At 32.8% G+C, this 72,089-nt stretch overlaps 2 protein-coding genes, 12 non-coding genes and 2 pseudogenes across 15 annotated transcripts; 14 read left to right on the plus strand and 2 right to left on the minus strand.

The window, feature by feature from the left end:
• Positions 1 to 8,217: 8,217 nt before the first annotated feature.
• Positions 8,218 to 8,291, plus strand: TRNAV-AAC (transfer RNA valine (anticodon AAC)). Its single transcript has one exon. It is a non-coding gene; the product is annotated as a tRNA-Val (tRNA).
• Positions 8,292 to 10,112: 1,821 nt separating this feature from the next.
• Positions 10,113 to 10,186, plus strand: TRNAV-AAC (transfer RNA valine (anticodon AAC)). The gene has a single exon. It is a non-coding gene; the product is annotated as a tRNA-Val (tRNA).
• A 3,345-nt stretch (positions 10,187 to 13,531) lies between these two features.
• On the plus strand, positions 13,532 to 13,605 carry TRNAV-AAC (transfer RNA valine (anticodon AAC)). Its single transcript has one exon. It is a non-coding gene; the product is annotated as a tRNA-Val (tRNA).
• A 1,637-nt stretch (positions 13,606 to 15,242) lies between these two features.
• Positions 15,243 to 15,316, plus strand: TRNAV-AAC (transfer RNA valine (anticodon AAC)). Its single transcript has one exon. It is a non-coding gene; the product is annotated as a tRNA-Val (tRNA).
• A 1,810-nt stretch (positions 15,317 to 17,126) lies between these two features.
• On the plus strand, positions 17,127 to 17,200 carry TRNAV-AAC (transfer RNA valine (anticodon AAC)). Its single transcript has one exon. It is a non-coding gene; the product is annotated as a tRNA-Val (tRNA).
• A 1,366-nt stretch (positions 17,201 to 18,566) lies between these two features.
• Positions 18,567 to 18,640, plus strand: TRNAV-AAC (transfer RNA valine (anticodon AAC)). The gene has a single exon. It is a non-coding gene; the product is annotated as a tRNA-Val (tRNA).
• Positions 18,641 to 20,210: 1,570 nt separating this feature from the next.
• Positions 20,211 to 20,284, plus strand: TRNAV-AAC (transfer RNA valine (anticodon AAC)). The gene has a single exon. It is a non-coding gene; the product is annotated as a tRNA-Val (tRNA).
• Positions 20,285 to 21,832: 1,548 nt separating this feature from the next.
• Positions 21,833 to 21,906, plus strand: TRNAV-AAC (transfer RNA valine (anticodon AAC)). Its single transcript has one exon. It is a non-coding gene; the product is annotated as a tRNA-Val (tRNA).
• A 7,176-nt stretch (positions 21,907 to 29,082) lies between these two features.
• TRNAV-AAC (transfer RNA valine (anticodon AAC)) lies at positions 29,083 to 29,156 on the plus strand. The gene has a single exon. It is a non-coding gene; the product is annotated as a tRNA-Val (tRNA).
• A 1,816-nt stretch (positions 29,157 to 30,972) lies between these two features.
• Positions 30,973 to 31,046, plus strand: TRNAV-AAC (transfer RNA valine (anticodon AAC)). Its single transcript has one exon. It is a non-coding gene; the product is annotated as a tRNA-Val (tRNA).
• A 1,810-nt stretch (positions 31,047 to 32,856) lies between these two features.
• Positions 32,857 to 32,930, plus strand: TRNAV-AAC (transfer RNA valine (anticodon AAC)). The gene has a single exon. It is a non-coding gene; the product is annotated as a tRNA-Val (tRNA).
• A 1,812-nt stretch (positions 32,931 to 34,742) lies between these two features.
• TRNAV-AAC (transfer RNA valine (anticodon AAC)) lies at positions 34,743 to 34,816 on the plus strand. Its single transcript has one exon. It is a non-coding gene; the product is annotated as a tRNA-Val (tRNA).
• A 12,780-nt stretch (positions 34,817 to 47,596) lies between these two features.
• On the plus strand, positions 47,597 to 51,112 carry LOC127125567 (uncharacterized). Of its 2 annotated transcripts, XR_007804749.1 has the most exons (4): positions 47,597 to 47,720; positions 47,837 to 47,889; positions 50,111 to 50,409; positions 50,670 to 51,112. XR_007804749.1 is itself a non-coding variant. In XM_051054342.1 (3 exons), the coding sequence occupies exons 2-3, from the start codon at positions 50,116 to 50,118 to the stop codon at positions 50,733 to 50,735; spliced, it is 360 nt and encodes a 119-aa protein (XP_050910299.1). In that variant the 5' UTR covers positions 47,603 to 47,720; positions 50,111 to 50,115; the 3' UTR covers positions 50,736 to 51,112. The 2 variants fall into 2 exon arrangements, 1 of the variants encoding a protein (XP_050910299.1); XM_051054342.1 differs by lacking the exon at positions 47,837 to 47,889 and having other exon boundaries at positions 47,603 to 47,720.
• LOC127129849 (zinc finger BED domain-containing protein RICESLEEPER 1-like) lies at positions 51,112 to 52,393 on the plus strand. The gene is made up of 2 exons (XM_051058967.1): positions 51,112 to 51,982; positions 52,083 to 52,393. Exons 1-2 carry the CDS (start codon positions 51,112 to 51,114, stop codon positions 52,145 to 52,147), a joined length of 936 nt encoding a protein of 311 aa, XP_050914924.1. The 3' UTR covers positions 52,148 to 52,393.
• A 2,529-nt stretch (positions 52,394 to 54,922) lies between these two features.
• Positions 54,923 to 55,868, minus strand: LOC127129850 (transportin-1-like; annotated as a pseudogene).
• A 12,839-nt stretch (positions 55,869 to 68,707) lies between these two features.
• Positions 68,708 to 69,800, minus strand: LOC127129852 (transportin-1-like; annotated as a pseudogene).
• Between the last annotated feature and the right edge of the window lie 2,289 nt (positions 69,801 to 72,089).

Consider the following 72,089-nt stretch of genomic DNA (forward strand, 5'->3'; position numbering starts at 1 on the left):
CAAAGCAGAATGCAGAATTCTCCGCATTTTCCGCCGTTTGAGGACTTCCGGACCTCCGATTTCAGTTCCGTAAAAAGCTACGTTTTCGGAAAATCACAACTAACCCAAACACGGATTCAATTACAGTCTAATCACAGTTTATCCAACATAATTTTCCAACATTCATAATCCCAATTAGGGTCAATTCCATGGTTCATCACTACCCATTACATGCTAACACATAATACCCATTAAACGACGATAAACCCCCCTTACCTGAGTTAATTCGGCGAATCTTTAAGCTCCAAGCTCTTCTCTTCTCCAACCTTCTTCCTCTTGCTCTGCCTCTTTGCCCTTTTCCTCTTTCACGATCGCTTCTCTGTTTTTCACGTAAAAAACCTTTTTACTCCCAATGGGCTCTTTTCCTTATTTCCAACTTATATATATTTTCCAATAATAATAATAATCCAATAATAATAATAATAAAATTCCCAATTATTTAATTAAATTAATAAATATATTATTAACTCAATTTAAATAATTATTTTATTATTATCGGGGTGTTACAGTAACGATGGAGAAGAAAGTGAACAGTGACGGTGGACGTGAACGTGAACGCAGCAGCAGAAAAAGGCGACGGCGACGATGACGGTGAGGGAGGGAGAACAAACAGAGGACGAGAGTAATCGTAGTAGAGAGAAAACCCAGTTACGTAAACGAAATAGCTTATAGAGAGGGAAAATAAAGAGACATGCAGTATATGTTATAATTTTAATGTTTACTAAAGGGGACCTTAGAGGGCGCTTTTGTAAAAAAAGCGCCCTCTAAAGGGGGCCTAAGAGGGCGCTTCTGAAAGCGCGCTCTAAGGCTTTCCAAAAGCGCCTTCTAAACTGGAAATGTACATGGACTTAGAGAGCGCTTTTTTAAAAGCGCCCTCTAAGGGTAACCTTAGAGGGCGCTTTCACTAAAGCGCCCTCTATTGTTGTCCCTCCATTTCCTCATTATTTTTTTTGGCTTCACTTTAGAGGGCGCTTTGTTACAAAAGCGCCCTCTAAAGGGGGCCTAAGAGGGCGCTTCTAAAAGCGCTCTCTAAGGCTTTCCAAAAGCGCCTTATAAACTGGAAATGTACATGGACATAGAGAGCGTTTTTTTAAAAGCGCCCTCTAAGGTTACCCTTAGAGGGCGCTTTCAATAAAGCGTCCTCTATTGGTGTCCCTCCATTTCCTCATTATTTTTTCGCTTCACTTTAGAGTGCATTTTGTTACAAAAGCGCCCTCTAAAGTGCACTGTTTATTCCAATAGTATGCTTCTTATTTTTTCTCTTCACTTTAGAGTGCGCTTTTGTAATAAAGCGCCCTCTAAGGGGCGCTGTCTATTCCAGTTTTTGGCGTAGTATATAGAGAGACTGACTCGTCTTTTTATCCTGATGAGTGTGGAAGTAAAGGATAAAATACTTTAACTGGGTGATTGCCAAATGTGGGGGGCAAGAAAAAGAATAGAAGTTGTTGAAAAGAGAATAAGTTACCAAACAATACAAATCTATGTTATCTTTGGTGGAGGCCGAGTAAATGGAGTATAGAATATTGTTTTCAATTTATTATAGTTGAAGTGGAATTTAATAGATAGTCCCATACTACCTTTATTTTATGTTCACAATAAAAAAAATTGTTATTTATTTGTGTTATGATTATGTAGTAGTTTAAAGTGTCATAAAATTCTTTTTCCAAACTAAAACTTCGTATTGTGAATTAAGAGATTATGACCAAGTCCTATGAATAATCTTTCTATTAAAAACAATTTAAGATCAAATACCAAATTTATTCCTTGTGTTTATTTACAAATTCAATACTCACTCGTGTAGTACTACCATATTTGTATAATGTAATATCCCATATTCCCTTAAATGCTCAATTAGTGGTCAGTTGAGACCTATTGAATTCCTATGTATTATATCTTTGGTTAGTTGTAACAATTGAAGCTCCTATGTGCTCTAAATGTTGTCAATTGGGACCAATAGAGTAAATGGTGAACTCTGAAGGAATTGATTATTAATAAAGAGACGTACCAATATTAATAAGTACAAGAGAGGACATTTTTGGTAACATTAATAATTGGTCAATTGGTACTGGAAGATAAAATATCAATTGAGTTATTTTATTACTACTTGATATTATATATTATATATATATTATATAGTATATGTGTGGTGGAAAAGAAAAGAAGAAAATGATAAGAAGTAGTAGGAAGAGATAAGAAGAAGGAGAGAGTTATCAGAAAAGGGAAAAGAAGAGAAAGAGAAGGAAAGAGGAAAAGAGAAAGAAAAAGAAAGACGAAAAGAGAAAGAGAAAGAAGAGGAGAAAAGGAAGGAACCATCACCATCATCTCATCTTCATCATCAACAACTTCATCTTCTTCTTCTACTAGGTGAGTTCTTAGATAGTTTTAGCCTTTGGGGGAAAATAATCTATATTTGTGGGGTTAGGGTTTGTGTGAATTTGTGATAAACTTGTTGTGTTCATACTCCCTATCTGTGCTATGTGTTGATATCATGTTGATTGTTGTGGAAAAATCATGTTATGTGAAAATTGTAGGCAAAAATGGTATATGGAAAGGAAAATAAAAGAGGAGTTAATTAAGGAAAGAAGTTACTGAGAGAATTAATGGAAATTTTAAGGTGTTAACCGGTTAACGGTATGAGGTAACCGGTTAACGCGTAGCAAAACTCACTTTCTAGGCAGTTTCGTGAGTGGTTAACCGGTTAACGGTTCAGAAGGTTCATAGTCTGGGATATAGAATAAATCATCTTTTCAAGTTTTATAGAGAGACTGACTCGTCTTTTTATCCTGATGAGTGTGGAAGTAAAGGATAAAATACTTTAACTGGGTGATTGCCAAATGTGGGAGGCAAGAAAAAGAATAGAAGTTGTTGAAAAGAGAATAAGTTACCAAACAATACAAATCTATGTTATCTTTGGTGGAGGCCGAGTAAATGGAGTATAGAATATTGTTTTCAATTTATTATAGTTGAAGTGGAATTTAATGGATAGTCCCATACTACCTTTTTTTTATGTTCACATTAAAAAAAATCGTTATTTATTTGTGTTATGATTATGTAGTAGTTTAAAGTGTCATAAAATTCTTTTTCCAAACTAAAACTTCGTATTGTGAATTAAGAGATTATGACTAAGTCCTATGAATAATCTTTCTATTAAAAACAATTTAAGATCAAATACCAAATTTATTCCTTGTGTTTATTTACAAATTCAATACTCACTCGTGTAGTACTACCATATTTGTATAATGTAATATCCCATATTCCCTTAAATGCTCAATTAGTGGTCAGTTGAGACCTATTGAATTCCTATGTATTATATCTTTGGTTAGTTGTAACAATTGAAGCTCCTATGTGCTCTAAATGTTGTCAATTGGGACCAATAGAGTAAATGGTGAACTCTGAAGGAATTGATTATTAATAAAGAGACGTACCAATATTAGTAAGTACAAGAGAGGACATTTTTGGTAACATTAATAATTGGTCAATTGGTACTGGAAGATAAAATATCAATTGAGATATTTTATTACTACTTGATATTATATATTATATATATATTATATAGTATATGTGTGGTGGAAAAGAAAAGAAGAAAATGATAAGAAGTAGTAGGAAGAGATAAGAAGAAGGAGAGAGTTATCAGAAAAGGGAAAAGAAGAGAAAGAGAAAGAAAGAGGAAAAGAGAAAGAAGATGAGAAGAGGAAGGAACCATCACCATCATCTCATCTTCATCATCAACAACTTCATCTTCTTCTTCTTCTACTAGGTGAGTTCTTAGATAGTTTTAGCCTTTGGGGGAAAATGTTAATTAAGGAAAGAAGTTACTGAGAGAATTAATGGAAATTTTAAGGTGTTAACCGGTTAACGCGTAGCAAAACTCACTTTCTAGCCGTTAACCGGTTAACACTGAAACAGAATTTAATTTTATATCTATTCAGAATTTGTCACCAATGGGGTTCGAACCCAGGACCTTCTCTGAAACTATAAATGCCTTAACACTAGGCTAGAGAGGTTGTTGTTGAATGTTTATGCAATGAATAAATATTAACCTAAATCTTGATTAGGATAGATTGATGAATTAATTGAGTATTATACCTCCGTTTTGGACACGGCCGGACGCGTTAGAAAGATAACGTAAAGGGCTATTATTATTGTTCCATGTTATAAAATATTATGTGATTTATAAATGCCATGAATTTTATCATGATGAAAATTGAATATTGTTGTTATGTGGAAGGTGAAATAACACGATTAAAAACCTTACAAAGATGAGTGAGGAAACCTAGAAGAATAATTTGATTAATAACTTAGAAAGATAATCTAGGTTATGGAACATGTGAGATACATGTATGAGAATACGGTGTTCATTCGTACGACGCTTATGTGAGGTCGTGGACAAATTGTTGCCATGATTGAGAATGAGACGCATTGTATGGAACATGCCATGTTATTATTTGTGTATTATTATTATTTGTGTATTATGGTGAATGAAGTCACCTATGATTGATGAATTTGTTATGGTTCGTGGAACCAATGTTTTGTGGAACCGATCATGTATTCAGAATGTGTGTTTTTCTGTGATGGTACACATCTCTATTGGTATGCTTAAACGTGTAAGCATTGGGATGTGGGACCAATGATTCGAGCCTCAATTGGGTTTGAGCCCCAACCATGGCGGACATGGGGGAAAGGTGGACACCTAAGTGGGTTAGAGTCCCATACAGTGAAAGATACTCAAAGTGGGTTAGAGTCCCATACGAGTGATGGTTCTTAAAAGTGGGTTAGAGTCCCATAGGGGAACCTGATATCCACCGCGAAAGTCGAATCATACGGACATGCGTGAACCAAGCCTTGGCCTAGACGTAGGTCCGGTTGGGGATCGATGTTGCGTGAATCTGAATAATGATCGTGGTTGAGTTATGAGAACTCAGATGCATGTTGCCATACAATTGCGAGATAGTTCCCCATCGTTCAAGTCTTCGTTCCCTTGTTGACTTGAGTTGGATATGAGTTGAATATTGATTAGAAACCCTGTAGAGCCGAGTGGACCCATAGGATAGGAGAACTCACTGAGATTATTATCTCATCCCATCATTGTTGTTATTTTTCAGGTATTCTTTACAGGTTGGATCTAAGAGAAACTATTATGGATGTTTCAAGGGTTGCTGTTTAGCATGATCTTCCGCTGTGGAGTTGTGTGCAATGAAGATATTGTACATAGTTCTTAGATTTTTATTGTTTAGGCATTATTGTATAACATGTTCCATTGATGTTTTTAGTTTGGACATGTGTATATCTTAATGCCATTAGGCACTTATGTTGTGACAGTACCAAAATTTAACACTTGTATGATATTATTCTAGATATATATTATACGGGTTGTTACATATAAAATATGGAAATTTTATTTCTTTGGTAATAAAACAAATAAATATATCTTATATTAAATTAAAATTGTCAAATGAATTGTTTCCGATTCGACATTGGCTCGACTCTAGCCAAAACTTAAAACCTTACACTCTTATCTACACCAATTTATTGTTTGGTTCAGTTTTAACTATTGTTATATATACAATGAATTAGGTAGCAAAATCCAAAAGTGTTCAACCCATAATTAGGTCTCATACCATAGATGACTCTCACAACACTCCTATTTAAATATGTGATTAAATTCACTGTTAACTACTTTACTTAACTAGAATTCATTTAAATTCTCAACATTATCTATTACTTATTTTATGAACATAACACCTAATTCTTATTTTCTTTCTTTTCTGAAATCTATTTTATATAAATATACTACTCCATCATTCTAATTTAAAATTGTCTTTAATGATATTGACACATTTCTTATATTAATAGTTAGTTTTGTTGATTTCCAATATAAAATCAATATTATTTAATAATATATTTTTAATAATAGTAGTCAGAGGAATGCATATGTGGGTAAAGGTTTAAAAAATAATGGTAACCTTGGGGGGTGGGGGGAAATAATAATAAATTTTTCTTTGGTATTTTTAATGGACAAATGATTTGAAACAGATTTTTGTTTTTTCAAAACTGACACATATTATGAGTCTGATGGATTAATTAATTCTTTTTCACGAAAGGTCATGTTACTTAAAACCATATGAACTATCATTAAAATTGATATAATAATAAACTTTCATCAGTCAAACAATTGAAACATTCACATTTATAACTACATGTAAATGGAATAACAACTAATCAATAAAATACAATTACAAATACTTTTATTAAAACCATTTAAAATGTTTCAATGAAACATAGGTGGTTTCATGGTGTAGTTGGTTATCACGTCAGTCTAACACACTGAAGGTCCCTAGTTCGAGCCTGGGCGAAGCCAAATGGTGTTAACTCTAATTTAAATTTTAATGCTTACCACTATATTTTTCTAAATTTTACAATGCATCAACATTAATTTCAAAAGTTAATTTACAATTTTGTGAATCAACTAAATAAATTTTATTTTCTAGAATGAGCCAAAGAGACATGTTGTAAGAGAGAATATAGCTACATTACATATTATTTAAAAATGACTAGGACGAAGAACGAAGTTGATTAAGCACTTTGAAGACTATAGACACATTGCGATCAAAACCGTACCAGACAGGCCGCTATGACTAGTTGAAGAGAAAACGGAACAGTGTCATGTCCAATTAAACATAATAACCTATAAAACAAAACCATAAAAATCGATTGCGAACCGCTGAAATCGAAAAAAATAGCGTTTCAGAAGGTTCATAGTCTGGGATATAGAATAAATCATCTTTTCAAGTCTTATAGAGAGACTGACTCGTCTTTTTATCTTGATGAGTGTGGAAGTAAAGGATAAAATACTTTAACTGGGTGATTGCCAAATGTGGGAGGCAAGAAAAAGAATAGAAGTTGTTGAGAAGAGAATAAGTTACCAAACAATACAAATCTATGTTATCTTTGGTGGAGGCCGAGTAAATGGAGTATAGAATATTGTTTTCAATTTATTATAGTTGAAGTGGAATTTAATGGATAGTCCCATACTACCTTTTTTTTATGTTCACATAAAAAAAATCGTTATTTATTTGTGTTATGATTATGTAGTAGTTTAAAGTGTCATAAAATTCTTTTTCCAAACTAAAACTTCGTATTGTGAATTAAGAGATTATGACTAAGTCCTATGAATAATCTTTCTATTAAAAACAATTTAAGAGGAAATACCAAATTTATTCCTTGTGTTTATTTACAAATTCAATACTCACTCGTGTAGTACTACCATATTTGTATAAAATATGGAAATTTTATTTATTTGGTAATAAAACAAATAAATATATCTTATATTAAATTAAAATTGTCAAATGAATTGTTTCCGATTCGACATTGGCTTGACTCTAGCCAAAACTTAAAACCTTACACTCTTATCTACACCAATTTATTGTTTGGTTCAGTTTTAACTATTGTTATATATACAATGAATTAGGTAGAGAAATCCAAAAGTGTTCTACCCATAATTAGGTCTCATACCATAATTGACTCTCACAACACTCCTATTTAAATATGTGATTAAATTCACTGTTAACTACTTTACTTAAATAGAATTCATTTAAATTCTCAACATTATCTATTACTTATTTTATGAACATAACCCCTAATTCTTATTTTCTTTCTTTTCTGAAATCTATTTTATATAAATATACTACTCCATAATTCTAATTTAAAATTGTCTTTAATGATATTGACACATTTCTTATATTAATAGTTAGTTTTGTTGATTTCCAATATAAAATCAATATTATTTAATAATATATTTTTAATAATAGTAGTCAGAGGAATGCATATGTGGGTAAAGGTTTAAAAAATAATGGTAACCTTGGGGGGTGGGGGGAAATAATAATAAATTTTTCTTTGGTATTTTTAATGGACAAATGATTTGAAACAGATTTTTGTTTTTTCAAAACTGACACATATTATGAGTCTGATGGATTAATTAATTCTTTTTCACGAAAGGTCGTGTTACTTAAAACCATATGAACTATCATTAAAATTGATATAATAATAAACTTTCATCAGTCAAACAATTGAAACATTCACATTTATAACTACATGTAAATGGAATAACAACTAATCAATAAAATACAATTACAAATACTTTTATTAAAACCATTTAAAATGTTTCAATGAAACATAGGTGGTTTCGTGGTGTAGTTGGTTATCACGTCAGTCTAACACATTGAAGGTCCCCAGTTCGAGCCTGGGCGAAGCCAAATGGTGTTAACTCTAATTTAAATTTTAATGCTTACCACTATATTTTTGTAAATTTTACAATGCATCAACATTAATTTCAAAAGTTAATTTACAATTTTGTGAATCAACTAAATAAATTTTATTTTCTAGAATGAGCCAAAGAGACATGTTGTAAGAGAGAATATAGCTACATTACATATTATTTAAAAATGACTAGGACGAAGAACGAAGTTGATTAAGCACTTTGAAGACTATAGACACATTGCGATCAAAACCGTACCAGACAGGCCGCTATGACTAGTTGAAGAGAAAACGGAACAGTGTCATGTCCAATTAAACATAATAACCTATAAAACAAAACCATAAAATCGATTGCGAACCGCTGAAATCGAAAAAAAACAGCGTTTCAGAAGGTTCATAGTCTGGGATATAGAATAAATCATCTTTTCAAGTCTTATAAAGAGACTGACTCGTCTTTTTATCTTGATGAGTGTGGAAGTAAAGGATAAAATACTTTAACTGGGTGATTGCCAAATGTGGGAGGCAAGAAAAAAATAGAAGTTGTTGAGAAGAGAATAAGTTACCAAACAATACAAATCTATGTTATCTTTGGTGGAGGCCGAGTAAATGGAGTATAGAATATTGTTTTCAATTTATTATAGTTGAAGTGGAATTTAATGGATAGTCCCATACTACCTTTTTTTTATGTTCACATAAAAAAAATCGTTATTTATTTGTGTTATGATTATGTAGTAGTTTAAAGTGTCATAAAATTCTTTTTCCAAACTAAAACTTCGTATTGTGAATTAAGAGATTATGACTAAGTCCTATGAATAATCTTTCTATTAAAAACAATTTAAGATCAAATACCAAATTTATTCCTTGTGTTTATTTACAAATTCAATACTCACTCGTGTAGTACTACCATATTTGTATAAAATATGGAAATTTTATTTCTTTGGTAATAAAACAAATAAATATATCTTATATTAAATTAAAATTGTCAAATGAATTGTTTCCGATTCGACATTGGCTCGACTCTAGCCAAAACTTAAAACCTTACACTCTTATCTACACAAATTTATTGTTTGGTTAAGTTTTAACTATTGTTATATATATACAATGAATTAGGTAGCATAATCCAAAAGTGTTCAACCCATAATTAGGTCTCATACCATAATTGACTCTCACAACACTCCTATTTAAATATGTGATTAAATTCACTGTTAACTACTTTACTTAACTAGAATTCATTTAAATTCTCAACATTATCTATTACTTATTTTATGAACATAACCCCTAATTCTTATTTTCTTTCTTTTCTGAAATCTATTTTATATAAATATACTACTCCATCATTCTAATTTAAAATTGTCTTTAATGATATTGACACATTTCTTATATTAATAGTTAGTTTTGTTGATTTCCAATATAAAATCAATATTATTTAATAATATATTTTTAATAATAGTAGTCAGAGGAATGCATATGTGGGTAAAGGTTTAAAATATAATGGTAACCTTGGGGGGTGGGGGGAAATAATAATAAATTTTTCTTTGGTATTTTTAATGGACAAATGATTTGAAACAGATTTTTGTTTTTTCAAGACTAACACATATTATGAGTCTGATGGATTAATTAATTCTTTTTCACGAAAGGTCATGTTACTTAAAACCATATGAACTATCATTAAAATTGATATAATAATAAACTTTCATCAGTCAAACAATTGAAACTTTCACATTTATAACTACATGTAAATGGAATAACAACTAATCAATAAAATACAATTACAAATACTTTTATTAAAACCATTTAAAATGTTTCAATGAAACATAGGTGGTTTCGTGGTGTAGTTGGTTATCACGTCAGTCTAACACACTGAAGGTCCCCAGTTCGAGCCTGGGCGAAGCCAAATGGTGTTATGACTAGTTGAAGAGAAAACGGAACAGTGTTATGTCCAATTAAACATAATAACCTATAAAACAAAACCATAAAAATCGATTGCGAACCGCTGAAATCGAAAAAAAAACAGCGTTGCTGAAGGTTCATAGTCTGGGATATAGAATAAATCATCTTTTCAAGTCTTATAGAGAGACTGACTCGTCTTTTTATCTTGATGAGTGTGGAAATCTATGTTATCTTTGGTGGAGGCCGAGTAAATGGAGTATAGAATATTGTTTTCAATTTATTATAGTTGAAGTGGAATTTAATGGATAGTCCCATACTACCTTTTTTTTTATGTTCACATAAAAAAAATCGTTATTTATTTGTGTTATGATTATGTAGTAGTTTAAAGTGTCATAAAATTCTTTTTCCAAACTAAAACTTCGTATTGTGAATTAAGAGATTATGACTAAGTCCTATGAATAATCTTTCTATTAAAAACAATTTAAGATCAAATACCAATTTATTCCTTGTGTTTATTTACAAATTCATTACTCACTCGTGTAGTACTACCATATTTGTATAAAATATGGAAATTTTATTTCTTTGGTAATAAAACAAATAAATATATCTTATATTAAATTAAAATTGTCAATGAATTGTTTCCGATTCGACATTGGCTCGACTCTAGCCAAAACTTAAAACCTTACACTCTTATCTACACCAATTTATTGTTTGGTTCAGTTTTAACTATTGTTATATATACAATGAATTAGGTAGCAAAATCCAAAAGTGTTCAACCCATAATTAGGTCTCATACCATAATTGACTCTCACAACACTCCTATTTAAATATGTGATTAAATTCACTGTTAACTACTTTACTTAACTAGAATTCATTTAAATTCTCAACATTATCTATTACTTATTTTATGAACATAACCCCTAATTCTTATTTTCTTTCTTTTCTGAAATCTATTTTATATAAATATACTACTCCATCAATCTAATTTAAAATTGTCTTTAATGATATTGACACATTTCTTATATTAATAGTTAGTTTTGTTGATTTCCAATATAAAATCAATATTATTTAATAATATATTTTTAATAATAGTAGTCAGAGGAATGCATATGTGGGTAAAGGTTTAAAAAATAATGGTAACCTTGGGGGTGGGGGGAAATAATAATAATTTTTCTTTGGTATTTTTAATGGACAAATGATTTGAAACAGATTTTTGTTTTTTCAAGACTGACACATATTATGAGTCTGATGGATTAATTAATTCTTTTTCACGAAAGGTCATGTTACTTAAAACCATATGAACTATCATTAAAATTGATATAATAATAAACTTTCATCAGTCAAACAATTGAAACATTCACATTTATAACTACATGTAAATGGAATAACAACTAATCAATAAAATACAATTACAAATACTTTTATTAAAACCATTTAAAATGTTTCAATGAAATATAGGTGGTTTCGTGGTGTAGTTGGTTATCACGTCAGTCAAACACATGAAGGTCCCCAGTTCGAGCCTGGGCGAAGCAAATGGTGTTAACTCTAATTTAAATTTTAATGCTTACCACTATATTTTTGTAAATTTTACAATGCATCAACATTAATTTCAAAAGTTAATTTACAATTTTGTGAATCAACTAAATAAATTTTATTTTCTAGAATGAGCCAAAGAGACATGTTGTAAGAGAGAATATAGCTACATTACATATTATTTAAAAATGACTAGGACGAAGAACGAAGTTGATTAAGCACTTTGAAGACTATAGACACATTGCGATCAAAACCGTACCAGACAGGCCGCTATGACTAGTTGAAGAGAAAACGGAACAGTGTCATGTCCAATTAAACATAATAACCTATAAAACAAAACCATAAAAATCGATTGCGAACCGCTGAAATCGAAAAAAAACAGCGTTTCAGAAGGTTCATAGTCTGGGATATAGAATAAATCATCTTTTCAAGTCTTATAGAGAGACTGACTCGTCTTTTTATCTTGATGAGTGTGGAAGTAAAGGATAAAATACTTTAACTGGGTGATTGCCAAATGTGGGAGGCAAGAAAAAGAATAGAAGTTGTTGAGAAGAGAATAAGTTACCAAACAATACAAATCTATGTTATCTTTGGTGGAGGCCGAGTAAATGGAGTATAGAATATTGTTTTCAATTTATTATAGTTGAAGTGGAATTTAATGGATAGTCCCATACTACCTTTTTTTTATGTTCACATAAAAAAAATCGTTATTTATTTGTGTTATGATTATGTAGTAGTTTAAAGTGTCATAAAATTCTTTTTCCAAACTAAAACTTCGTATTGTGAATTAAGAGATTATGACTAAGTCCTATGAATAATCTTTCTATTAAAAACAATTTAAGATCAAATACCAAATTTATTCCTTGTGTTTATTTACAAATTCAATACTCACTCGTGTAGTACTACCATATTTGTATAAAATATGGAAATTTTATTTATTTGGTAATAAAACAAATAAATATATCTTATATTAAATTAAAATTGTCAAATGAATTCTTTCCGATTCGACATTGGCTCGACTCTAGCCAAAACTTAAAACCTTACACTCTTATCTACACCAATTTATTGTTTGGTTAAGTTTTAACTATTGTTATATATACAATGAATTAGGTAGCAAAATCCAAAAGTGTTCAACCCATAATTAGGTCTCATACCATAATTGACTCTCACAACACTCCTATTTAAATATGTGATTAAATTCACTGTTAACTACTTTACTTAACTAGAATTCATTTAAATTCTCAACATTATCTATTACTTATTTTATGAACATAACCCCTAATTCTTATTTTCTTTCTTTTCTGAAATCTATTTTATATAAATTTACTACTCCATCATTCTAATTTAAAATTGTCTTTAATGATATTGACACATTTCTTATATTAATAGTTAGTTTTGTTGATTTCCAATATAAAATCAATATTATTAATAATATATTTTAATAATAGTAGTCAGAGGAATGCATATGTGGGTAAAGGTTTAAAATATAATGGTAACCTTGGGGGTGGGGGGAAATAATAATAAATTTTTCTTTGGTATTTTTAATGGACAAATGATTTGAAACAGATTTTTGTTTTTTCAAAACAGACACATATTATGAGTCTGATGGATTAATTAATTCTTTTTCACGAAAGGTCGTGTTACTTAAAACCATATGAACTATCATTAAAATTGATATAATAATAAACTTTCATCAGTCAAACAATTGAAACATTCACATTTATAACTACATGTAATGGAATAACAACTAATCAATAAAATACAATTACAAATACTTTTATTAAAACCATTTAAAATGTTTCAATGAAACATAGGTGGTTTCGTGGTGTAGTTGGTTATCACGTCAGTCTAACACACTGAAGGTCCCCAGTTCGAGCCTGGGCGAAGCCAAATGGTGTTATGACTAGTTGAAGAGAAAACGGAACAGTGTCATGTCCAATTAAACATAATAACCTATAAAACAAAACCATAAAAATCGATTGCGAACCGCTGAAATCGAAAAAAAAATCATCTTTTCAAGTCTTATAGAGAGACTGACTCGTCTTTTTATCTTGATGAGTGTGGAAGTAAAGGATAAAATACTTTAACTGGGTGCTGTTTCAGAAGGTTCATAGTCTGGGATATAGAATAAATCATCTTTTCAAGTCTTATAGAGAGACTGACTCGTCTTTTTATCTTGATGAGTGTGGAAGTAAAGGATAAAATATTTTAACTGGGTGATTGCCAAATGTGGAAGACAAGAAAAAGAATAGAAGTTGTTGAGAAGAGAATAAGTTACCAAACAATACAAATCTATGTTATCTTTGGTGGAGGCCGAGTAAATGGAGTATAGAATATTGTTTTCAATTTATTATAGTTGAAGTGGAATTTAATGGATAGTCCCATACTACCTTTTTTTTATGTTCACATAAAAAAAATCGTTATTTATTTGTGTTATGATTATGTAGTAGTTAAAAGTGTCATAAAATTCTTTTTCCAAACTAAAACTTCGTATTGTGAATTAAGAGATTATGACTAAGTCCTATGAATAATCTTTCTATTAAAAACAATTTAAGAGAAAATACCAAATTTATTCCTTGTGTTTATTTACAAATTCAATACTCACTCGTGTAGTACTACCATATTTGTATAAAATATGGAAATTTATTTCTTTGGTAATAAAACAAATAAATATATCTTATATTAAATTAAAATTGTCAAATGAATTGTTTCCGATTCGACATTGGCTCGACTCTAGCCAAAACTTAAAACCTTACACTCTTATCTACACCAATTTATTGTTTGGTTCAGTTTTAACTATTGTTATATATACAATGAATTAGGTAGCAAAATCCAAAAGTGTTCAACCCATAATTAGGTCTCATACCATAATTGACTCTCACAACACTCCTATTTAAATATGTGATTAAATTCACTGTTAAACTACTTTACTTAACTAGAATTCATTTAAATTCTCAACATTATCTATTACTTATTTTATGAACATAACCCCTAATTCTTATTTTCTTTCTTTTCTGAAATCTATTTTATATAAATATACTACTCCATCATTCTAATTTAAAATTGTCTTTAATGATATTGACACATTTCTTATATTAATAGTTAGTTTTGTTGATTTCCAATATAAAATCAATATTATTTAATAATAATTTTTAATAATAGTAGTCAGAGGAATGCATATGTGGGTAAAGGTTTAAAAATAATGGTAACCTTGGGGGGGGGGGGGAAATAATATAAATTTTTCTTTGGTATTTTAATGGACAAATGATTTGAAACAGATTTTGTTTTTTCAAAACTGACACATATTATGAGTCTGATGGATTAATTAATTCTTTTCACGAAAGGTCATGTTACTTAAAACCATATGAACTATCATTAAAATTGATATAATAATAAACTTTCATCAGTCAAACAATTGAAACATTCACATTTATAACTACATGTAAATGGAATAACAACTAATCAATAAAATACAATTACAAATACTTTTATTAAAACCATTTAAAATGTTTCAATGAAACATAGGTGGTTTCGTGGTGTAGTTGGTTATCACGTCAGTCTAACACACTGAAGGTCCCCAGTTCGAGCCTGGGCGAAGCCAAATGGTGTTAACTCTAATTAAATTTTAATGCTTACCACTATATTTTTGTAAATTTTACAATGCATCAACATTAATTTCAAAAGTTAATTTACAATTTTGTGAATCAACTAAATAAATTTTATTTTCTAGAATGAGCCAAAGAGACATGTTGTAAGAGAGAATATAGCTACATTACATATTATTTAAAAATGACTAGGACGAAGAACGAAGTTGATTAAGCACTTTGAAGACTATAGACACATTGCGATCAAAACCGTACCAGACAGGCCGCTATGACTAGTTGAAGAGAAAACGGAACAGTGTCATGTCCAATTAAACATAATAACCTATAAAACAAAACCATAAAAATCGATTGCGAACCGCTGAAATCGAAAAAAACAGCGTTTCAGAAGGTTCATAGTCTGGGATATAGAATAAATCATCTTTTCAAGTCTTATAGAGAGACTGACTCGTCTTTTTATCTTGATGAGTGTGGAAGTAAAGGATAAAATACTTTAACTGGGTGATTGCCAAATGTGGGAGGCAAGAAAAAGAATAGAAGTTGTTGAGAAGAGAATAAGTTACCAAACAATACAAATCTATGTTATCTTTGGTGGAGGCCGAGTAAATGGAGTATAGAATATTGTTTTCAATTTATTATAGTTGAAGTGGAATTTAATGGATAGTCCCATACTACCTTTTTTTATGTTCACAAAAAAAAATCGTTATTTATTTGTGTTATGATTATGTAGTAGTTTAAAGTGTCATAAAATTCTTTTTCCAAACTAAAACTTCGTATTGTGAATTAAGAGATTATGACTAAGTCCTATGAATAATCTTTCTATTAAAAACAATTTAAGATCAAATACCAAATTTATTCCTTGTGTTTATTTACAAATTCAATACTCACTCGTGTAGTACTACCATATTTGTATAAATATGGAAATTTTATTTCTTTGGTAATAAAACAAATAAATATATCTTATATTAAATTAAAATTGTCAAATGAATTGTTTCCGATTCGACATTGGCTCGACTCTAGCCAAAACTTAAAACCTTACACTCTTATCTACACCAATTTATTGTTTGGTCAGTTTTAACTATTGTTATATATACAATGAATTAGGTAGCAAAATCCAAAAGTGTTCAACCCATAATTAGGTCTCATACCATAATTGACTCTCACAACACTCCTATTTAAATATGTGATTAAATTCACTGTTAACTACTTTACTTAACTAGAATTCATTTAAATTCTCAACATTATCTATTACTTATTTTATGAACATAACCCCTAATTCTTATTTTCTTTCTTTTCTGAAATCTATTTTATATAAAATACTACTCCATCATTCTAATTTAAAATTGTCTTTAATGATATTGACACATTTCTTATATTAATAGTTAGTTTTGTTGATTTCCAATATAAAATCAATATTATTTAATAATATATTTTTAATAATAGTAGTCAGAGGAATGCATATGTGGGTAAAGGTTTAAAAATAATGGTAACCTTGGGGGGGGGGGGGAAATAATAATAATTTTTCTTTGGTATTTTTAATGGACAAATGATTTGAAACAGATTTTGTTTTTTCAAAACTGACACATATTATGAGTCTGATGGATTAATTATTCTTTTTCACGAAAGGTCATGTTACTTAAAACCATATGAACTATCATTAAAATTGATATAATAATAAACTTTCATCTGTCAAACAATTGAAACATTCACATTTATAACTACATGTAAATGGAATAACAACTAATCAATAAAATACAATTACAAATACTTTTATTAAAACCATTTAAAATGTTTCAATGAAACATAGGTGGTTTCGTGGTGTAGTTGGTTATCACGTCAGTCTAACACACTGAAGGTCCCCAGTTCGAGCCTGGGCGAAGCCAAATGGTGTTATGACTAGTTGAAGAGAAAACGGAACAGTGTCATGTCCAATTAAACATAATAACCTATAAAACAAAACCATAAAAATCGATTGCGAACCTGCTCGAAAAAAAAACAGCGTTTCAGAAGGTTCATTGTCTGGGATATAGAATAAATCATCTTTTCAAGTCTTATAGAGAGACTGACTCGTCTTTTTATCTTGATGAGTGTGGAAGTAAAGGAGCGTTTACCTTTTTTTTATGTTCACATAAAAAAAATCGTTATTTATTTGTGTTATGATTATGTAGTAGTTAAAAGTGTCATAAAATTCTTTTTCCAAACTAAAACTTCGTATTGTGAATTAAGAGATTATGACTAAGTCCTATGAATAATCTTTCTATTAAAAACAATTTAAGAGGAAATACCAAATTTATTCCTTGTGTTTATTTACAAATTCAATACTCACTCGTGTAGTACTACCATATTTGTATAAAATATGGAAATTTTATTTCTTTGGTAATAAAACAAATAAATATATCTTATATTAAATTAAAATTGTCAAATGAATTGTTTCCGATTCGACATTGGCTCGACTCTAGCCAAAACTTAAAACCTTACACTCTTATCTACACCAATTTATTGTTTGGTTCAGTTTTAACTATTGTTATATATACAATGAATTAGGTAGCAAAATCCAAAAGTGTTCAACCCATAATTAGGTCTCATACCATAATTGACTCTCACAACACTCCTATTTAAATATGTGATTAAATTCACTGTTAACTACTTTACTTAACTAGAATTCATTTAAATTCTCAACATTATCTATTACTTATTTTATGAACATAACCCTAATTCTTATTTTCTTTCTTTTCTGAAATCTATTTATATAAATATACTACTCCATCATTCTAATTTAAAATTGTCTTTAATGATATTGACACATTTCTTATATTAATAGTTAGTTTTGTTGATTTCCAATATAAAATCAATATTATTTAATAATAATTTTTAATAATAGTAGTCAGAGGAATGCATATGTGGGTAAAGGTTTAAAAATAATGGTAACCTTGGGGGGTGGGGGGAAATAATAATAAATTTTCTTTGGTATTTTTAATGGACAAATGATTTGAAACAGATTTTTGTTTTTTCAAGACTGACACATATTATGAGTCTGATGGATTAATTAATTCTTTTTCACGAAAGGTCATGTTACTTAAAACCATATGAACTATCATTAAAATTGATATAATAATAAACTTTCATCTGTCAAACAATTGAAACATTCACATTTATAACTACATGTAAATGGAATAACAACTAATCAATAAAATACAATTACAAATACTTTTATTAAAACCATTTAAAATGTTTCAATGAAACATAGGTGGTTTCGTGGTGTAGTTGGTTATCACGTCAGTCTAACACACTGAAGGTCCCCAGTTCGAGCCTGGGCGAAGCCAAATGGTGTTATGACTAGTTGAAGAGAAAACGGAACAGTGTCATGTCCAATTAAACATAATAACCTATAAAACAAAACCATAAAAATCGATTGCGAACCGCTGAAATCGAAAAAAAAACAGCGTTTCAGAAGGTTCATTGTCTGGGATATAGAATAAATCATCTTTTCAAGTCTTATAGAGAGACTGACTCGTCTTTTAGAGAGACTGACTCGTCTTTTTATCTTGATGAGTGTGGAAGTAAAGGATAAAATACTTTAACTGGGTGATTGCCAAATGTGGGAGAAGCAAGAAAAAGAATAGAAGTTGTTGAGAAGAGATAAGTTACCAACAATACAAATCTATGTTATCTTTGGTGGAGGCCGAGTAAATGGAGTATAGAATATTGTTTTAATTTATTATAGTTGAAGTGGAATTTAATGGATAGTCCCATACTACCTTTTTTTTATGTTCACATAAAAAAAATCGTTATTTATTTGTGTTATGATATGTAGTAGTTTAAAGTGTCATAAAATTCTTTTTCCAAACTAAAACTTCGTATTGTGAATTAAGAGATTATGACTAAGTCCTATGAATAATCTTTCTATTAAAACAATTTAAGATCAAATACCAAATTATTCCTTGTGTTTATTTACAAATTCAATACTCACTCGTGTAGTACTACCATATTTGTATAAAATATGGAAATTTATTTCTTTGGTAATAAAACAAATAAATATATCTTATATTAAATTAAAATTGTCAAATGAATTGTTTCCGATTCGACATTGGCTCGACTCTAGCCAAAACTTAAAACCTTACACTCTTATCTACACCAATTTATTGTTTGGTTCAGTTTTAACTATTGTTATATATACAATGAATTAGGTAGCAAAATCCAAAAGTGTTCAACCCATAATTAGGTCTCATACCATAATTGACTCTCACAACACTCCTATTTAAATATGTGATTAAATTCACTGTTAACTACTTTACTTAACTAGAATTCATTTAAATTCTCAACATTATCTATTACTTATTTTATGAACATAACCCCTAATTCTTATTTTCTTTCTTTTCTGAAATCTATTTTATATAATATACTACTCCATCATTCTAATTTAAAATTGTCTTTAATGATATTGACACATTTCTTATATTAATAGTTAGTTTTGTTGATTTCCAATATAAAATCAATATTATTTAATAATATATTTTAATAATAGTAGTCAGAGGAATGCATATGTGGGTAAAGGTTTAAAAATAATGGTAACCTTGGGGGGGGGGGGAAATAATAATAAATTTTTCTTTGGTATTTTTAATGGACAAATGATTTGAAACAGATTTTTGTTTTTTCAAAACTGACACATATTATGAGTCTGATGGATTAATTAATTCTTTTTCACGAAAGGTCATGTTACTTAAAACCATATGAACTATCATTAAAATTGATATAATAATAAACTTTCATCAGTCAAACAATTGAAACATTCACATTTATAACTACATGTAAATGGAATAACAACTAATCAATAAAATACAATTACAAATACTTTTATTAAAACCATTTAAAATGTTTCAATGAAACATAGGTGGTTTCGTGGTGTAGTTGGTTATCACGTCAGTCTAACACACTGAAGGTCCCCAGTTCGAGCCTGGGCGAAGCCAAATGGTGTTATGACTAGTTGAAGAGAAAACGGAACAGTGTCATGTCCAATTAAACATAATAACCATAAAACAAAACCATAAAAATCGATTGCGAACCGCTGAAATCGAAAAAAAACAGCGTTTCAGAAGGTTCATAGTCTGGGATATAGAATAAATCATCTTTTCAAGTCTTATAGAGAGACTGACTCGTCTTTTTATCTTGATGAGTGTGGAAGTAAAGGATAAAATACTTTAACTGGGTGATTGCCAAATGTGGGAGGCAAGAAAAAGAATAGAAGTTGTTGAGAGAGAGAATAAGTTACCAAACAATACAAATCTATGTTATCTTTGGTGGAGGCCGAGTAAATGGAGTATAGAATATTGTTTTCAATTTATTATAGTTGAAGTGGAATTTAATGGATAGTCCCATACTACCTTTTTTTTATGTTCACATAAAAAAAATCGTTATTTATTTGTGTTATGATTATGTAGTAGTTTAAAGTGTCATAAAATTCTTTTTCCAAACTAAAACTTCGTATTGTGAATTAAGAGATTATGACTAAGTCCTATGAATAATCTTTCTATTAAAAACAATTTAAGATCAAATACCAAAATTCCTTGTGTTTATTTACAAATTCAATACTCACTCGTGTAGTACTACCATATTTGTATAAAATATGGAAATTTTATTTCTTTGGTAATAAAACAAATAAATATATCTTATATTAAATTAAAATTGTCAAATGAATTGTTTCCGATTCGACATTGGCTCGACTCTAGCCAAAACTTAAAACCTTACACTCTTATCTACACCAATTTATTGTTTGGTTCAGTTTTAACTATTGTTATATATACAATGAATTAGGTAGCAAAATCCAAAAGTGTTCAACCCATAATTAGGTCTCATACCATAATTGACTCTCACAACACTCCTATTTAAATATGTGATTAAATTCACTGTTAACTACTTTACTTAACTAGAATTCATTTAAATTCTCAACATTATCTATTACTTATTTATGAACATAACCCCTAATTCTTATTTTCTTTCTTTTCTGAAATCTATTTATATAAATATACTACTCCATCATTCTAATTTAAAATTGTCTTTAATGATATTGACACATTTCTTATATTAATAGTTAGTTTTGTTGATTTCCAATATAAAATCAATATTATTTAATAATATATTTTTAATAATAGTAGTCAGAGGAATGCATATGTGGGTAAAGGTTTAAAAAATAATGGTAACCTTGGGGGGGGGGGAAATAATAATAAATTTTTCTTTGGTATTTTAATGGACAAATGATTTGAAACAGATTTTGTTTTTTCAAAACTGACACATATTATGAGTCTGATGGATTAATTAATTCTTTTTCACGAAAGGTCATGTTACTTAAAACCATATGAACTATCATTAAAATTGATATAATAATAAACTTTCATCAGTCAAACAATTGAAACATTCACATTTATAACTACATGTAAATGGAATAACAACTAATCAATAAAATACAATTACAAATACTTTTATTAAAACCATTTAAAATGTTTCAATGAAACATAGGTGGTTTCGTGGTGTAGTTGGTTATCACGTCAGTCTAACACACTGAAGGTCCCCAGTTCGAGCCTGGGCGAAGCCAAATGGTGTTATGACTAGTTGAAGAGAAAACGGAACAGTGTCATGTCCAATTAAACATAATAACCTATAAAACAAAACCATAAAAATCGATTGCGAACCGCTGAAATCGAAAAAAAAACAGCGTTTCAGAAGGTTCATTGTCTGGGATATAGAATAAATCATCTTTTCAAGTCTTATAGAGAGACTGACTCGTCTTTTATCTTGATGAGTGTGGAAGTAAAGGATAAAATACTTTGACTGGGTGATTGCCAAATGTGGAAGACAAGAAAAAGAATAGAAGTTGTTGAGAAGAGAATAAGTTACCAAACAATACAAATCTATGTTATCTTTGGTGGAGGCCGAGTAAATGGAGTATAGAATATTGTTTTCAATTTATTATAGTTGAAGTGGAATTTAATGGATAGTCCCATACTACCTTTTTTTTATGTTCACATAAAAAAAATCGTTATTTATTTGTGTTATGATTATGTAGTAGTTAAAAGTGTCATAAAATTCTTTTTCCAAACTAAAACTTCGTATTGTGAATTAAGAGATTATGACTAAGTCCTATGAATAATCTTTCTATTAAAAACAATTTAAGATCAAATACCAAATTTATTCCTTGTGTTTATTTACAAATTCAATACTCACTCGTGTAGTACTACCATATTTGTATAAAATATGGAAATTTTATTTCTTTGGTAATAAAACAAATAAATATATCTTATATTAAATTAAAATTGTCAAATGAATTGTTTCCGATTCGACATTGGCTCGACTCTAGCCAAAACTTAAAACCTTACACTCTTATCTACACCAATTTATTGTTTGGTTCAGTTTTAACTATTGTTATATATACAATGAATTAGGTAGCAAAATCCAAAAGTGTTCAACCCATAATTAGGTCTCATACCATAATTGACTCTCACAACACTCCTATTTAAATATGTGATTAAATTCACTGTTAACTACTTTACTTAACTAGAATTCATTTAAATTCTCAACATTATCTATTACTTATTTTATGAACATAACCCCTAATCTTATTTTCTTTCTTTTTGAAATCTATTTTATATAAATATACTACTCCATCATTCTAATTTAAAATTGTCTTTAATGATATTGACACATTTCTTATATTAATAGTTAGTTTTGTTGATTTCCAATATAAAATCAATATTATTTAATAATATATTTTTATAATAGTAGTCAGAGGAATGCATATGTGGGTAAAGGTTTAAAAAATAATGGTAACCTTGGGGGGGTGGGGGGAAATAATAATAAATTTTCTTTGGTATTTTTAATGGACAAATGATTTGAAACAGATTTTTGTTTTTTCAAAACTGACACATATTATGATTCTGATGGATTAATTAATTCTTTTTCACGAAAGGTCATGTTACTTAAAACCATATGAACTATCATTAAAATTGATATAATAATAAACTTTCATCAGTCAAACAATTGAAACATTCACATTTATAACTACATGTAAATGGAATAACAACTAATCAATAAAATACAATTACAAATACTTTTATTAAAACCATTTAAAATGTTTCAATGAAACATAGGTGGTTTCGTGGTGTAGTTGGTTATCACGTCAGTCTAACACACTGAAGGTTCGAGCCTGGGCGAAGCCAAATGTTTAAATTTTAATGCTTACCACTATATTTTTGTAAATTTTACAATGCATCAACATTAATTTCAAAAGTTAATTTACAATTTTGTGAATCAACTAAATAAATTTTATTTTCTAGAATGAGCCAAAGAGACATGTTGTAAGAGAGAATATAGCTACATTACATATTATTTAAAAATGACTAGGACGAAGAACGAAGTTGATTAAGCACTTTGAAGACTATAGACACATTGCGATCAAAACCGTACCAGACAGGCCGCTATGACTAGTTGAAGAGAAAACGGAACAGTGTCATGTCCAATTAAACATAATAACCTATAAAACAAAACCATAAAAATCGATTGCGAACCGCTGAAATCGAAAAAAAAAGCGTTTCAGAAGGTTCATAGTCTGGGATATAGAATAAATCATCTTTTCAAGTCTTATAGAGAGACTGACTCGTCTTTTTATCTTGATGAGTGTGGAAGTAAAGGATAAAATACTTTAACTGGGTGATTGCCAAATGTGGGAGGCAAGAAAAAGAATAGAAGTTGTTGAGAAGAGAATAAGTTACCAAACAATACAAATCTATGTTATCTTTGGTGGAGGCCGAGTAAATGGAGTATAGAATATTGTTTTCAATTTATTATAGTTGAAGTGGAATTTAATGGATAGTCCCATACTACCTTTTTTTATGTTCACATAAAAAAAAATCGTTATTTATTTGTGTTATGATTATGTAGTAGTTTAAAGTGTCATAAAATTCTTTTCCAAACTAAAACTTCGTATTGTGAATTAAGAGATTATGACTAAGTCCTATGAATAATCTTTCTATTAAAAACAATTTAAGATCAAATACCAAATTTATTCCTTGTGTTATTTACAAATTCAATACTCACTCGTGTAGTACTACCATATTTGTATAAATATGGAAATTTTATTTCTTTGGTAATAAAACAAATAATATATCTTATATTAAATTAAAATTGTCAAATGAATTGTTTCCGATTCGACATTGGCTCGACTCTAGCCAAAACTTAAAACCTTACACTCTTATCTACACCAATTTATTGTTTGGTTCAGTTTTAACTATTGTTATATATACAATGAATTAGGTAGCAAAATCCAAAAGTGTTCAACCCATAATTAGGTCTCATACCATAATTGACTCTCACAACACTCCTATTTAAATATGTGATTAAATTCACTGTTAACTACTTTACTTAACTAGAATTCATTTAAATTCTCAACATTATCTATTACTTATTTTTGAACATAACCCCTAATTCTTATTTTCTTTCTTTTCTGAAATCTATTTTATATAAATATACTACTCCATCATTCTAATTTAAAATTGTCTTTAATGATATTGACACATTTCTTATATTAATAGTTAGTTTTGTTGATTTCCAATATAAAATCAATATTATTTAATAATATATTTTTAATAATAGTAGTCAGAGGAATGCATATGTGGGTAAAGGTTTAAAAAATAATGGTAACCTTGGGGGGGGGGGGAAATAATAATAAATTTTCTTTGGTATTTTTAATGGACAAATGATTTGAAACAGATTTTTGTTTTTCAAAACTGACACATATTATGAGTCTGATGGATTAATTAATTCTTTTTCACGAAAGGTCATGTTACTTAAAACCATATGAACTATCATTAAAATTGATATAATAATAAACTTTCATCAGTCAAACAATTGAAACATTCACATTTATAACTACATGTAAATGGAATAACAACTAATCAATAAAATACAATTACAAATACTTTATTAAAACCATTTAAAATGTTTCAATGAAACATAGGTGGTTTCGTGGTGTAGTTGGTTATCACGTCAGTCTAACACACTGAAGGTCCCTAGTTGGAGCCTGGGCGAAGCAAATGGTGTTAACCTATTTAAATTTTACTTTACCACTATATTTTTCTAAATTTTACAATGCATCCAACATTAATTTCAACGTTAATTTACAATTTGTGAATCAACTAAATAATTTTATTTTCTCGAATGAGCAAAAGATGACAGTTTGTAAGCCAGCTATAGCAACATTAACATTATTTAAAAATGACTAGGACGAAGAACGAAGTTAATTAAGCAACTTGAAGACTATAGACACATTGAGATCAAAACCGTACAAGACAGGCCGCTACATGACTAGTTGAAGAGAGGGGAAAACGGAACAGTGTCATGTCCAACATGTAATTTTCAATTAAACATAATAAACCCTATAAAACAAAACCATAAAAATCGATTGCGAACCGCTGAAATCAAAAAAAAAACAGCGTTTTAGAAGGTTCATAGTCTGGGATATAGAATAAATCATCTTTTCAAGTCTTATAGAGAGACTGACTCGTCTTTTTATCTTGATGAGTGTGGAAGTAAAGGATAAAATACTTTAACTGGGTGATTGCCAAATGTGGGAGGCAAGAAAAAGAATAGAAGTTGTTGAAAAGAGAATAAGTTACCAAACAATACAAATCTATGTTATCTTTGGTGGAGGCCGAGTAAATGGAGTATAGAATATTGTTTTCAATTTATTATAGTTGAAGTGGAATTTAATGGATAGTCCCATACTACCTTTTTTTTATGTTCACATAAAAAAATCGTTATTTATTGTGTTATGATTATGTAGTAGTTTAAAGTGTCATAAAATTCTTTTTCCAAACTAAAACTTCGTATTGTGAATTAAGAGATTATGACTAAGTCCTATGAATAATCTTTCTATTAAAAACAATTTAAGATCAAATACCAAATTTATTCCTGTGTTTATTTACAAATTCAATACTCACTCGTGTAGTACTACCATATTTGTATAAAATATGGAAATTTATTTCTTTGGTAATAAAACAAATAAATATATCTTATATTAAATTAAAATTGTCAAATGAATTGTTTCCGATTCGACATTGGCTCGACTCTAGCCAAAACTTAAAACCTTACACTCTTATCTACACCAATTTATGTTTGGTTCAGTTTTAACTATTGTTATATATACAATGAATTAGGTAGCAAAATCCAAAAGTGTTCAACCCATAATTAGGTCTCATACCATAATTGACTCTCACAACACTCCTATTTAAATATGTGATTAAATTCACTGTTAACTACTTTACTTAACTAGAATTCATTTAAATTCTCAACATTATCTATTACTTATTTATGAACATAACCCCTAATTCTTATTTTCTTTCTTTCTGAAATCTATTTTATATAAATATACTACTCCATCATTCTAATTTAAAATTGTCTTTAATGATATTGACACATTTCTTATATTAATAGTTAGTTTTGTGATTTCCAATATAAAATCAATATTATTTAATAATATATTTTTAATAATAGTAGTCAGAGGAATGCATATGTGGGTAAAGGTTTAAAAAATAATGGTAACCTTGGGGGTGGGGGGGAATAATAATAAATTTTCTTTGGTATTTTAATGGACAAATGATTTGAAACAGATTTTGTTTTTTCAAAATGACACATATTATGAGTCTGATGGATTAATTAATTCTTTTTCACGAAAGGTCATGTTACTTAAAACCATATGAACTATCATTAAAATTGATATAATAATAAACTTTCATCAGTCAAACAATTGAAACATTCACATTTATAACTACATGTAAATGGAATAACAACTAATCAATAAAATACAATTACAAATACTTTTATTAAAACCATTTAAAATGTTTCAATGAAACATAGGTGGTTTCGTGGTGTAGTTGGTTATCACGTCAGTCTAACACACTGAAGGTCCCCAGTTTAAATTTTAATGCTTACCACTATATTTTTGTAAATTTTACAATGCATCAACATTAATTTCAAAAGTTAATTTACAATTTTGTGAATCAACTAAATAAATTTTATTTTCTAGAATGAGCCAAAGAGACATGTTGTAAGAGAGAATATAGCTACATTACATATTATTTAAAATGACTAGGACGAAGAACGAAGTTGATTAAGCACTTTGAAGACTATAGACACATTGCGATCAAAACCGTACCAGACAGGCCGCTATGACTAGTTGAAGAGAAAACGGAACAGTGTCATGTCCAATTAAACATAATAACCATAAAACAAAACATAAAAATCGATTTAAGCGAACCGCTGAAATCGCAAAAAAAAACAGCGTTTCAGAAGGTTCATAGTCTGGGATATAGAATAAATCATCTTTTCAAGTCTTATAGAGAGACTGACTCGTCTTTTTATTGATGAGTGTGGAAGTAAAGGATAAAATACTTTAACTGGGTGATTGCCAAATGTGGGAGGCAAGAAAAAGAATAGAAGTTGTTGAAAGAGAATAAGTTACCAAACAATACAAATCTATGTTATCTTTGGTGGAGGCCGAGTAAATGGAGTATAGAATATTGTTTTCAATTTATTATAGTTGAAGTGGAATTTAATGGATAGTCCCATACTACCTTTTTTTTATGTTCACATTAAAAAAAAATCGTTTTATTATTTGTGTTATGATTATGTAGTAGTTTAAAGTGTCATAAAATTCTTTTTCCAAACTAAAACTTCGTATTGTGAATTAAGAGATTATGACTAAGTCCTATGAATAATCTTTCTATTAAAAACAATTTAAGATCAAATACCAAATTTATTCCTTGTGTTTATTTACAAATTCAATACTCACTCGTGTAGTACTACCATATTGTGTATAAAATATGGAAATTTTATTTCTTTGGTAATAAAACAAATAAATATATCTTATATTAAATTAAAATTGTCAAATGAATTGTTTCCGATTCGACATTGGCTCGACTCTAGCCAAAACTTAAAACCTTACACTCTTATCTACACCAATTTATTGTTTGGTTCAGTTTTAACTATTGTTATATATACAATGAATTAGGTAGCAAAATCCAAAAGTGTTCAACCCATAATTAGGTCTCATACCATAATTGACTCTCACAACACTCCTATTTAAATATGTGATTAAATTCACTGTTAACTACTTTACTTAACTAGAATTCATTTAAATTCTCAACATTATCTATTACTTATTTTATGAACATAACCCCTAATTCTTATTTTCTTTCTTTTCTGAAATCTATTTAATATAAATAAACTACTCCATCATTCTAATTTAAAATTGTCTTTAATGATATTGACACATTTCTTATATTAATAGTTAGTTTTGTTGATTTCCAATATAAAATCAATATTATTTAATAATATATTTTTAATAATAGTAGTCAGAGGAATGCATATGTGGGTAAAGGTTTAAAAAGTAATGGTAACCTTGGGGGGGGGGGGAAATAATAATAAAATTTTCTTTGGTATTTTTAATGGACAAATGATTTGAAACAGATTTTTGTTTTTTCAAAACTGACACATATTATGAGTCTGATGGATTAATTAATTCTTTTTCACGAAAGGTCATGTTACTTAAAACCATATGAACTATCATTAAAATTGATATAATAATAAACTTTCATCAGTCAAACAATTGAAACATTCACATTATAACTACATGTAAATGGAATAACAACTAATCAATAAAATACAATTACAAATACTTTTATTAAAACCATTTAAAATGTTTCAATGAAACATAGGTGGTTTCGTGGTGTAGTTGGTTATCACGTCAGTCTAACACACTGAAGGTCCCCAGTTCGAGCCTGGGCGAAGCCAAATGGTGTTAACTCTAATTTAAATTTTAATGCTTACCACTATATTTTTGTAAATTTTACAATGCATCAACATTAATTTCAAAAGTTAATTTACAATTTTGTGAATCAACTAAATAAATTTTATTTTCTAGAATGAGCCAAAGAGACATGTTGTAAGAGAGAATATAGCTACATTACATATTATTTAAAAATGACTAGGACGAAGAACGAAGTTGATTAAGCACTTTGAAGACTATAGACACATTGCGATCAAAACCGTACCAGACAGGCCGCTATGACTAGTTGAAGAGAAAACGGAACAGTGTCATGTCCAATTAAACATAATAACCCATAAAACAAAACCATAAAAATCGATTGCGAACCGCTGAAATCGAAAAAAAACAGCGTTTCAGAAGGTTCATAGTCTGGGATATAGAATAAATCATCTTTTCAAGTCTTATAGAGAGACTGACTCGTCTTTTTATCTTGATGAGTGTGGAAGTAAAGGATAAAATACTTTAACTGGGTGATTGCCAAATGTGGGAGGCAAGAAAAGAATAGAAGTTGTTGAAAGAGAATAAGTTACCAAACAATACAAATCTATGTTATCTTTGGTGGAGGCCGAGTAAATGGAGTATAGAATATTGTTTTCAATTTATTATAGTTGAAGTGGATTTAATGGATAGTCCCATACTACCTTTTTTTTATGTTCACATTAAAAAAAATCGTTATTTATTGTGTTATGATTATGTAGTAGTTTAAAGTGTCATAAAATTCTTTTTCCAAACTAAAACTTCGTATTGTGAATTAAGAGATTATGACTAAGTCCTATGAATAATCTTTCTATTAAAAACAATTTAAGATCAAATACCAAATTTATTCCTTGTGTTTATTTACAAATTCAATACTCACTCGTGTAGTACTACCATATTTGTATAAAATATGGAAATTTTATTTCTTTGGTAATAAAACAAATAAATATATCTTATATTAAATTAAAATTGTCAAATGAATTGTTTCCGATTCGACATTGGCTCGACTCTAGCCAAAACTTAAAACCTTACACTCTTATCTACACCAATTTATTGTTTGGTTCAGTTTTAACTATTGTTATATATACAATGAATTAGGTAGCAAAATCCAAAAGTGTTCAACCCATAATTAGGTCTCATACCATAATTGACTCTCACAACACTCCTATTTAAATATGTGATTAAATTCACTGTTAACTACTTTACTTAACTAGAATTCATTTAAATTCTCAACATTATCTATTACTTATTTTATGAACATAACCCCTAATTCTTATTTTCTTTCTTTCTGAAATCTATTTTATATAAATATACTACTCCATCATTCTAATTTAAAATTGTCTTTAATGATATTGACACATTTCTTATATTAATAGTTAGTTTTGTTGATTTCCAATATAAAATCAATATTATTTAATAATATATTTTTAATAATAGTAGTCAGAGGAATGCATATGTGGGTAAAGGTTTAAAAAATAATGGTAACCTTGGGGGGTGGGGGGAAATAATAATAAATTTTTCTTTGGTATTTTTTATGGACAAATGATTTGAAAACAGATTTTTTTTTTTCAAAACTGACACATATTATGAGTCTGATGGATTAATTAATTCTTTTTCACGAAAGGTCATGTTACTTAAAACCATATGAACTATCATTAAAATTGATATAATAATAAACTTTCATCAGTCAAACAATTGAAACATTCACATTTATAACTACATGTAAATGGAATAACAACTAATCAATAAAATACAATTACAAATACTTTTATTAAAACATTTAAAATGTTTCAATGAAACATAGGTGGTTTCGTGGTGTAGTTGGTTATCACGTCAGTCTAACACACTGAAGGTCCCCAGTTCGAGCCTGGGCGAAGCCAAATGGTGTTAACTCTAATTTAAATTTTAATGCTTACCACTATATTTTTGTAAATTTTACAATGCATCAACATTAATTTCAAAAGTTAATTTACAATTTTGTGAATCAACTAAATAAATTTTATTTTCTAGAATGAGCCAAAGAGACATGTTGTAAGAGAGATATAGCTACATTACATATTATTTAAAAATGACTAGGACGAAGAACGAAGTTGATTAAGCACTTTGAAGACTATAGACACATTGCGATCAAAACCGTACCAGACAGGCCGCTATGACTAGTTGAAGAGAAAACGGAACAGTGTCATGTCCAATTAAACATAATACCCATAAACAAAACCATAAAAATCGATTGCGAACCGCTGAAATCGAAAAAAAACAGCGTTTCAGAAGGTTCATAGTCTGGGATATAGAATAAATCATCTTTTCAAGTCTTATAGAGAGACTGACTCGTCTTTTTATCTTGATGAGTGTGGAAGTAAAGGATAAAATACTTTAACTGGGTGATTGCCAAATGTGGGAGGCAAGAAAAAGAATAGAAGTTGTTGAGAAGAGAATAAGTTACCAAACAATACAAATCTATGTTATCTTTGGTGGAGGCCGAGTAAATGGAGTATAGAATATTGTTTTCAATTTATTATAGTTGAAGTGGAATTTAATGGATAGTCCCATACTACCTTTTTTTTATGTTCACATAAAAAAAATCGTTATTTATTTGTGTTATGATTATGTAGTAGTTTAAAGTGTCATAAAATTCTTTTTCCAAACTAAAACTTCGTATTGTGAATTAAGAGATTATGACTAAGTCCTATGAATAATCTTTCTATTAAAAACAATTTAAGATCAAATACCAAATTTATTCCTTGTGTTTATTTACAAATTCAATACTCACTCGTGTAGTACTACCATATTTGTATAAAATATGGAAATTTTATTTCTTTGGTAATAAAACAAATAAATATATCTTATATTAAATTAAAATTGTCAAATGAATTGTTTCCGATTCGACATTGGCTCGACTCTAGCCAAACTTAAAACCTTACACTCTTATCTACACCAATTTATTGTTTGGTTCAGTTTTAACTATTGTTATATATACAATGAATTAGGTAGCAAAATCCAAAAGTGTTCAACCCATAATTAGGTCTCATACCATAATTGACTCTCACAACACTCCTATTTAAATATGTGATTAAATTCACTGTTAACTACTTTACTTAACTAGAATTCATTTAAATTCTCAACATTATCTATTACTTATTTTATGAACATAACCCCTAATTCTTATTTTCTTTCTTTTCTGAAATCTATTTTATATAAATATACTACTCCATCATTCTAATTTAAAATTGTCTTTAATGATATTGACACATTTCTTATATTAATAGTTAGTTTTGTTGATTTCCAATATAAAATCAATATTATTTAATAATATTTTTTATAATAGTAGTCAGAGGAATGCATATGTGGTAAAGGTTTAAAAATAATGGTAACCTGGGGGGGGGGGGAAATAATAATAAATTTTTCTTTGGTATTTTTAATGGACAAATGATTTGAAACAGATTTTTGTTTTTTCAAAACTGACACATATTATGAGTCTGATGGATTAATTAATTCTTTTTCACGAAAGGTCATGTTACTTAAAACCATATGAACTATCATTAAAATTGATATAATAATAAACTTTCATCAGTCAAACAATTGAAACATTCACATTTATAACTACATGTAAATGGAATAACAACTAATCAATAAAATACAATTACAAATACTTTTATTAAAACCATTTAAATGTTTCAATGAAACATAGGTGGTTTCGTGGTGTAGTTGGTTATCACGTCAGTCTAACACACTGAAGGTCCCCAGTTCGAGCCTGGGCGAAGCCAAATGGTGTTAACTCTTAATTTAAATTTTAATGCTTACCACTATATTTTTGTAAATTTTACAATGCATCAACATTAATTTCAAAAGTTAATTTACAATTTTGTGAATCAACTAAATAAATTTTATTTTCTAGAATGAGCCAAAGAGACATGTTGTAAGAGAGAATATAGCTACATTACATATTATTTAAAATGACTAGGACGAAGAACGAAGTTGATTAAGCACTTTGAAGACTATAGACACATTGCGATCAAAACCGTACCAGACAGGCCGCTATGACTAGTTGAAGAGAAAACGGAACAGTGTCATGTCCAATTAACATAATAACCATAAAACAAAACCATAAAAATCGATTGCGAACCGCTGAAATCGAAAAAAAACAGCGTTTCAGAAGGTTCATAGTCTGGGATATAGAATAAATCATCTTTTCAAGTCTTATAGAGAGACTGACTCGTCTTTTTATCTTGATGAGTGTGGAAGTAAAGGATAAAATACTTTAACTGGGTGATTGCCAAATGTGGGAGGCAAGAAAAAGAATAGAAGTTGTTGAGAAGAGAATAAGTTACCAAACAATACAAATCTATGTTATCTTTGGTGGAGGCCGAGTAAATGGAGTATAGAATATTGTTTTCAATTTATTATAGTTGAAGTGGAATTTAATGGATAGTCCCATACTACCTTTTTTTTATGTTCACATTAAAAAAAATCGTTATTTATTTGTGTTATGATTATGTAGTAGTTTAAAGTGTCATAAAATTCTTTTTCCAAACTAAAACTTCGTATTGTGAATTAAGAGATTATGACTAAGTCCTATGAATAATCTTTCTATTAAAAACAATTTAAGATCAAATACCAAATTTATTCCTTGTGTTTATTTACAAATTCAATACTCACTCGTGTAGTACTACCATATTTGTATAAAATATGGAAATTTTTTCTTTGGTAATAAAACAAATAAATATATCTTATATTAAATTAAAATTGTCAAATGAATTGTTTCCGATTCGACATTGGCTCGACTCTAGCCAAAACTTAAAACCTTACACTCTTATCTACACCAATTTATTGTTTGGTTCAGTTTTAACTATTGTTATATATACAATGAATTAGGTAGCAAAATCCAAAAGTGTTCAACCCATAATTAGGTCTCATACCATAATTGACTCTCACAACACTCCTATTTAAATATGTGATTAAATTCACTGTTAACTACTTTACTTAACTAGAATTCATTTAAATTCTCAACATTATCTATTACTTATTTTATGAACATAACCCCTAATTCTTATTTTCTTTCTTTTCTGAAATCTATTTTATATAAATATACTACTCCATCATTCTAATTAAAATTGTCTTTAATGATATTGACACATTTCTTATATTAATAGTTAGTTTTGTTGATTTCCAATATAAATCAATATTATTTAATAATATTTTTTAATAATAGTAGTCAGAGGAATGCATATGTGGGTAAAGGTTTAAAAATAATGGTAACCTTGGGGGTGGGGGAAATAATAATAAATTTTTCTTTGGTATTTTTAATGGACAAATGATTTGAAACAGATTTTTGTTTTTTCAAAACTGACACATATTATGAGTCTGATGGATTAATTAATTCTTTTTCACGAAAGGTCATGTTACTTAAAACCATATGAACTATCATTAAAATTGATATAATAATAAACTTTCATCAGTCAAACAATTGAAACATTAACATTTATAACTACATGTAAATGGAATAACAACTAATCAATAAAATACAATTACAAATACTTTTATTAAAACCATTTAAAATGTTTCAATGAAACATAGGTGGTTTGGTGGTGTAGTTGGTTATCACGTCAGTCTAACACACTGAAGGTCCCCAGTTCGAGCCTGGGCGAAGCCAAGTGGTGTTAACTTTAATTTAAATTTTAATGCTTACCACTATATTTTGTAAATTTTACAATGCATCAACATTAATTTCAAAAGTTAATTTACAATTTTGTGAATCAACTAAATAAATTTTATTTTCTAGAATGAGCCAAAGAGACATGTTGTAAGAGAGAATATAGCTACATTACATATTATTTAAAAATGACTAGGACGAAGAACGAAGTTGATTAAGCACTTTGAAGACTATAGACACATTGCGATCAAAACCGTACCAGACAGGCCGCTATGACTAGTTGAAGAGAAAACGGAACAGTGTCATGTCCAATTAAACATAATAACCCATAAAACAAAACCATAAAAATCGATTGCGAACCGCTGAAATCGAAAAAACAGCGTTTCAGAAGGTTCATAGTCTGGGATATAGAATAAATCATCTTTTCAAGTCTTATAGAGAGACTGACTCGTCTTTTTATCTTGATGAGTGTGGAAGTAAAGGAAAAATACTTTAACTGGGTGATTGCCAAATGTGGGAGGCAAGAAAAAGAATAGAAGTTGTTGAGAAGAGAATAAGTTACCAAACAATACAAATCTATGTTATCTTTGGTGGAGGCCGAGTAAATGGAGTATAGAATATTGTTTTCAATTTATTATAGTTGAAGTGGAATTTAATGGATAGTCCCATACTACCTTTTTTTTATGTTCACATAAAAAAAATCGTTATTTATTTGTTTATGATTATGTAGTAGTTTAAAGTGTCATAAAATTCTTTTTCCAAACTAAAACTTCGTATTGTGAATTAAGAGATTATGACTAAGTCCTATGAATAATCTTTCTATTAAAAACAATTTAAGATCAAATACCAAATTTATTCCTTGTGTTTATTTACAAATTCAATACTCACTCGTGTAGTACTACCATATTTGTATAAAATATGGAAATTTTATTTCTTTGGTAATAAAACAAATAAATATATCTTATATTAAATTAAAATTGTCAAATGAATTGTTTCCGATTCGACATTGGCTCGACTCTAGCCAAAACTTAAAACCTTACACTCTTATCTACACCAATTTATTGTTTGGTTCAGTTTTAACTATTGTTATATATACAATGAATTAGGTAGCAAAATCCAAAAGTGTTCAACCCATAATTAGGTCTCATACCATAATTGACTCTCACAACACTCCTATTTAAATATGTGATTAAATTCACTGTTAACTACTTTACTTAACTAGAATTCATTTAAATTCTCAACATTATCTATTACTTATTTATGAACATAACCCCTAATTCTTATTTTCTTTCTTTTCTGAAATCTATTTTATATAAATATACTACTCCATCATTCTAATTTAAAATTGTCTTTAACGATATTGACTCATTTCTTATATTAATAGTTAGTTTTGTTGATTTCCAATATAAAATCAATATTATTTAATAATATATTTTTAATAATAGTAGTCAGAGGAATGCATATGTGGGTAAAGGTTTAAAAAATAATGGTAACCTTGGGGGGTGGGGGGAAATAATAATAAATTTTCTTCGGTATTTTTAATGGACAAATGATTTGAAACAGATTTTTGTTTTTTCAAAACTGACACATATTATGAGTCTGATGGATTAATTAATTCTTTTTCACGAAAGGTCATGTTACTTAAAACCATATGAACTATCATTAAAATTGATATAATAATAAACTTTCATCAGTCAAACAATTGAAACATTCACATTTATAACTACATGTAAATGGAATAACAACTAATCAATAAAATACAATTACAAATACTTTTATTAAAACCATTTAAAATGTTTCAATGAAACATAGGTGGTTTGGTGGTGTAGTTGGTTATCACGTCAGTCTAACACACTGAAGGTCCCCAGATATAGCTACATTACTTTTTTAAAAATGACTAGGACGAAGAACGAAGTTGATTAACACTTTGAAGACTATAGACACATTGCGATCAAAACCGTACCAGAGAGGCCGCTATGACTAGTTGAAGAGAAAACGGAACAGTGTCATGTCCATTTAAACATAATAACCTATAAAACAAAACCATAAAAATCGATTGCGAACCGCTGAAATCGAAAAAAATCAGCGTTTCAGAAGGTTCATAGTCTGGGATATAGAATAAATCATCTTTTCAAGTCTTTAAGAGAGACTGACTCGTCTTTTTATCTTGATGAGTGTGGAAGTAAAGGATAAAATACTTTAACTGGGTGATTGCCAAATGTGGGAGGTAAGAAAAAGAATAGAAGTTGTTGAAAAGAGAATAAGTTACCAAACAATACAAATCTATGTTATCTTTGGTGGAGGCCGAGTAAATGGAGTATAGAATATTGTTTTCAATTTATTATAGTTGAAGTGGAATTTTATGGATAGTCCCATACTACCTTTTTTTTTATGTTCACATTAAAAAAAATCATTATTTATTTGTGTTATGATTATGTAGTAGTTTAAAGTGTCATAAAATTCTTTTTCCAAACTAAAACTTCGTATTGTGAATTAAGAGATTATGACTAAGTCCTATGAATAATCTTTCTATTAAAAACAATTTAAGATCAAATACCAAATTTATTCCTTGTGTTTATTTACAAATTCAATACTCACTCGTGTAGTACTACCATATTTGTATAAAATATGGAAATTTTATTTCTTTGGTAATAAAACAAATAAATATATCTTATATTAAATTAAAATTGTCAAATGAATTGTTTCCGATTCGACATTGGCTCGACTCTAGCCAAAACTTAAAACCTTACACTCTTATCTACACCATTTATTGTTTGGTTCAGTTTTAACTATTGTTATATATACAATGAATTAGGTAGCAAAATCCAAAAGTGTTCAACCCATAATTAGGTCTCATACCATAATTGACTCTCACAACACTCCTATTTAAATATGTGATTAAATTCACTGTTAACTACTTTACTTAACTAGAATTCATTTAAATTCTCAACATTATCTATTACTTATTTTATGAACATAACCCCTAATTCTTATTTTCTTTCTTTTCTGAAATCTATTTTATATAAATATACTACTCCATCATTCTAATTTAAAATTGTCTTTAACGATATTGACTCATTTCTTATATTAATAGTTAGTTTTGTTGATTTCCAATATAAAATCAATATTATTTAATAATATATTTTTAATAATAGTAGTCAGAGGAATGCATATGTGGGTAAAGGTTTAAAAATAATGGTAACCTTGGGGGTGGGGGGAAATAATAATAAATTTTTCTTTGGTATTTTTAATGGACAAATGATTTGAAACAGATTTTTGTTTTTTCAAAACTGACACATATTATGAGTCTGATGGATTAATTAATTCTTTTTCACGAAAGGTCATGTTACTTAAAACCATATGAACTATCATTAAAATTGATATAATAATAAACTTTCATCAGTCAAACAATTGAAACATTAACATTTATAACTACATGTAAATGGAATAACAACTAATCAATAAAATACAATTACAAATACTTTTATTAAAACTATTTAAAATGTTTCAATGAAACATAGGTGGTTTGGTGGTGTAGTTGGTTATCACGTCAGTCTAACACACTGAAGGTCCCCAGATATCTTACTTACATATTATTTAAAAATGACTAGGACGAAGAACGAAGTTGATTAAGCACTTTGAAGACTATAGACACATTGCGATCAAAACCGTACCAGAGAGGCCGCTATGACTAGTTGAAGAGAAAACGGAACAGTGTCATGTCCATTTAAACATAATAACCTATAAAACAAAACCATAAAAATCGATTGCGAACCGCTGAAATCGAAAAAAATCAGCGTTTCAGAAGGTTCATAGTCTGGGATATAGAATAAATCATCTTTTCAAGTCTTTAAGAGAGACTGACTCGTCTTTTTATCTTGATGAGTGTGGAAGTAAAGGATAAAATACTTTAACTGGGTGATTGCCAAATGTGGGAGGTAAGAAAAACAATAGAAGTTGTTGAAAAGAGAATAAGTTACCAAACAATACAAATCTATGTTATCTTTGGTGGAGGCCGAGTAAATGGAGTATAGAATATTGTTTTCAATTTATTATAGTTGAAGTGGAATTTTATGGATAGTCCCATACTACCTTTTTTTTTATGTTCACATTAAAAAAATCATTATTTATTTGTGTTATGATTATGTAGTAGTTTAAAGTGTCATAAAATTCTTTTTCCAAACTAAAACTTCGTATTGTGAATTAAGAGATTATGACTAAGTCCTATGAATAATCTTTCTATTAAAAACAATTTAAGATCAAATACCAAATTTATTCCTTGTGTTAATTTACAAATTCAATACTCACTCGTGTAGTACTACCATATTTGTATAAAATATGGAAATTTTATTTCCTTGGTAATAAAACAAATAAGTATATCTTATATTAAATTTAAAATTGTCAAATGAATTGTTTCCGATTCGACATTGGCTCGACTCTAGCCAAAACTTAAAACCTTACACTCTTATCTACACCAATTTATTGTTTGGTTCAGTTTAACTATTGTTATATATACAATGAATTAGGTAGCAAAATCCAAAAGTGTTCAACCCATAATTAGGTCTCATACCATAATTGACTCTCACAACACTCCTATTTAAATATGTGATTAAATTCACTGTTAACTACTTTACTTAACTAGAATTCATTTCAACTCTCAACATTATCTATTACTTATTTTCTGAACATAACCCCTAATTCTTATTTTCTTTCTTTTCTGAAATCTATTTTATATAAAAAATATACTACTCCATCATTCTAATTTAAAATTGTCTTTAAGGATATTGACACATTTCTTATATTAATAGTTAGTTTTGTTGATTTCCAATATAAAATCAATATTATTTAATAATATATTTTTAATAATAGTAGTCAGAGGAATGCATATGTGGGTAGAGGTTTAAAAAATAATGGTAACCTTGGGGGGTGGGGGGAAATACTAATAAATTTTTTTTTGGTATTTATAATGGACAAATGATTTGAAACAGATTTTTGTTTTTTCAAAACTAACACATATTATAAGTCTGATGGATTAATTAATTCTTTTTTCACGAAAGGTCGTGTTACTTAAAACCATATGAACTATCATTAAAATTGATATAATAATAAACTTTCATCAGTAAAACAATTGAAACATTCACATTTATAACTACATGTAAATGGAATAACAACTAATCAATAAAATACAATTACAAATACTTTTATTAAAACCATTTAAAATGTTTCAATGAAACATAGGTGGTTTCGTGGTGTATTTGGTTATCACGTCAGTCTAACACACTAAAGGTCCCCAGTTTGAGCCTGGGCGAAGCCAAATGGTGTTAACTCTATAGCTACATTACATATTATTTACAAATGACTAGGACGATAAACGACGTTGATTAAGCACTTTGAAGACTATAGACACATTGCGATCAAAACCGTACCAGACAGGCCGCTATGACTAGTTTAAGAGAAAACAGAACAGTGTCATGTCCAATTAAACATAATAACCCATAAAACAAAACCATAAAAATCGATTGCGAACCGCTGAAATCGAAAAAAAACAGCGTTTCAGAAGTTTCATAGTCTGGGATATAGAATAAATCATCTTTTCAAGTCTTATAGAGAGACTGACTCGTCTTTTTATCTTGATGAGTGTGGAAGTAAAGGGTTGAGAAAAGAATAAGTTACCAAACAATACAAATCTATGTTATCTTTGGTGGAGGCCGAGTAAATGGAGTATAGAATATTGTTTTCAATTTATTATAGTTGAAGTGGAATTTAATGGATAGTCCCATACTACCTCTTTTTTATGTTCACATTAAAAAAAATCGTTATTTATTTGTGTTATTATTATGTAGTAGTTTAAAGTGTCATAAAATTCTTTTTCCAAACTAAAACTTCGTATTGTGAATTAAGAGATTATGACTAAGTCCTATGAATAATCTTTCTATTAAAAACAATTTAAGATCAAATACCAAATTTATTCCTTGTGTTTATTTACAAATTCAATACTCACTCGTGTAGTACTACCATATTTGTATAAAATATGGAAATTTTATTTCTTTGGTAATAAAACAAATAAATATATCTTATATTAAATTAAAATTGTCAAATGAATTGTTTCCGATTCGACATTGGCTCGACTCTAGCCAAACTTAAAACCTTACACTCTTATCTACACCAATTTATTGTTTGGTTCAGTTTTAACTATTGTTATATATACAATGAATTAGGTAGCAAAATCCAAAAGTGTTCAACCCATAATTAGGTCTCATACCATAATTGACTCTCACAACACTCCTATTTAAATATGTGATTAAATTCACTGTTAACTACTTTACTTAACTAGAATTCATTTAAATTCTCAACATTATCTATTACTTATTTAATGAACATAACCCCTAATTCTTATTTTCTTTCTTTTCTGAAATCTATTTTTATATAATGTACTACTCCATCATTCTAATTTAAAATTGTCTTTAATGATATTGACACATTTCTTATATTAATAGTTAGTTTTGTTGATTTCCAATATAAAATCAATATTATTTAATAATATATTTTTAATAATAGTAGTCAGAGGAATGCATATGTGGGTAAAGGTTTAAAAAATAATGGTAACCTTGGGGGGTGGGGGGAAATAATAATAAATTTTTCTTTGGTATTTTTAATGGACAAATGATTTGAAATAGATTTTCATTTTTTCAAAACTGACACATATTATGAGTCTGATGGATTAATTAATTCTTTTTCACGAAAGGTCGTGTTACTTAAAACCATATGAACTATCATTAAAATTGATATAATAATAAACTTTCATCAGTCAAACAATTGAAACATTCACATTTATAACTACATGTAAATGGAATAACAACTAATCAATAAAATACAATTACAATAACTTTTATTAAAACCATTTAAAATGTTTCAATGAAACATAGGTGGTTTTGTGGTGTAGTTGGTTATCACGTCAGTCTAACACACTGAAGGTCCCCAATTCGAGCCTGGGCGAAGCCAAATGGTGTTAACTCTAATTTAAATTTTAATGCTTACCACTATATTTTTGTAAATTTTACAATGCATCAACATTAATTTCAAAAATTAATTTACAATTTTGTGAATCAACTAAATAAATTTTATTTTCTAGAATGAGCCAAAGAGACATGTTGTAAGAGAGAATATAGCTACATTACATATTATTTAAAAATGACTAGGACGAAGAACGAAGTTGATTAAGCACTTTGAAGACTATAGACACATTGCGATCAAAACCGTACCAGACAGGCCGCTATGACTAGTTGAAGAGAAAATGGAACAGTGTCATGTCCAATTAAACATAATAACCCATAAAACAAAACCATAAAAATCGATTGCGAACCGCTGAAATCGAAAAAAAACAGCGTTTCAGAAGGTTCATTCTCTGGGATATAGAATAAATCATCTTTTCAAGTCTTATAGAGAGACTGACTCGTCTTTTTATCTTGATGAGTGTGGAAGTAAAGGATAAAATACTTTAACTGGGTGATTGCCAAATGTGGGAGGCAAGAAAAAGAATAGAATTTATTGAGAAGAGAATAAGTTACCAAACAATACAAATCTATGTTATCTTTGGTGGAGGCAGAGTAAATGGAGTATAGAATATTGTTTTCAATTTATTATAGTTGAAGTGGAATTTAATGGATAGTCCCATACTACCTTTTTTTTATGTTCACATCAAAAAAAATCGTTATTTATTTGTGTTATTATTATGTAGTAGTTTAAAGTGTCATAAAATTCTTTTTCCAAACTAAAACTTCGTATTGTGAATTAAGAGATTATGACTAAGTCCTATGAATAATCTTTCTATTAAAAACAATTTAAGATCAAATACCAAATTTATTCCTTGTGTTTATTTACAAATCAATACTCACTCGTGTAGTACTACCATATTTGTATAAAATATGGAAATTTTATTTCTTTGGTAATAAAACAAATAAATATATCTTATATTAAATTAAAATTGTCAAATGAATTGTTTCCGATTCGACATTGGCTCGACTCTAGCCAAAACTTAAAACCTTACACTCTTATCTACACCAGTTTATTGTTTGGTTCAGTTTTAACTATTGTTATATATACAATGAATTAGGTAGCAAAATCCAAAAGTGTTCAACCCATAATTAGTTCTCATACCATAATTGACTCTCACAACACTCCTATTTAAATATGTGATTAAATTCACTGTTAACTACTTTACTTAACTAGAATTCATTTAAATTCTCAACATTATCTATTACTTATTTTATGAACATAACCCCTAATTCTTATTTTGTTTCTTTTCTGAAATCTATTTTATATAAATATACTACTCCATCATTCTAATTTAAAATTGTCTTTAATGATATTGACACATTTCTTATATTAATAGTTAGTTTTGTTGATTTCCAATATAAAATCAATATTATTAATAATATATTTTTAATAATAGTAGTCAGAGGAATGCATATGTGGGTAAAGGTTTAAAAAATAATGGTAACCTTGGGGGGTGGGGGAAATAATAATAATTTTTCTTTGGTATTTTTAATGGACAAATGATTTGAAACTGATTTTTGTTTTTTCAAAACTGACACATATTATGAGTCTGATGGATTAATTAATTCTTTTTCACGAAAGGTCGTGTTACTTAAAACCATATGAACTATCATTAAAATTGATATAATAATAAACTTTCATCAGTCAAACAATTGAAACATTCACATTTATAACTACATGTAAATGGAATAACAACTAATCAATAAAATACAATTGCAATAACTTTTATTAAAACCATTTAAAATGTTTCAATGAAACATAGGTGGTTTCGTGGTGTAGTTGGTTATCACGTCAGTCTAACATACTGAAGGTCCCCAATTCGAGCCTGGGCGAAGCCAAATGGTGTTAACTCTAATTTAAATTTTAATGCTTACCACTATATTTTTGTAAAAAAAACAGCATTTCAGAAGGTTCATAGTCTGGGATATAGAATAAATCATCTTTTCAAGTCTTATAGAGAGACTGACTCGTCTTTTTATCTTGATGAGTGTGGAAGTAAAGGATAAAATACTTTAACTGGGTGATTGCCAAATGTGGGAGGCAAGAAAAAGAATAGAAGTTATTGAGAAGAGAATAAGTTACCAAACAATACAAATCTATGTTATCTTTGGTGGAGGCCGAGTAAATGGAGTATAGAATATTGTTTTCAATTTATTATAGTTGAAGTGGAATTTAATGGATAGTCCCATACTACCTTTTTTTTATGTTCACATCAAAAAAAATCGTTATTTATTTGTGTTATTATTATGTAGTAGTTTAAAGTGTCATAAAATTCTTTTTCCAAACTAAAACTTCGTATTGTGAATTAAGAGATTATGACTAAGTCCTATGAATAATCTTTCTATTAAAAACAATTTAAGATCAAATACTTAATTTATTCCTTGTGTTTATTTACAAATTCAATACTCACTCGTGTAGTACTACCATATTTGTATAAAATATGGAAATTTTATTTCTTTGGTAATAAAACAAATAAATATATCTTATATTAAATTAAAATTGTCAAATGAATTGTTTCCGATTCGACATTGGCTCGACTCTAGCCAAAACTTAAAACCTTACACTCTTATCTACACCAGTTTATTGTTTGGTTCAGTTTTAACTATTGTTATATATACAATGAATTAGGTAGCAAAATCCAAAAGTGTTCAACCCATAATTAGGTCTCATACCATAATTGACTCTCACAACACTCCTATTTAAATATGTGATTAAATTCACTGTTAACTACTTTACTTAACTAGAATTCATTTAAATTCTCAACATTATTGTCGCATTACGCGAAAAACCGGCGGGAAAACAAGAACAACAGAGCTGCCACCGTGCGTTATTTATCCCAAAAGAGGGAAAGGAAACGCTCGAAGTAAACCTGGAAAAAGCATGGTCTCGCGACTAAAGAGAATGGGATCGGGAGTCGGTTATGCGAAGGGAAGGTATTAGCACCCCTACGCATCCGTCGTACTCGACGGGATCCACGCACAATAGGAAGGGAAAATGGTTGCTAACACACTGCTCAAATAAACATCTACACAGGCTGAAAGAGACACAAGAAAACAGACTGAAACTGACTCGGCAGGATATCGCATCCTGGGCCTACTTAGTCTATCAAGCATAGACATCAGAGTCAAAGTAGTTCGGACTGGGGAAACGACACATGCTCGCTAGGATATCGCATCCTATGCATACGTATCTCCTTTGGACGAAGGAGAATCAGAGCATCCGTAGCTCGGCTGACACGCACACAAACAGAAACAGGCAAAGGCAAACGTGGAGCCTGAATGCCAATTACTGGACTTACATCAGCATCCGAACCAAAACACACACAAGGAGGCAAACGTGGAGCCTGAATGCCAATCACGGGGCTTACATCAGCATCCGAACCGAACGAACTCACACTGGAACCCGAACGCCACTCGATGGACTTACATCAGCTTCCAAGCACACAACAAGAAGAAGGGTCTCGATTGCAACCAGGGCAAGAGAAAGGGGAGGTCTCAATCGCAACGAGGGCGAGAGAAAAGAATTAGTGTTAGTTGTTAGTCAAACTCGACAAGACATCGCATCTCGTGCCTACGTATCTCATATGGACATGAGAATCAGAGTTGCCGTAGTTCGGCTAAACTATTCCTATTGGTTTGTGTTTTTTAAGTGGATAACGTCACTACGCAATCTACCGGATGCTCGACCTTTGGAGACTTACTCACCTGTAGTAGAAGGAGTTAACGTATCCTTAAGAGGGGATAATGTTTGTTTGTGTTTTAGGAAAGCTCAAGCAAGAAAGGAAGTCCTATACGAAGGAACCGTGCTACCTTAATTGTCGTGCAAACGAGACTACGCGGAGTCTAGCAAACCTAGGGGATACAATCACACCACACAAACATATACAGCATGAAATAAACACACCAACAAGGGGCTCAAACATCAGGGCTAGGCTTTAGTCGAGGGGTCATATCAACCTCAACAAACAAGCCTCTGTATCGGGGTCAGGTTAGCTCTTAACCTTGCCATTGAGGGGCTAAGGTGAAGCTGATGAAAGGTGAGTGAAGATGAGACTTCACAGCTCTTATCCCTGGTCAGGGAGAGCATCAGACAAGGGAGCGTGGGTCCAGAATGGGGGGACCCTTCTACGCTCAAGACATAGACTCGACTGTACAATGTACAAGATCTTGGGTTTGTGTCCCAATGCATCAAACACAAGTAGTGTGAGCAGAGGGACGACTCAACAGAAGAGTGGGAGATAGACTGCATATCTCTATGATCCACCAATTGCCTTAATCAAGGTCTTTACCTGCTTAGGGACAAAGTTAAACAATCACAAACATTGCCCCGAAAGGGGGACTTCAGACAGGTGCCTGGCCAAGTAACAGGCCAGGTCTTCCAGACTACATGAAGTCAGAAGATTATACCTCAGTGGTAAGCAACCACAAGCTAGCAAAGCAAAGTTCAAAATGAACTCAAAGCCACTTAGGTACCTGTGAAAAAATCTAAAACAATCAGTTAAATTGTATAGACAGACAACCACCAGTCAATATTAAACAGACAGACAAAGCATCATTAGATAATGAGCAAGGCACAAGCACAAGTGAATTTGTTCTCAAAGCCTACAAAACAACACGACGTTAGCCAACATCAACCAATAATCAGGCTTAAATGAATGAGGCACTCCAATCACGGCAATATGCCTTTGAACCTGAAATCCATAATCCAAACAGTGAGTCCAAACCACTAGGTCAAAGCCTAGGGTCAAAAGAGGGAAAAAAATCCAGAACGGAAGCTGATACTCCACGTGAAATTCATTTACTCAAGTGATAACATGTCCTAAAATTAAGGGAGCATGCAAGATTGAATTACTTCTAAGCCCAGGGGTAAAATAGTCATTTCACAATTAGGGGTTAATTTTGAATTAAATTTCTATTTACAAAATTCTAATTAAAAGTCAATTAAAATCTAAGCTAGATTTAATATTCTAAAAAATCCAAGAGATTATCTAATTCTAATATTTCTAATTGTTAATTTCTAATATTCTAAGCTAGTATCCTAATTAACTTTTTCTAATTATTAACAGTAACTAAACTATTAACCTATTAATCACACCTACTTATTTCTAAAAACTCTATTGGACTATACTAAAATTATTTCTAATTATCTAATTATCTAATTATTCTAATTATCTAAACTACTCCTAATATCAATTAATTCTAATAACATTGCCAATTAATTCTAAACTATCTAATTATTCTAACATTTCTAATTATCATAATTCTAAACTAATCATAAAGATATTCAGAACCAATTATGAACTAAATTCTAGAGTTATTCCTAAAATATCTAAACTATCTTCTAATCCCTAAGCCACACCTTAATTAACTATATCCTAATTAACTAGACCACACCTATCAACTAGGGGTGGCAATTGGATCCATTAACACAAAATCCATCCAATCCATCCATCAAAAAATCCATCCAATCCATCCATTAAATAAAAATTAAATTAATGGATTGATCCAATCCATCCATTTATAAACATGGATTGGATCAATCCATCCAACACATTTTGATGATCCAATGGATTTTTTAATTTAATTTTAAAAAAATAAAATTTTTCAAATATTAAAAAAAAAATTAAAAAAAAATAATTTTTTTTTTGAAAAAAAAAAATTTTTTTTTTCAAAAAGAAAAATATATATTTTTGAAAATACAAAAAATGATTTTCTCCAATCCAACGTGTTCTCTCTCCAATCCAACCAAGAACCCTAATTTTCTTCCCCCAATTTCTTCTTCCAACCAAGAACCCTAATTTTCTTCCCCCAATTTCTTCTTAACAGCTTGCTCCGACGTGGTGGCTCAGGTAACGACTTCCTGCGATCTTCTTATTCTCTTTGTTTCTACCTTTTTTCTTTTTTCTGTTTGAGATGTTCGTCCCTGCTTGCGTCTTTATCATTGATTCGGTTGTGTTTTTTGCAGAGAGTGGTTCAAATTCTGGAAGATTGGCTAGGTTCCATCATTAGCAGAATCAGGTCAGAGCGGGTTTTTATCTTTTGTTCTGGAAGTTTCAGGTTCAGTTTGAGTTTAATTTATAATGCAGTTGCAATTTGGTTTGAAGATTGTAATGATTGGTGATGATTTATAGGGCTCTAAGTTGTTAACAACGTTAAACTCATATAGATTTCTATTGTGAAAGTTGGTTAGAAGTGACTCAATGTGTTAATTCAGTTACTGTTAGCTGTTAGGGACTGATGTAGCTAAATCACTTAGTTAGTTAGGTTAGTTTTCTGTTAGAATGAAGTTGGAAACAGTTGGATGTTAAAACGAATCAGGATAAGGATGTTATGGAACTAATTGAAAAACGTTAGTTAGGATGATGCTCTGTTAAAGTTAGTTAACTGCATTTGAGAATGTATAGTTAAAAATTGATGTTAACTTGTTAATTGGCTAGTACAAAACTGGGTTTTGAAGTGAACTGTTAGAATTTGAAAAAAAACAGTTAAGGTTAAAAACTGTATGTCAAGTTAGTTTGGATTAGTTTTTTACAGTTAGCCATGTTGGGAATTATTAGTGATTAGTTATGATGGAATGGTAGTTGCAGTTGTGGTTATTGTGTGTTAGTGAGCTATGGTGGATGTAGTTAGTGTTGAATGAAAGCTTAATGTTAGTGTTTAGGAATGCAGCTAGTTGTGTTTAAAGTGTATTAATGATGTTAGGTTTGAAGTTGGTTTGCATCCGATGTTAGCATTTGGTGGTGAGGTTAGAGATTTAGTTGATCTTGGATTGTTATTATAGGGGCAGGAATATGTACTACTGCTTTTGAACATCTTATTATTAGCTTAAGTTATTTTCGACCAACGAGGATGCCCCTAATCAATGTAAGCAACAGCTTTATCTTATTCCCATCAAAACTCAAATTTAGACAAGTCAGGTTTCTGACACCTCCTCCCACTGCCATAACATTAACACGAATGAACCTTACTTACATAAAAGCTTAATGAAGGATGAAACTACTGTTCCTTTGCCCTCAAATTTCAAGTCCCAAAAAGTAAAATACTAGTAACCCACAACATAGTCTCTATAAAGCTGTTTGTACTTTGGTGTTTATGCTTAGCAATCAACTACTACAAGACAATCTATCTAAGCTTGGAAACCGGGATTGAAGTTGAAAATGAATGTGTTATTGCAAATCAGTTAGCTCTTTATTGATTTGTTTGTTGTCACTTGTGGGTGCCTATTGAGTTGGTTGAAAATGTTAGAAGGCTAAGACTGTTTTATTGCAAACTGTTTTATTGCATTGGTTTTATTATGATTTTTATGCTCTTTTACCGCCGTTTTTTGTTCTGTTTCCAAGGCATTATTGTTATCATTTACATTTAATTTGTCCCTAGAAATTGGATTGCTTTGTTTACGTGATTCGTACTGTATGTAGAAATTGTGTTGTTTTGTTGCACGATTTGTTCTGTGTAGAAATTGGGTTGCTTTGTTTACATGATTTGTTCTGTTCTGTGTTGAAATTGGGTTGCTTTGTTGACATGATTGGTTCTGTATGTAGAAATTGGTTTGCTTTGTTTACATGATTTGTTCTGTTCTGTGTTGAAATCGGGTTGCTTTGTTTACATGGTTTGTTCTGTTCTGTCTGTTGAAATTGGTTTGCTTTGTTTACATGGTTTGTTCTGTCTAGAAATTGGGTTGCTTTGTGTAAATGATTTTGTCTGTCTGTAAAAATTTAATCATTAAGTAATACTCAAGGAATCAAAGCTAAAGTCCAAGTAATAATGACTAAAACAAGATAGAGATAGGTATAAAATAAAATGAATGGAACTTGTCAATGAGATAATTTAATCATTAATTAAGCATATTATATAATTTTTGTTATTTATAATATGCTTTAGCCACTTTGTTTTTTCATGGAATGCTGCATTGTCTTTTTTTTTATGCAAGCCATGGAATGCCGACACTTTAGACTGAACTCTTACTGGATTAAGGCATTAGCACACATAGATTAACCAAGTCTGACATGCAAATCAACCATTTTCTTTAATGTGACAGTGTTTTAATTATTAATAGAATGGTGTATTTAAATTAATTAGGAATTAGTTAGGAATTAGTTATAGATTAGATATCATTTCTATATAATTATAATCAATTTTGGGTGCTTGTTGTTCATATATGCTTAATTAATATTTATTTTATTGGATAATTTAGTTTGATTTCCTTTAACACTCACCTTTAACCATTGTCAAATTATAGGAAATATGTCTATCGAAGGAGATGAACCCGTAATTCAAATTGAGGACGAAGTTGATGAAAGTTCAGTCCCTAGTTCAAAAAGAACAAAAACTTCTATGGCTTGGGAATTTTTTGAAAAGTTTTTTGACGATAAAGGGCTTCCAAAGGCAAAATGCAAAAATTGTGATAAAATTTACATGGCTAGAGATGGTGGTGGCACTTCAAATTTGATAAAACATTCGCTGAGATGTGTTGGAAGAGGGAATGGATCTTCTTATCCTCCACTTGATCAAGAAAAGTATAGGGAAAAGATTTCTGAGGTAATTGTCAAACACAATTATCCTTTTACTTTTGTCGAACATGAAGGAATAGTTGACTTACTCTGTTTTTTGCACCCTGATGTTAAGTCAATTTCTAGAAACACTGCAAAGTCCGATGTTCTTAAGCTGTATAGAAAAGAAAAAGAAAAATTAAAATCCTATTTACAGTCAATTCCAGGAAAAATTTGTTTAACATCCGATTTATGGTCTGCAATAAATACAAATCAATATATGGTTTTGACTGCACATTTTGTTAATAGGAATTGGGAGTTAGAGAAAAAAGTATTATCCTTCATTCATTGTCCACCACCTCACAGCGGTTTTAAGTTGGCTGAGAAGTTAATAAGTTTGTTAAAGGAGTGGGGTATTGAGAAAAAAATATTCACAATTACTTTAGACAATGCATCTAACAATGATGTTATGGTGAATATATTGAAGAAACATTTATTATCAGGATTAGGATTGATAGCTGAAGGAACATATTTTCATGTTAGATGTGGAGCACACATCTTAAACTTAATTGTTCATGATGGTTTAAAGGTGATAGATGGATCTTTGGATAAAATTAGATTGTGTGTGAAATACATAAGAGGCTCAGAGGCTCGAAAATTAAAGTTTGCATCTTGTTTAGAGCAACTCTCAAATGTGACTTCTAAGCAAGTTCGTCAAGACTTGCCTATTAGGTGGAATTCCACTTATCTGATGCTTGAGGCTGCTATAGGTCAACGAGAAGCTTTTACCCTCCTAAGTGATATTGATCCCTACTTTGATTGTTTATCAAACGAGGAGTGGGATAAGGTAAAAACCATAGCTGATTTTTTGAAGCCATTTTATGATATCACAGTTTTTTTTTCGGGTAGCACTTATCCAACCGCCAACCTCTATTTTAGTGGTGTGTGGAGAATTCATATGAAAATCAAGGAAGTTGCATGTGTTCATCATAGTGAGTTTGAAATACAAAATCAATTATGTTGCATGGCTAGAAGAATGGAGAAAAAATTTGATAAATATTGGAATTCTTATAGTGTTGTTCTATCATTTGCTGTCATCTTAGATCCTAGATATAAGTTGCAGTTTGTTGAGTGGTGCTATGTGAGGTTGTTAGGTAGTGAGGGAGTACAAGTTGCAAAGTTGATTTTAGATAAGTTGAAAGCTTTTTTTCAAGAATATCTCAAGTCCTCAAATGAGACAACCGCTTCATCTATACAAAGGTCAATTAGAGGTAGTCCAAACATTCCCTCAAATGACTTACAGGATTTTGGGACTTACGAAAGTATATTGTGTGAACCATCAAAAAATGAGTCTGATTTGGAAACTTATTTGAATGAAAAAAAAATTAACCATGAGGAATATGCTGATTTGGATATTTTGCAATATTGGAAAGCAAATGAGGGTAAATATCTCAAACTTTCTAGATTGGCACGTGACCTTTTGAGCATTCCAATTACTACAGTTGCATCAGAATCAGCATTTAGTATAGGTGGACGTATACTTGACAAGTATCGAAGTGCTCTTATACCTGAAAATGTTGAAGCATTAATGTGTACACATGATTGGCTTTGTGGAACTCCAGGTTAGTATCTACAATCTTTCTATTTGTGTTTTTTTTTCATTTATCTTCTTTTATAATTAATGTATGTTTAATTGTTTTGTACTTTGATTCTCTTTTGTAGCGGCAATTGATTTTGATGGACCCGATTTTGTTGAGGACCTTTCATCCTTCTTTTCCATAACATGAAGTTACTTGAAGATGTGATTTATTTTGGGAGAACAATCTACAAAGATTTTATAACTTGAAGTTTGAATGCTTGAACTATTAGAATTTTATTAGTAAAATGATGTATTGGTATTTTACCTCTTTCGATAACCAATTTTTTTTTAATCCCACTTGTTTGGTGAAAATCATATGATTGATGATTCAACTTTGTTGAAAATTATATGCTAGATTTATTAGTATTTTACCTCTTTTGATGTTGAGGTTTTTCATTTTAGAGGTGTTGATTTGGAATTATTTGGTGAAAATTATATGATAGGTGATTCAAGTTTAGTAATGCATGTTTAATTATGGGAGCTACAAGTGGAATGCCCATCTTTAGAATGTTCAAGAAGAGAATATTTCAGTGAATCGTGATCTTTAGATAGAAACAATTTCTATATTATCGTAGAACTAATATTAGTTGTATAATTGAACTACTTAATCGATTTAACAATAATATAATGTGATGTTTTTCACTTTTCATTCTACAAATTCAAGTACAAGTTATTTATGGTCAAATAATTTTTTTATCTAATGTTAAAAAAATAAATTTTTTCAAATACCAAATTCTTTTTTTGAAAAATAAAAAATATTTTTTTTTTGAAAAAAAATATTTTTTTTTAAATACCAAAATTTGACTTTATTTTCGATTTTTTTTTACGAATATAAAAGAAAATCGAAAAAAAAAAAAAACAAATTTAAATTATTTTTTTCAAAAATACAAAAATATATTTTTTTTGAAAAAAAAATAATTTTCCTCAAAAAAAAAAACTGATATTGTTTTATTAAAAAAAAAGTAAAAAACTTTTTAAAAAAAATAAATTTCAAAGAAATTTTTTAAAGGAAAATAAAATGGATGGATGGATATCCATCCACTAAAAATATGATAATGGATGGATTGGATGGATTTTTATTCTTAATGGATGGATTGGATTGGATATTTTTTTAAAAAAAATTAGTGGATTGTTAATGGATAATGGATTGTTTTGATCCATCCATTAACGATCCAATCCATATCCATCCAATCCATCCATTTTGCCACCCCTACTATCAACTACACTGTAATCTAATTGATATCACTTATACACTACCGCACAAATCCAGCAACAGGCTGAAGGAAACAAACAACCGAAACAAAAAAAAAAAGAGAAAAGTGCTTAATGGATAAGTAGCAACACGTTTTCAACCACCACGACTCCGTTTCACCACGAACCTAGGTTCCATCCCCGTTCTGCCGCGCCGGAGTTCTTCACCGACGGCAGCGGAACTCCTACAAACACGACCTCCACACGGCCAAACTCACTGCGATTCCCTTAATCCAAATCCACTGTTGATCCAACCTAATCTCTATTCGAAAATGCAAACTGAAGCAAAAGTTCTCACGAACCCTAGATTGAATATTCCCAAATCCGGTCCTCATACGGAGGTAATCGAGCTTGCAAGTTTGGGAGAATCATTCACTGGATCCATATTTGCACAATGATAATCAACGCGAGTAAAATCGGTGGAGTTTCACATACCTTCGTCGTCGACGGTGACGCACGCGGCGGACGGCGTTTGGATACTGATGCGGTACAAAACAATCGCTTATCTACTCTCCTATTCTTCGTCTACTCCAATCTTCCTCGCCGTTCCCTGGTACTTTGAATCGTGGCGCTTACGTATCTTGACTTGTAATCGTGGAAGGCGCGATTCGATTGTTGGATTCGAGAAGATTCACTGAAGCAAGGGACACCATGGATTGAGGACGGAATCAAGGTCCAGCAAGAAACAACCAATGAATTCGCCAGCAAAGACGACCGGCGCAACGACGATGTTACTGGAAGTTCGTCTCAGGTATTTTCTTGGTGCTTTCCCTCTTTCTTCGCATTATCTTCCTTCTTCTGTTATGGATTCTTCTTTTTCTCTACTCGCGGTTCTGTTCTAATCTCTTCTTCTCCCTGCGTTTTCTGTGTTTTGGTTGCAGAGACTGAGGCAGAGTGAATTCTAGCTCGACCAATCAAAGCTTCAACGTGGAGCTTTGATGGCTTTGTCTCAGTGCTTTGGTAAGGGTGGAATGGTGGTGAAGATGCGGAATAGAAGATGGAAACTGGAAGATGCAGGTTGAAAGTGATGATTGAAGAAGAGTTCTTGGACCGATTCACGGTGGTTGAAGGTTTGTTACAGGTGGAAGAAGAAGCTGGAAAAGTTTGTTAGAGGTTGATGGATTGAGGGCAAAAACGATTTTAGAATGAGAGGGAAAATTTTCTCCAAAACCAATGATTGGCAATGATTGCAGCTTATATAGCAGGATCAAAGGGGCAAATTGGAGAATTAAATCTGAAAATGGTTCAATCTGCACCATCCAGCTGGCACTTAAATGAAGGTAAGTCTTGAATTATGAATTAAGTCACGTGGTTTTTACCACAAGGTCAAATTTCTAATCCATTTGCCTTCAATCTTTTGATCCATGGATAACTGAATTGACTTACATCGGGTGACTTGCTTCTTTACCTGAACTGCTCTTTTATGGTCTATGCAGGTTTGTGGTTTTATTCTCTTGGCTTTTCACGTGCCGTCTTTTTTCTTCAATTTTCTTTTGGCTTGGTGCTGCTGCGTGCCGCTCATGCTTCAGCTTTTGGTAGTTGAGTTTGGACTGCAGTGCTGTTGTTTTTTACAGGGAGCTTTGTCTATTGCAGCATACGGTTTGGTCCATAACCTGCTTTTGGTCTGCAACAAGGCTTGTTGCATCGCAGGATTTTCGGCATTGAGGATTGCTTAACATGTATTATTTGCCACTGAAAGAACCGCTTGTACCTTTGAACTTTTCAGTTGTTTGGCAGCAACTCCAAGAATCTCAGGCAAACATGGGTGCAAATGAATCACACACACTCGAGCAAGGTCCCCCAGTAAGGCAAAGGCACTTTGTCGAACATTGGGAGCATCATCCGTACAACAATGCAAAAGTAGGTCTCTCAGAGAACATTGTGAAGCCAACTGTTCCACTGCTAAGACCCTCTGCTAAACCAGAAAGCAGATCAAGAGAGCACACAATGAATTCCTTGTCATACTGAGCCCTAGCTGCAGCAGGATTGGCCTTGGCCAATTGTTGGGTCTGAATTATATTTATGCACTTCCCAAATACAGGTTCAATAAATTGAGTGAATCCAGTATCCAATGCCTGTGCTATAGAAGTAAAGCATTCTAGGAGTGGAAAGAGATCTTTGTCTGAATTTGAAAGCTGTTGCCACTTCTCAGTTAATGGTTGCATGAGAATGTCAATATAAACAGGTTAATTCAGCTCTCCCTCAACAGCTTCAGCTAGAGTTCCAACAACATTGTACACAATTATGAGGGGTTTCGTCTCTGATACTTCCCGAATGCAGCCACTAGGTGCTTTAATACGATTTCCAAGCGTGGTACCAGCTCTTCTGTAGCCTCATCTTCAAGTGTTGCAAAGTTCTGCAATATTTCATGACAGGCTGGATAAGATAAATGAGATACCCTTGCTTATTGGTTGTATGTCTATGCATTAATTCCTTGTATCATGACCGTGACTCTGTTATGATTTTGACTTGTGGTTCAATGTCCTGCTAGGTACGATGACAACTTGGTCAGCAAAGTGGCAAAGTACCTCAACCTTCATTGCTTGAGAACTGTGGATGTCAAGCCCTGTATGGAGCTGTTGAATGGCTTTGGTCTCCCTTGGAGGCCATGAAGGCATATGGTAATGGTGGCTGATCAAAGCATGCTACCAAGTGACCAAACTTGAATTTGAAGCATCATGCATACATGGAAAGCTCAAAGGCCAAGAATGAAAAATCAACCTTAGAAGTAAAATTAGGATTTGGATTTTAGGATGAGAAGGGTTTGAGTTGATTTTGGTCAAAGTTGACCAAAAAGTCAACTGTTGACCAAAGTCAACAATTGGTCAACACATCTTTCTTTGGATTTTTATCATGTAATGAACCTTTTATGATCATGTAATGAATGACATTTCCTCACTTGAATGAACTTGGATTGGTATTTGAACTAAATGGCTCTTGAAATGAATTTGAAGTTATTTTTATATGAATAAATGGTTCTTGAATAGGTATTGGAACAGAGTGAAATGGATAGTATAATGACATTGACTGAACTAATCCTGAGTGACGCTCCAATGATAATCATGAAACAAAAGACTTAGAAAGGACCAAGATGTGCTGAACTACAACCTTCATAAACCAAACACTAGAGCCACTGATCATGAGCACGGTAAATAGAGACACAACCAAGAACTCCACCCGGATGAACCAGGACCAAGAAGTTGCTGAATGCAAGTTGACCAAGCAAGGAGATCAAGCATCTTGAATGATGATGTACCAGCCGAACTAAGATTAGGAAGTCACAATATAGGAGTTTGACCTGATTAGGGTATGGAACCATGACCAAGTAAAGGCCTTTAAATCATGGTCTTGATCCCTCCAGAAACCACCGTTGACACCAGATTTAAGCATAATACCCGAGCATCTCCACGCTAGGGTTAGATTGGGGCCACCCCAAATTCACTGAGAAATCCTAGTTTCCACTAGGTGTAAGAATAAAGCTCTGAATTCAAGTCACTGCCATCTTGTGTTGAACCTTGCTTATGTAGATGAAATGCATGCTCCTGATGATATGCAAATGTTAATAACCTAAAAATGAAATGAATGTACAAAATGGTAGGGTGCAAATTTGAGGTGCTACAGCTGCCCCTATTCAATCAACTGGGAACCCGAATGGATGAGAGCAACGACTGTCAGACTTTCAGGGTAAATAGGGATTGAATACCAAGAACCGTAGAAATTTGCACACTGCTGGGAATTTTCTTTTTCTGTTTTTCTTCTTTCAAAAGCACAACCACATCCAGACATCTCAACACGATGAATGGGAACAAAAATCTCAACTAGATGCCAGCGGACAACTAGGAAAAACTCAACGTTTACCAAGACCAACGGAGAGGTACGTCAACTCTACTGGGGACGACCAGGAAAGGATACAACCATACGTCAGCGGACGCAATGGGAAAAACTCGACGTTTACCGAAACCAACGGAGAGGTGAATCAGCTGGGACGACCAGGAAAAACTCGACGTTTACCAAGACCAACGGAGAGGTAGCCAGACATCATCGGATGAATGGGAAGACTCGACCAGACGTCATAGGACGAAAGGGAGAAGCTCGACGTTTATCGACACCAACGGAGAAGGAGAGAACTCAACCAGACGCCAACGGACGAAAGGGAGACTCGACCAGACGTCATCGGACGAAAGGGAGGAGGAGAAAGCCACTTCACGAGGGAAAGGCACCACAACCGGAAACCGAATAGGACGTCTACTGGGAATTCTGGTTGGGAATCAACCAGACATTAAGGAATGACTGGGAATAGGGTATACAATCAGACGTTCGCGGACGAATGAGAAAAACACAACGTTTATCGAAACCAACGGGGAGGTAAATCCACTTGGGGAAGGGTACAACTAGACGTCATAGGACGACTAGGAAAAACTCGACGTTTATCGACACCAACGGAGAGGAGGAAACTCTGAGGGGATTCATCTGGTATTACCAAATGATCTGTGGGGAATAACAACTAGACGTCATCGGACGAATAGGAAAAACTCGACGTTTATCGTCACAAACGGAGAGGAGGTTCAACTGGGGACGACCCTGTGGGGAAAGATATCAACTATACGCCAACGGACGCATAGGAAAAACTCGACGTTTATCGACACCAACGGAGAGGAGGAAACTTCACTAGGGAAGGGACGACGTTACGAACATCGAAAGATGATGTTTACAGACATCAAAAGCAGTCCAGACACTACGCATGACTGGGAAAGCACCGAAAGATGGCGTTTACCGACACCAAAGGAGACCAGACACTACGCATGACTGGAAATCACCGAAAGATGGTGTTTACCGACACCAAAGAAACAACACACGCGGGTGCTGACAGGATACTGACATCTACATGTCTAGGCAAGGCTACACACTTGCAGGGGATCTCACTGGGGAACAAGGTCACGACAGCGAGCAAACAGGAAGGAACACCAAGGATACCGGGTTGTAGGTATGAAACAGGTGACCGACCAAACGTGAATTGGTTTGTTGTCCAAAACACTCAACATCCTGAAGAGGGCTAGAAAAGCAAACTCGTTAAAGGATGTACATTCGATTCCACAAGGAATACGAATCTTACTCGACTGGGGAGGACAAAACTTCGACCCAAGAGCGCATGAGACACATTATTTATAGCCGTCAAAACGTAGATAATAGACTCGCATGGAAGATAATCCATAACCGGATTGGTTGTTAAATGGATAGATCGACCGACATCATCCTGAAGAGAGCAAAGGCAAACTTGTTAAAGGACGGATATTCGATTCCGAACAAAGGAATACGAATCTTACTCAACTGGGGAGGACGACTTCGACCCAAGAGCGCATGAGATATATCATCTATAGCCATCAAAACGTAGATAACATACTCGCATGGAAGATTATCCATAACCGGATTGGTTGTTAAATGGATAAACGACCGAAAAGAAAGGCATCGGGGTACCAGGAATAGGTATGCAAAAAAAACCAATCGAAAGGGGGAGACCCACTGGGGACAATACTGCTTGATCAAGGCGAGTATCCAGAGGGGAAAAGAATATCAATACCGCAACTGGGTACTGATAACCGCAAAGAGGGGATTACATCTACCGGTTTGTAGGCAGAAAACCACGGAAAAGTAACCGTCATCAATCAGGATGAGCACAAAGGGTTAACTCCACCAAGGGGAGAACGTGGGATTTTACAACTACCGATTTGTAGGTAAAAGCCCACAAATTCCGCTGAGGATAAGATGAATGAGTACCGGTTAGTGAGCCACTATTCATTCATGCCCCAGGGCAACACAAGAGACAGTCAACAAGAAGCCAATTTAGGATCGATCCAAAAAGGCCAACTGAAACAAGACTCATCCTAATGAGGAAAGAACTCAATAGGGAAAACCCATCCCATTAGGGAGGGAACGGAAGCAACCGTCATCCACGAGGATGTATCTCAGTGGGGAAATGGCAGGAAAGGATGGACACTTTCTGCTTAAGGGGCAGACTCTACATGGAGAGATCAGACACACCCACATCTGCTAGGGGAATACTGGGTAGAACCAGGTTTTTCTTTCACCAACGGATGAGGAAATAAACCTCTCTGGGGGTACCACTCCTGAGTGCCGTCAGGAGCAACTGTAGCGAAAGCGTTGTACAGACGTCGAACAAGAAGCTGCCTCTGCCGGGGAGACGGTCTGATCGGGTTAACACATGAATGCATATGTTTGAATTTTTTTTATGGCGTAATGCTCCATTATGAATGGAAATTCTACGCGTTTTGAGGATGCAATGATCACTACATGCAAAATGCAGAGTGAATGAAAACCCCGCTAGGGAGCCCACTGATCAAATACTCCACTCTGTGGGGAGACTCTGCTGAGGAAATCTGCTTGATGAAAACTCTGTAGGGAGAGCACTGACTTCTCACTCATGCTGGAGAACAGAGATACCAAGAATCAGCCAGATCTCTGGTGAAAATAGATAAGCATCGATGAAGTTCCTCATGTCAACCACTCTGCTGAGGACCTACCTGAGAAAATGACGGAATACTGAGACGTCAATCCTCCAAATACCGAATCGTTGCAGAAAAGCATCCGTGCCAGGGAGAGGAGAAGACTGCTCTGCTGGAGAGACGAAAATTGAAGTCTTCAGTACACCTACTGCTTGAGAACTGGCCCACGATAATGTCCAAAACAAAAACCTTGCTGGGGATGCCCCACGATAGGGCTCAAACAGCACTCTATTAGGGATGCCCCACCATAGGGCTAACAGAGACTTGGAGAAAACATGTTGCACTGTCGGGGACGTGAAGATGAACAACTTCAACCAACACTGCACTGAGCAACCTCGCTGAGGAGAGACCATGAAAAGGTTCTACAGGACAAAGATACAGTTATGCTCGAGATACGAACGACTGTCTTACCCGTCGGTAATCATACCACCTTTGGGAGAGCATTGCGGGTCTCCTAGGTATCCTTTCATCATTGTGAATGTTCACTTTGTTTAAGAACAATTTTGTGAAAAATTTTGTTTATTTTGAAAACAATGATACTTTATCAATTAAAACATGCAAAACATTTGTTGAGTTGAAACAAATAAGAGTGCAAATAATGGAGTAAAAGCTCAAATCGATGTGATGGAATGGTAGTCTGCAAAGGGCGAGACTCCATAGATCTGTACAAGTTTGAAATCGGTGATATATATTGGAGAGGGCTACATTGAACATAATGACCTTTCCTCAACCATTCTGAATTTCGATGTATTCAAAGCTTCAGTCGACGACGAATCGAGAATCCCTGACGGATGACAGATATAGAACACGGTCTTGTCAAGATGCAGTTACTTGCCAAATCCCTAATTTTGCCTAGATTGCCCCGGTGTGAGGTGCTCAATCTAGCGAGATGCAAATTCTTTTTTCAATGTCTCTAACTTTTGCCTGGGTCGCCCTTTCGGGTTTTCAATCCACCGAGACGCTCCTTTTTGCCTAAGTTACCCTTTGGGGTGTTCAACTTAGCGAGCTGTTTTGCTTTTTTTTGTTTAGGCTAAGTATTTCTTGACTGCATCTGGATTCACAGGACGAGTGAACTTCTTCATCCATTGCTGTAAGTGTCAAAGCACCGCCTGAAAAGGCTCTCTTGAAAACATATGGACGTTCATAGCTTGGAGTCCACTTGCCCCTGGAATCGGGCACGAAAGACAAGACTTTCTTGAGCACAAGGTCATTTTCTCAGAACTCGAGACTCGACCTTCTAGTCGAATGCTTTCGTCACTCTCTGCTGATATAACTGACCATGACACCTGGCAGTTAATCTCTTCTTTTCGATCGAATTCAGCATCAGTCAACTTGGGACTTTGAGGGTGCTATTTTTCCTTTGTTTTTTCTTTTGATTTTGCTTTTGATTTCTTTTGATTTCTTTTGCACCCTTTCTTTCTTTGTTTTTTTTTTTTTGATTGATTTTTTTTTTGATGCCCCAGTTGGCTGTTCTGCTGATTCTCGAGATGCAGCTGAGTGATCTTCTTTTCTTGCTCAAGAAGTCGGGAAATCTCGTCAGGAATCCCTTCAACATCATCTTCTTCTACTTCGAATACAGGGAATTCAAAATTGGGAGATGACGTCTGATCATTATTGTTCAATGGGTTTGAGAAACAACCTGCATAATGATTTCGATATGAAAAGCTTTTTGGAAAACAAACAAGACAATCGTTATGCAGATGAAAAGATTGCTTTTATTCCTGTTTTTAGGGTTTTTTGTGATCACCAATTTCATGCAAAAAGCGAAAAGGGAAAACAATTGGAAAAACAAATGTTTAACATGCATTTACTTGAATGAAAATATCATTGCACAAAATGTTGCCAACAATGTCATCACTTCTCCTTTTGGCATGGGAGAAGGGTTTTTAAACAAAGTGATTATTACTCTGACTTATGAACAACTGTAGGAACGCCCACAGTGACCCAATTGTGATAGATCCCACCAGGGATAACAACTGTCAGAATCTCTTGCATTAGTAGCTTCTGCTTTTGATCAACCCTCTTTGTTGAAGACCTCAGGAGAAAAGCCAACGCCAGCCCGCGACTTGTTATCTTCAAGCTTGATTAACACGGGGACCCAAGTCTTCAAAGTTCAGAATACCTGACTGCACGAGGTCTTGAACCTTCATTTTCAACTGAAAGCAACTATCCACATCATGACCAGGAGCACCCGAATGATACACACAATGCTGCTCAGGCCTATACCACCACCGAGGGTTGACGGGTATAGCCGGCGGGTCTCTGGGAGTAATCAAGTTCCGCTCTATCAACGAGGGATACAACTCTGAGTATGACATAGGGATCAGATCAAAAATGACCCTCTTCCTCTAATTACTTGTACCGGCTTGATTATCATAGGGAGGCTGGTAAGCCTGCTGTTGCGGACGATGTTGCTGATGTTGATACCGCTGAGTTGGCCTTCCCTGTTGCTGTTGGGTTGCTGGAATAGTCACAGCGGCAGCTTGACGATATTGTCCTCTGTTCGCACTCCCTCGCCGGTACACAGCATTTGTTTCACTCTCTCCCCTTTTGGGTGCCCCAAAGGATGGCTTCTTAGAACTTGAAGAATTTGCAGAGCCGGGATCTTGTATCTTTCCTGCTTTGATAAGGCTCTCAGTCCTTTCCCCACAAACAACAACATCAGAAAAGCTACTGAACGGGCAACTTCCCATGCGGTCCATGAACACACCTTGCAAGGTCCCAATGAACATGTCAGTCAGCTCTCTCTCCAGCATAGGAGGTTGCACTCTAGCGGCTAGCTCACGCCACCTCTGGGCATACTCTTTGAAGCTTTCCTTGGATTTCTGACACAAACTCTGCAATTGGGTTCGGCTCGGCGCCATGTCCATGTTGTGCTTGTATTGCCTCAGAAAGGCTTCACCCAGATCTTTCCAGCTCCTGACTGATTCTTTTCTCAGGTCCATGTACCAGTCCAAAGATGCCCCGGATAGACTATCTTGGAAAAAGTACATCCACATCTTCTCGTCATTAGTGTATGCGGAAATCTTTCTAAAATAAGCTTGCACATGGGTGCGAGGACAGGAGGTACCGTTGTACTTTTCGAATGAGGGTGCTTTGAACTTGTACGGGATCCTCAAACCCTCTACTAGCCCCATATTTGTAACATCAAATCCGAGGGAGTTTTGGCATTCCATCGCACGGATCTTCTCAGCCAGGGCATCAACCTTGCGATCCATATCCTCGACTCTGACCACCTCATCATCTTCACTCAGCATCGTGAACATGTCCTCTTGTCTGTCGACAAAAGGAGCTGGATGACGAACAGGAGCTCGGGTAGCTCTAGCATTGACCTCTGCAGCAAGAGGCTGGCCATCAACTCTTATCCCCCTGAGTTCTTCTCCTGTAGCATAACCATGAACGGGAGCAACAACAACATTAACAGTCTCAAAACCAGGTGGAGCAATAGGTGAACCACGGTTAGACGCCTGAATGACCGTCTCCTGTCTCTGAACCAAAGCACGAAGCTCCTCCTGACCCTGAGCAACCCCTTGCATCATTGTTATGAACTGGGCCATGTTCGCCCTCATCTCAGCCAACTCGGTCTGAACTTGATCCATGCTTCTCTGATGGTTGAGTCTAGTTGAATACCGGTGAGGTCGCTGATCAGCTATCCTGCCTGACAAAGGAACCAGAGTGAGAAGTCCGAACTAGAACACCTGTTATGCGAGAATGATATGTATATGATGTGCGTAATGCATATGCAGATTACATTTCTTTTTCTGTGCATATATTGTATTTTTTTTTTTGAAGATAGACATGCTATGATGCAAGTTATGCAGACATGACTGGTCAGCTGCGTGTCACACGGCACAGGATCAAAACTCCGGCTTGAACTCAGAATCACCCATTCATCTGAAACCCCAAAGTCATCTGGTCAACTGTCATCTGAGCCCAATCTGAAGAACCAAACCTACATCTGTGCAACCTCAAACTCAGCCCAGGGGTCCGAAATAAACGGAACCCTCTGATAATGGCCAAGGTCAAACCTCCGGCGTCCAAAAATAGAGATCCATAAATCCGGCTGAACCATAGTCACTATCACAGCATCACTGGCAGAAGCTGTACTGGCAAACATCAAACCCGCCCCTCACAGGTGAATTCTAACAAGGTCATCCTAGGGCGGACAATGGTCTCGACAATCGGGCAAAGATACTCAATGGGTTTGCCCTTTCGGGTGTGCCATTGTAGCTCCCTTAAGATCGTCTCAACCACGAATCCGGGAAAGAACGGTCACCAGAGTCAACAGTTCAGATGAAGTAATTCAACCAAAGTGGAATACCCACAGAGGCAAGCACTATCAAATGAACCTCGTCCGGCTTGTGGTACATCATGTTGCCAGGCACATGTTGACCTAACATGAAGGAGGCAACATGAGACCACACTAATCCTAGGTGTATACTCGGGCCTGGGTTTTAGCCCCACTCAGAACACCCACCCCAGACAGAAGAACCACCTGCACAGGAGACAGTTCAATGCCAGTATGATGCATGCAAACGTACATGCAAACAATAAATGCAAACAATAAATGCACATATATACAATGAATGCAATAAATAACAGCACAAAGCAACCAAGGCCCTAGCCTAGAGAGCGCTAGGAGAGACTCGCTTAGGGAAGATGGACCAGCACAGGTCAACTTCTTAGATCCCCAGCAGAGTCGCCAGCTGTCGCATTACGCGAAAAACCGGCGGGAAAACAAGAACAACAGAGCCGCCACCGTGCGTTATTTATCCCAAAAGAGGGAAAGGAAACGCTCGAAGTAAACCTGGAAAAAGCATGGTCTCGCGACTAAAGAGAATGGGATCGGGAGTCGGTTATGCGAAGGGAAGGTATTAGCACCCCTACGCATCCGTCGTACTCGACGGGATCCACGCACAATAGGAAGGGAAAATGGTTGCTAACACACTGCTCAAATAAACATCTACACAGGCTGAAAGAGACACAAGAAAACAGACTGAAACTGACTCGGCAGGATATCGCATCCTGGGCCTACTTAGTCTATCAAGCATAGACATCAGAGTCAAAGTAGTTCGGACTGGGGAAACGACACATGCTCGCTAGGATATCGCATCCTATGCATACGTATCTCCTTTGGACGAAGGAGAATCAGAGCATCCGTAGCTCGGCTGACACGCACACAAACAGAAACAGGCAAAGGCAAACGTGGAGCCTGAATGCCAATCACTGGACTTACATCAGCATCCGAACCAAAACACACACAAGGAGGCAAACGTGGAGCCTGAATGCCAATCACGGGGCTTACATCAGCATCCGAACCGAACGAACTCACACTGGAACCCGAACGCCACTCGATGGACTTACATCAGCTTCCAAGCACACAACAAGAAGAAGGGTCTCGATTGCAACCAGGGCAAGAGAAAGGGGAGGTCTCAATCGCAACGAGGGCGAGAGAAAAGAATTAGTGTTAGTTGTTAGTCAAACTCGACAAGACATCGCATCTCGTGCCTACGTATCTCATATGGACATGAGAATCAGAGTTGCCGTAGTTCGGCTAAACTATTCCTGTTGGTTTGTGTTTTTTAAGTGGATAACGTCACTACGCAATCTACCGGATGCTCGACCTTTGGAGACTTACTCACCTGTAGTAGAAGGAGTTAACGTATCCTTAAGAGGGGATAATGTTTGTTTGTGTTTTAGGAAAGCTCAAGCAAGAAAGGAAGTCCTATACGAAGGAACCGTGCTACCTTAATTGTCGTGCAAACGAGACTACGCGGAGTCTAGCAAACCTAGGGGATACAATCACACCACACAAACATATACAGCATGAAATAAACACACCAACAAGGGGCTCAAACATCAGGGCTAGGCTTTAGTCGAGGGGTCATATCAACCTCAACAAACAAGCCTCTGTATCGGGGTCAGGTTAGCTCTTAACCTTGCCATTGAGGGGCTAAGGTGAAGCTGATGAAAGGTGAGTGAAGATGAGACTTCACAGCTCTTATCCCTGGTCAGGGAGAGCATCAGACAAGGGAGCGTGGGTCCAAAATGGGGGGACCCTTCTACGCTCAAGACATAGACTCGACTGTACAATGTACAAGATCTTGGGTTTGTGTCCCAATGCATCAAACACAAGTAGTGTGAGCAGAGGGACGACTCAACAGAAGAGTGGGAGATAGACTGCATATCTCTATGATCCACCAATTGCCTTAATCAAGGTCTTTACCTGCTTAGGGACAAAGTTAAACAATCACAAACATTGCCCCGAAAGGGGGACTTCAGACAGGTGCCTGGCCAAGTAACAGGCCAGGTCTTCCAGACTACATGAAGTCAGAAGATTATACCTCAATGGTAAGCAACCACAAGCTAGCAAAGCAAAGTTCAAAATGAACTCAAAGCCACTTAGGTACCTGTGAAAAAATCTAAAACAATCAGTTAAACTGTATAGACAGACAACCACCAGTCAATATTAAACAGACAGACAAAGCATCATTAGATAATGAGCAAGGCACAAGCACAAGTGAATTTGTTCTCAAAGCCTACAAAACAACACGACGTTAGCCAACATCAACCAATAATCAGGCTTAAATGAATGAGGCACTCCAATCACGGCAATATGCCTTTGAACCTGAAATCCATAATCCAAACAGTGAGTCCAAACCACTAGGTCAAAGCCTAGGGTCAAAAGAGGGAAAAAAATCCAGAACGGAAGCTGATACTCCACGTGAAATTCATTTACTCAAGTGATAACATGTCCTAAAATTAAGGGAGCATGCAAGATTGAATTACTTCTAAGCCCAGGGGTAAAATAGTCATTTCACAATTAGGGGTTAATTTTGAATTAAATTTCTATTTACAAAATTCTAATTAAAAGTCAATTAAAATCTAAGCTAGATTTAATATTCTAAAAAATCCAAGAGATTATCTAATTCTAATATTTCTAATTGTTAATTTCTAATATTCTAAGCTAGTATCCTAATTATTAACAGTAACTAAACTATTAACAGTAACTAATTATTAACAGTAACTAATTAACTTTTTCTAATTATTAACAGTAACTAAACTATTAACCTATTAATCACACCTACTTATTTCTAAAAACTCTATTGGACTATACTAAAATTATTTCTAATTATCTAATTATTCTAATTATCTAAACTACTCCTAATATCAATTAATTCTAATAACATTGCCAATTAATTCTAAACTATCTAATTATTCTAACATTTCTAATTATCATAATTCTAAACTAATCATAAAGATATTCAGAACCAATTATGAACTAAATTCTAGAGTTATTCCTAAAATATCTAAACTATCTTCTAATCCCTAAGCCACACCTTAATTAACTATATCCTAATTAACTAGACCACACCTATCAACTACACTGTAATCTAATTGATATCACTTATACACTACCGCACAAATCCAGCAACAGGCTGAAGGAAACAAACAACCGAAACAAAAAAAAAGAGAAAAGTGCTTAATGGATAAGTAGCAACACGTTTTCAACCACCACGACTCCGTTTCACCACGAACCTAGGTTCCATCCCCGTTCTGCCGCGCCGGAGTTCTTCACCGACGGCAGCGGAACTCCTACAAACACGACCTCCACACGGCCAAACTCACTGCGATTCCCTTAATCCAAATCCACTGTTGATCCAACCTAATCTCTATTCGAAAATGCAAACCGAAGCAAAAGTTCTCACGAACCCTAGATTGAATATTCCCAAATCCGGTCCTCATACGGAGGTAATCGAGCTTGCAAGTTTGGGAGAATCATTCACTGGATCCATATTTGCACAATGATAATCAACGCGAGTAAAATCGGTGGAGTTTCACATACCTTCGTCGTCGACGGTGACGCACGCGGCGGACGGCGTTTGGATACTGATGCGGTACAAAACAATCGCTTATCTACTCTCCTATTCTTCGTCTACTCCAATCTTCCTCGCCGTTCCCTGGTACTTTGAATCGTGGCGCTTACGTATCTTGACTTGTAATCGTGGAAGGCGCGGTTCGATTGTTGGATTCGAGAAGATTCACTGAAGCAAGGGACACCATGGATTGAGGACGGAATCAAGGTCCAGCAAGAAACAACCAATGAATTCGCCGGCAAAGACGACCGGCGCAACGACGATGTTACTGGAAGTTCGTCTCAGGTATTTTCTTGGTGCTTTCCCTCTTTCTTCGCCTTATCTTCCTTCTTCTGTTATGGATTCTTCTTTTTCTCTACTCGCGGTTCTGTTCTAATCTCTTCTTCTCCCTGTGTTTTCTGTGTTTTGGTTGCAGAGACTGAGGCAGAGTGAATTCTAGCTCGACCAATCAAAGCTTCAACGTGGAGCTTTGATGGCTTTGTCTCAGAGCTTTGGTAAGGGTGGAATGGTGGTGAAGATGCGGAATAGAAGATGGAAACTGGAAGATGCAGGTTGAAAGTGATGATTGAAGAAGAGTTCTTGGACCGATTCACGGTGGTTGAAGGTTTGTTACAGGTGGAAGAAGAAGCTGGAAAAGTTTGTTAGAGGTTGATGGATTGAGGGCAAAAACGATTTTAGAATGAGAGGGAAAATTTTCTCCAAAACCAATGATTGGCAATGATTGCAGCTTATATAGCAGGATCAAAGGGGCAAATTGGAGAATTAAATCTGAAAATGGTTCAATCTGCACCATCCAGCTGGCACTTAAATGAAGGTAAGTCTTGAATTATGAATTAAGTCACGTGGTTTTTACCACAAGGTCAAATTTCTAATCCATTTGCCTTCAATCTTTTGATCCATGGATAACTGAATTGACTTACATCGGGTGACTTGCTTCTTTACCTGAACTGCTCTTTTATGGTCTATGCAGGTTTGTGGTTTTATTCTCTTGGCTTTTCACGTGCCGTCTTTTTTCTTCAATTTTCTTTTGGCTTGGTGCTGCTGCGTGCCGCTCATGCTTCAGCTTTTGGTAGTTGAGTTTGGACTGCAGTGCTGTTGTTTTTTACAGGGAGCTTTGTCTATTGCAGCATACGGTTTGGTCCATAACCTGCTTTTGGTCTGCAACAAGGCTTGTTGCATCGCAGGATTTTCGGCATTGAGGATTGCTTAACATGTATTATTTGCCACTGAAAGAACCGCTTGTACCTTTGAACTTTTCAGTTGTTTGGCAGCAACTCCAAGAATCTCAGGCAAACATGGGTGCAAATGAATCACACACACTCGAGCAAGGTCCCCCAGTAAGGCAAAGGCACTTTGTCGAACATTGGGAGCATCATCCGTACAACAATGCAAAAGTAGGTCTCTCAGAGAACATTGTGAAGCCAACTGTTCCACTGCTAAGACCCTCTGCTAAACCAGAAAGCAGATCAAGAGAGCACACAATGAATTCCTTGTCATACTGAGCCCTAGCTGCAGCAGGATTGGCCTTGGCCAATTGTTGGGTCTGAATTATATTTATGCACTTCCCAAATACAGGTTCAATAAATTGAGTGAATCCAGTATCCAATGCCTGTGCTATAGAAGTAAAGCATTCTAGGAGTGGAAAGAGATCTTTGTCTGAATTTGAAAGCTGTTGCCACTTCTCAGTTAATGGTTGCATGAGAATGTCAATATAAACAGGTTAATTCAGCTCTCCCTCAACAGCTTCAGCTAGAGTTCCAACAACATTGTACACAATTATGAGGGGTTTCGTCTCTGATACTTCCCGAATGCAGCCACTAGGTGCTTTAATACGATTTCCAAGCGTGGTACCAGCTCTTCTGCAGCCTCCTCTTCAAGTGTTGCAAAGTTCTGCAATATTTCATGACAGGCTGGATAAGATAAATGAGATACCCTTGCTTATTGGTTGTATGTCTATGCATTAATTCCTTGTATCATGACCGTGACTCTGTTATGATTTTGACTTGTGGTTCAATGTCCTGCTAGGTACGATGACAACTTGGTCAGCAAAGTGGCAAAGTACCTCAACCTTCATTGCTTGAGAACTGTGGATGTCAAGCCCTGTATGGAGCTGTTGAATGGCTTTGGTCTCCCTTGTAGGCCATGAAGGCATATGGTAATGGTGGCTGATCAAAGCATGCTACCAAGTGACCAAACTTGAATTTGAAGCATCATGCATACATGGAAAGCTCAAAGGCCAAGAATGAAAAATCAACCTTAGAAGTAAAATTAGGATTTGGATTCTAGGATGAGAAGGGTTTGAGTTGATTTTGGTCAAAGTTGACCAAAAAGTCAACTGTTGACCAAAGTCAACAATTGGTCAACACATCTTTCTTTGGATTTTTATCATGTAATGAACCTTTTATGATCATGTAATGAATGACATTTCCTCACTTGAATGAACTTGGATTGGTATTTGAACTAAATGGCTCTTGAAATGAATTTGAAGTTATTTTTATATGAATAAATGGTTCTTGAATAGGTATTGGAACAGAGTGAAATGGATAGTATAATGACATTGACTGAACTAATCCTGAGTGACGCTCCAATGATAATCATGAAACAAAAGACTTAGAAAGGACCAAGATGTGCTGAACTACAACCTTCATAAACCAAACACTAGAGCCACTGATCATGAGTACGGTAAATAGAGACACAACCAAGAACTCCACCCGGATGAACCAGGACCAAGAAGTTGCTGAATGCAAGTTGACCAAGCAAGGAGATCAAGCATCTTGAATGATGATGTACCAGCCGAACTAAGATTAGGAAGCCACAATATAGGAGTTTGACCTGATTAGGGTATGGAACCATGACCAAGTAAAGGCCTTTAAATCATGGTCTTGATCCCTCCAGAAACCACCGTTGACACCAGATTTAAGCATAATACCCGAGCATCTCCACGCTAGGGTTAGATTGGGGCCACCCCAAATTCACTGAGAAATCCTAGTTTCCACTAGGTGTAAGAATAAAGCTCTGAATTCAAGTCACTGCCATCTTGTGTTGAACCTTGCTTATGTAGATGAAATGCATGCTCCTGATGATATGCAAATGTTAATAACCTAAAAATGAAATGAATGTACAAAATGGTAGGGTGCAAATTTGAGGTGCTACAATTATCTATTACTTATTTTATGAACATAACCCCTAATTCTTATTTTCTTTCTTTTCTGAAATCTATTTTATATAAATATACTACTCCATCATTCTAATTTAAAATTGTCTTTAATGATATTGACACATTTCTTATATTAATAGTTAGTTTTGTTGATTTCCAATATAAAATCAATATTATTTATTAATATATTTTTAATAATAGTAGTCAGAGGAATGCATATGTGGGTAAAGGTTTAAAAAATAATGGTAACCTTGGGGGTGGGGGGAAATAATAATAAATTTTTCTTTGGTATTTTTAATGGACAAATGATTTGAAACTGATTTTTGTTTTTTCAAAACTGACACATATTATGAGTCTGATGGATTAATTAATTCTTTTTCACGAAAGGTCGTGTTACTTAAAACCATATGAACTATCATTAAAATTGATATAATAATAAACTTTCATCAGTCAAACAATTGAAACATTCACATTTATAACTACATGTAAATGGAATAACAACTAATCAATAAAATACAATTACAATAACTTTTATTAAAACCATTTAAAATGTTTCAATGAAACATAGGTGGTTTCGTGGTGTAGTTGGTTATCACGTCAGTCTAACATACTGAAGGTCCCCAATTTGAGCCTGGGCGAAGCCAATTGGTGTTAACTCTAATTTAAATTTTAATGCTTACCACTATATTTTTGTAAATTTTACAATGCATCAACTTTAATTTCAAAAGTTAATTTACAATTTTGTGAATCAACTAAATAAATTTTATTTTCTAGAATGAGCCAAAGAGACATGTTGTAAGAGAGAATATAGCTACATTACATATTATTTAAAAATGACTAGGACGAAGAACGAAGTTGATTAAGCACTTTGAAGACGATAGACACATTGCGATCAAAACCGTACCAGACAGGCCGCTATGACTAGTTGAAGAGAAAACGGAACAGTGTCATGTCCAATTAAACATAATAACCCATAAAACAAAACCATAAAAATCGATTGTGAACCGCTGAAATCGAAAAAAAACAGCATTTCAGAAGGTTCATAGTCTGGGATATAGAATAAATCATCTTTTCAAGTCTTATAGAGAGACTGACTCGTCTTTTTATCTTGATGAGTGTGGAAGTAAAGGATAAAATACTTTAACTGGGTGATCGCCAAATGTGGGAGGCAAGAAAAAGAATAGAAGTTGTTGAGAAGAGAATAAGTTACCAAACAATACAAATCTATGTTATCTTTGGTGGAGGCCGAGTAAATGGAGTATAGAATATTGTTTTCAATTTATT

This window comes from Lathyrus oleraceus, chromosome 3 (genome assembly GCF_024323335.1).
Source record: "Lathyrus oleraceus cultivar Zhongwan6 chromosome 3, CAAS_Psat_ZW6_1.0, whole genome shotgun sequence".
In the NCBI taxonomy this organism is placed as follows: Eukaryota; Viridiplantae; Streptophyta; class Magnoliopsida; order Fabales; family Fabaceae; genus Lathyrus; species Lathyrus oleraceus.

Coding starts and splice junctions, on each gene's coding strand:
- LOC127125567 (XM_051054342.1), top strand. CDS start 50,116: ATGTCTATCGAAGGAGATGAACCCGTAATTCAAATTGAGGACGAAGTT. Junction 50,410..50,669: donor ATAGGGAAAAGATTTCTGAG/GTAATTGTCAAA, acceptor TTTTGTTAATAG/GAATTGGGAGTTAGAGAAAA.
- LOC127129849 (XM_051058967.1), top strand. CDS start 51,112: ATGCTTGAGGCTGCTATAGGTCAACGAGAAGCTTTTACCCTCCTAAGT. Junction 51,983..52,082: donor TTGGCTTTGTGGAACTCCAG/GTTAGTATCTAC, acceptor TCTCTTTTGTAG/CGGCAATTGATTTTGATGGA.